The 69,414-nt window shown below is 42.4% G+C and overlaps 1 protein-coding gene across 3 annotated transcripts; it reads right to left on the bottom strand.

The window, feature by feature from the left end:
* Positions 1-10,191: 10,191 nt before the first annotated feature.
* Positions 10,192-68,040, bottom strand: olfm2a (olfactomedin 2a). Of its 3 annotated transcripts, none has more exons than XM_050070090.1 (6): positions 67,552-68,039; positions 31,286-31,435; positions 18,812-18,967; positions 16,382-16,601; positions 14,616-14,722; positions 10,192-12,877 (listed from the first exon to the last, which is right to left on the bottom strand). In XM_050070090.1, exons 1-6 carry the CDS (start codon positions 67,606-67,608, stop codon positions 12,203-12,205), a joined length of 1,365 nt encoding a protein of 454 aa, XP_049926047.1. In that variant the 5' UTR covers positions 67,609-68,039; the 3' UTR covers positions 10,192-12,202. The 3 variants fall into 3 exon arrangements, with proteins under 3 accessions (XP_049926047.1, XP_049926045.1, XP_049926048.1); XM_050070088.1 differs by lacking the exon at positions 67,552-68,039 and adding an exon at positions 41,242-41,696; XM_050070091.1 differs by lacking the exon at positions 31,286-31,435 and having other exon boundaries at positions 67,552-68,040.
* Between the last annotated feature and the right edge of the window lie 1,374 nt (positions 68,041-69,414).

Genomic DNA, 69,414 nt, shown 5'->3' with positions numbered 1-69,414 from the left:
CATTCTGTGCATTCAGCCTCTCTTCTCGCCCGCTCAGCATCAAACACATGGAGTTCCTCATCTGTATGCTCCGGCTCAAACAGGTATGGCTCTGGGTCTGTGTCCGCTACAAGAAACTCTTCAAAATCGCGTTCAAAGTCGTCCATTGCAGCTACTATAGTCCGGAGATATCGCTAGGCTAAATAAACAGCTGAGCTCTGTTTACCTGCTACGCTGTCAGTCAGTGTGCGAGCTAGAGATTGGCGGAGCAGAGAGGGGAGGGGGTACCCACTCGGTATGGTAAACAAGTATGTGTGTATGAAGTGTGTCTGTTACGCTAGAAGAGTCAGAGTTTGGGACGGAGTCTTTTACCCCCTGGAGTGTTACCGGAGTTTTTGGAGTGCTCAAATAAACTGGCCTTTTTCCCGAACGCTCCTCTGGTCTCCTGCTCGTGAGTGATTCATTACAATATCGTAACATGGTTTAGATTTCTAAATAAATATTCACCTCGTCACTAGATAGTCCTACTCCTGAAAAACTCGTGCGCAAGGCTTTTTGTCCCTACGAGGCCACCGTCATTTACCCGACGGGAGGGGTGAGCAAGTGAGCCCTGCAATCTAGAATTTGACCCCTGATGTCACTGTTTTCAACCCATTTTACACACTGGCCCTTTAACATTTACATATAGTCACTTTCAAAATAAACGCACGTCGGTACAACACTGCAAATTGACTTTTTTTCCCATCAACAACAAATGATCGTGGTTAGGTTTAGGAAAAAAGAAGAGGGTTTGGCTCAATCTTATGGAATGCAATCACCCCTCACCCGGGTGAAAGTGTTTGTTGGACCCATTCATCACCCCTCCCACCAGCTCCACTTGGACTATCGCCATCTGAACTTATGTTCTTGTCCCACCACATTTCCCTCTGACACTGCTGGTTGCCGTTAAGCTATGAAGGCAACCGACTGCGTGTCATGCCGACATTAAAGGACAACTTTTCTTCGTTGGTGTCTGTCACAGCAAGTCACTGCCCGAGTGTCAGATTCCGATGACTTCAGAGTGAGATCGGGTTGACATAGAACATAGGTAAAACTCTTCATTTGTAGGTTTCCCTCCTTAGGTTTAGGCAACTAAAGCATGTGGTTAGGTTTACAAAAACATCACAATTTGGCCTAAAATAACTAGGTTTATTACTAACATAATGTGATGGCACATGACAAGTGTCACATACCTCACGGGACACACATCGGAATTGTGTGCTACACATACAAGCAACTATGCTGCTCCCAAAGTAACACCAGTGACTTTTGGTTTCACACGGAAACCGAACTGCGGCCTACCAGGTTAAAGTCAAAAGATTGTTTTACCCAGCCACCTCCCTTTCTACCTTACTCCTTATACTATTGTAGTTGCCTGGAGCCAAAAAATACCGATTTGTGTGTCATACTGCAGCTGAAGGGTGCCTCAGTGCATCTGGGTATAATGTTGAGAGCCACTCAGCAGGCATCGGTATTTGATGAATTGAGAGTGAGACCGGGTTGTTTCAAAAACCAGTACAAGTCCCCATAACAAATATATTTCTTGTTGAAATTTTGTAAAACAGATTTTCACAGAAACATTTGCAATTATCTTAACAAATGATCCTTGTTTTTATATTCAGTTCCAATTGGGATACTAAAAAAGGAAATACAGTACACAGAACTGCTCTTTCTCATGAACACATTACAGTACGTTAACCCAGTTTGGTGGACATAACAAGTGGTCCTGCTTTTGCTTTTGGCTGCATTTTGTTGCACAGGTGCAACAGTAAAAATGCTTGTACGATAAAATGTGCTGTGAGGTTTGATAAAGTTTTGATTGATGAATAAGAATGATTCATAACAACCCAAGTTGTTATTAAAGTCTTCATGTCAATAAAGTCATATCTACTTCCAAGGCACAGACTTCTGCAAATCTTATAACATCTTGCAGGATTGTGGGTGCTGAACAATGTTTTATTTCTTTTTCTCAATATTCTTTCAGTAATATTGACTCATTGCACTTATTGGACTCTTATTGCTCATATCTGCTTGCAGCTATGTAGTGATGTTTGTATTTTAGTATCCTGGCCCTTTTCTCTACCAGCACGCCGCAGCTAAAACGTCATCTCTTTTCTCCGGCAGCATTTTACTGTAATTACAGAAAGAGCAGAGGGATCCAGGAGGGCCTGCAATTCAATGTTTCATGCTAAATCTTTACTGCCTCAGTGAGGTGTGCGATGTCAGGACACCAGGGTTATAAAAGTGAATCACCCATGGTCCCTGCCCGGAATGATTCTGCTTTACTGTCCTTCACAAAACAGCCCCTAATGAGATTAGGGATGCAAGTGCTGAAACAATGAAAGCTCAAAACACAATTAAAGAGCCAATTAATGAGCAAGGTTCTCCGAGGAGTTAAGTGGAGTAGAATTACCTCCTTTTCTTGCTTACCCGTTATTCCATCTCCACACCCTGGCACCTTCGCATCCTTTTTGGGTTCAAACATGATTATAAAATGTGGGGCGAAATAAGGAAAGCAAGTGCAAGTTATGTTTAATCATGAGGAAACAAGTGTTCAAAGCACTTTTCAGAGTGCTTCTGTGTCGCCTGAGGGGCAGGGAGTTGAGAAAAAGTTTGTTTATTGTGAATCTAAAAGAGAGGAGGTGTTCCAAGGGTGGCTGAGGGCACAATTAATGAGGAGGCTCATAAGGAATGATGCAGTGAAGGAAGCAGTGAGTTAGCAGACATATAAAACAAGATTGGGACCATTTGTGAGCATTGGCGTCTTAGTTGTAACTGTGGATTGAAGGGACGGAAGCAAATGTGCTCTGAATGTACGGTACAATTTAATCAAAGCAGAGTGTCTCAGGACCAGCTATGCACACGGACAGTCGAGTTTCCATTAAAAACAAACCCTTCGTCGCGAGGATTGCTGCGTGATTAAAGTGGGAACTGCATTTGCTTCTTAATTCTAGAGTTGCTGTCTCTATCTATCGTCTGCCTATGAAGCTCACCCCCGTGCACTCTATCAAACCAGTTCTATCTCAGCCATACCTGCACTCAATCAGCTCGAGTGCATGTGAGAGCGCATGCTTATAGCCACTTTATCAAACCGCCAGTGCCGCATTGTGGTCTGTTGTTCCTGTTGGATTTCTGCTGTGCATTAATGCAGGCCGCTCGCACTGAGAAGTTTCTATAGGTTAATACATCCTCCAAATAAAATTCTGTATTGGTTGCTTATTATTCAGGCCAGCTTTAATTTTAACTTGGTTCTTTTGTTTTCCCCAGGGACGTGTACAACTCTGCATTAAGGAAACGTTCCGGCAAAGTCACCACTGACCCCTACGCCAATGAAAAATTTAAGTGAAAGAATGGCCAAGGGTTTTTCAAGGTAAACTAGTTGCAGTTTCTTCCACGTTTGACCAAGCATGACAAACAGCTTAGCTCTAAACTTCTACTTTACTTCTTTTTATAATACAAAGCTATCTTGTGTGCTACACCATGCTGTTTCTGCCAGGAATAGATATTTATTACCTATCAACTATTCTCTGCAATTGTGGGGAACGAAGTAAAAAAGATTGCTGATGTCTTGGCAACAAGAACTTGGATGTGCATGATCTGAATTTCTAATTACGCCAACAGTGTAATCTGCTTTCAAGTATTGTGTGTTTGACTGTACACCTGTCTCCAGATGCCAAATTAATTTCATGCATTATTATATTCTCCTTTGCATCAAAGAAATTAAACGTCCCCCTTCCGTCCTCTTACAAATTTAGCTTGTTTATAATCTGGGATGTGAATATTTGTCTTTCTGCACCACTGAGAGCTCTCATGTGATTTCTGTCTACAAATTATCCACCTGCCTTTTTTTACAGAAGCATCTTTTTGACAGATCCATAAACAAGTCTCACACTTCATCAGTTGTTGTCTGGCTGCCAGCTTTGCAAATCTTCATTTACTTTGCTCAGTGTAGAGATTTGAGTCACTGCGGTCTGTTAGTGTTTTTTTCCCAGGCTCAGTGATCACAGCATCACATAAAACTTTAGGCTGCACATTTAGACTTTCCTACTTCAAATTCTCTGGTTTAGTATTGTCCCACTGGGTTTGAACATAAATCAGGTACTTGGTGGCACAAAACCAATAACTAATCAGTGCTATCGTATATTAGCAACTGTTTTGTAGTCGCCTCATATTGAGTTTTATACCAAGCTTTTCATTTATTCACTCAGTTGACACGTACAACTGACTCATACTAAATAGTTCCTTTGTAGTTTTTATTTAATGGTTTATAAACCAATTGGCCATTTAACTCCTGAATAGTCAGTGTCTCCATGTATCTGAATGCTGTTTGATATTTTTAAGACCTCAGAATTTGCATTCGCCATCTATCTTTACAACTTTATTGTATGCCTACGTCTTGTTCCCACATATCTCTGTGAATGTGTGTGAATCAATCAGAGGTCAGTTCATTCATATAAGAACCTCCTTTTTTCAGTCTCCGGAATTTGTCTTCCTTTACGAACAGATTGATGAATGTAATACAGCTCTACCTACACATTTTAGCGTAGTGAAAGTGAAAAGTTTGGCGCCATCTTTAGCTAGCTAACATTGATAGCATGCTAGCTGTGTAACATAGAGTGCATGCATAGTGGATCAAACATCAAAATATTTCACGGAACTCACTCACTTATTTGTCGCCATGCATTATTGCCTCTGTTTTTGTCTCTGTACTGCTTCATGCGCATGTTTCACAAGATTGGGTGGAAAAAAACACCCCAAATTAATTTCTGTCATTTCTAGGATGGTGTTTTATCCATCCATAAAGAGATGCGTTTCCTTGCGTTAAACAAAAGGGCCGCACTACGTTTACAGTACTGAAATACGGACACAAAACAAAACTGTGTGGAAATGAAGTCTTTTATGCTGAACGTTAGATATGTATACGGACACACACGAAGCCGCCTATTCATGCTCTGCGTTCATTTTGTCTGTATTTGTGTGCTCTTCTTAAAGGGAAATTTCTGTTTATTTCAACCCGTCTCCTATCATCCTAAATTTGTTTCAAGTCACTAGTGACATAGAAATAATAGTTAGCATGTTAGCCGTTAGCCTAGATACAGCCGTAGTGTCAGACCTGTTAAAAGGTAAGTGAACGGGCATCCTTTCAAGTGCAAAGTTAGTCCACTAAACAAGCTTTTTCTCCACAAAGACCGCCTCATATCGTTAGGATAAATGTCAGAGAACATATAGAAAACGACACGTAAACGTGTTGTCTTACCTTACCGGTGTGGTGCCATGTTTGTTGTTTACCATTTAGCTAAGGCTGCAACCGGTCCCATTCCTTGCAACAGAGGTATTCCTCTTCTGTGGGCATTGGGGTACAGCATTCACAGGTAACGTTACACCACCGAGCTCCAGAGCTAAATCCTTCCAGCAGCCATTCCTCCTCTGTCGTCCTCTACCTGTTGTGCCTCTCTCTCTCTCCTCCTCTGTTCTTCAATTTCAAGAAGCTCTTCGTCAGTGTATTCTGGCTCAAATAAATAAGGGTGGCCATAAAACTCTGCAAAATCAAATTCCTCCTCCACAAAGTCGAGGAATACCTCTGTTGCAAGGAATGGGACCGGTTGCAGCCTTAGCTAAATGGTAAACAACAAACATGGCAGCACGTTTACATGTCGTTTTCTATATGTTCTCTGACATTTATCCTAACGATATGAGGCGGTCTTTGTGGAGAAAAAGCTTGTTTAGTGGACTACTTTGCACTTGAAAGGATGCCCGTTCAATTACCTTTTAACAGGTCTGACGCTACGGCTGTATCTAGGCTAACGGCTAACATGCTAACTATTATTTCTATGTTTCTATCAGGTTTCTATCCATCCATAAAGAAATGCACTTCCTTAAGTTGGACACTAGAGGCATCATCCGTATATTTTCGGGTCTACGGACACTGGTTACAAACGTAAGTGGAAACGAGGCGTTAAGCTTACAGATACGGACAAAACAGAGCAGTACTATGGGAGATTGTGAGGGCAGTGTAGCATAGTCCAAGCCAGATATGACCACAGGACACAACAAAGGCATTTTCCAAATGACGATATGAAATGAATCAGTTATAGTTAAAGGGATTCTCCGTCCACACGTTGGGGTGTATTTTGTGGCCTACAACTGCCTCCATTAAAAGGTACATTTTTACGACCTCCTCTACGGTCGGCATGTTTTTTGCTGTCAGAAACGTTTGTCTCCGCTCTCTAGTGCCATCTATTGGGTGTATCTATGCCTGCATAGAGGATGCATTGTATTATGTGTGCAGCGACAATCTATTTTCATACATAAAATGAATATAATAGAGGCCCTCTATAAAACACCCAGCAAGAGCCCTGATGTACAGACGAGCCTGCCGTCCGTTGCAGTGGACAGTCTCGCAGATACATCTCAACTATGTGTGAATCTTAGCTTTGAGAGATTTACACAGTGAGTGAACCAGCTTAGTGATTTCAGGCCCCCTGAATCACAACCTTCGCCATTTTCAATCCACTTTCGCTCTTACCCTCAGGATGATCTTAAGCAAAGTGGACACGTAAGTTCTGCTGCTCCACAGCAAAGGGACAAGTGGGGCTTAACTGGAGATGATCTATCCTGACACAGATACGATGATACAATTCTCAAATGGGGCCACCCATAATGATTTGATGCTGTTCGTCATGCCCCTGATCTTTATCGTTATTATCACTTCACTTACTGGCCCTTGGCTCTGAGCATTAGTCGGCACAACAGCACACTCACTGGTGCTCACAGAGCTAATGTTTGCCCCACAAGTGCTGGAGGCAATGGTTCTACCGCTGGCAGCAAACACTCGCCATAATTGATTTTTTGATGAAAAAAGTTGTAAACAAAACTTGTGCCTTTTTTTCTACACTACTTGGTAATAGCATTGCATTTTACTCTCAGCAATACATGAATTTCTCAGAAAAATTAACTGAGTGGAAGAGTGGCAATAACTTATATACTATAACTGGCATATTTCTTTTTTATAGCAGCTAAATACATTGAGTTTTTTACTGTGACAAATTCAAATGTATAAATAGCTCTATTTGTGTCTATTGCGGAGCCTATTTAGTTGCAGGGCTTAATTAAGTACAATATGGGCATGAATGGATACATGTCCCGTATATATTTCTCACATGAGTGCATCTTTCTGGTCTGCTGACTTTATTTTTCAGTGTCTTTGATCAAAGAGATTGCATTATCTGCGTGCAGTCATTATTTCCTTCTCTGCTCTCTGTTAAGGGGAAAAGTTTGTTGCCTGGAAAGTGTAGGTCCATTTTACCCAGTCATGCCTAACATTAAATACCTCTGTGCACTGGTGAAACTGTCAGCTCCAGACTTTATTAAAAGATGATCGGCGAGACACTTCTTTTAAAAGAAGCAACCTTCTGCCCTTTTTTATAATTGCCTGCACATTTGCTATTTTTTTCCGGCAGTCCGATCATCCTTATTTTTTTGGTTTAGATAGTGGGAGAGCAGAGAGAGGATGCTGTGGTGGATCTAATCTCAGCACAGCAAGAGCAACAGTCTTTCACTTTCACCTTCACCTTAATCGTGTCGGTTTATATGTGTAGAGAAAACTAAAAAAGTTGTTGGGAAAAACAAGAAATCCGTATGTGCTGCCACCCACTTAATGTTGGAACAGCCCACCTGATTATCTGATTAGGGGTGACATGGTCCCAAAATTGTCAATAGCCTACCTATAGAATAGAACAGCTGTAGTGGTGCCGGCTGCCGTCACCTCCCCCAACCCCTTCAGGTGGATTGGTCCATCATGTAATGTCAGATCAAGCAGGGGAGGTCAAATAGGACCTAAATGAAATTAAGTCAGAAAGAGCAAAGTAAGTGGAATGTAAATACAAATTAGATGGATAAGGGAGCTAAAAACATAAAGGTGGAGTATTCTGTGGACTGTACACTGCAAAATCTTGAGTGAGCTCCTGTTTTTCATCCTTTCTGGTTAATCTCACAACCTTGAATTACATTTTGATTGAGGAATATTGAGGCCAACATGGCGTTTGATTATTCTGAAGGCCTCTCTGGTGATCTAAAATATGAGGAAAAACTCGCCCTGATCTGCTCTGAGTCATGCCTAAGGTTGTCTTATGATACCACAACCTCTGCATTCGCTTAAAACATGATTAAAGTATGAGTATGCATAAATTACTTTAAACTGGCCGAGCCTCGGCCTTTAATGAGCTTGTCAGTCATACAGCCTGTCATTCAGCAGCTCTGTTGGTGTTGACATGTTGGTGTCATGAGCAGCTCTCTGCACTGCTACAAACAGTAGCGGAAATGATCTTTCCCCAAAGCTGATATCGAGAGTAGCAGACCACTGCTACAAATAACAGGCCATTGCTATAGACGTAGGTCTGATCATTAGTACAAGCAATAAAATCATTTTTAAATCAATACGGAAGCCCAGGGTGATGCAGCCGCTAGCGATGGGGCCGGTCCAAAGTGAAATTGCCAGGGACGAATTTTGCTTCCAGTTCAACCCTCCTGATTACTGTCAATTTACTGGTTTCTTCAGCAACCCATTACATCTATTCCACATTGCTGTCTTACTGTAACTCCACAACTTGCACTTCCCCTCTACAGTGTACTTTACACTGCACTCTTTCTAGCTGATACTATTGGATGTGCTGTATTGTTGTGTACTGTATTGTGCTTTAAATGTCAGCCACTCCTGTGTATGAACTCATCAGGGTTCTCTTCAGCACTGCACTTTATTGATAGAAAGGTCATCCAGGATGAATAGGATTGCCATGGTTACGCGGGAAAAGAAAAATGGAACCTCCTATTTTATTTTATGTCTTCTGTGTCCACCACAGATTCTGCAAAGAACGACTGCACCCTCACAAGTCTAATAAATGAAAGGAACAAAAGAAATGACAGCACAGTGGGCTGTTGTCTTTTTGCCACAGTGCCCTCATACAGCAAGAGAATGCTGATGTGGCCTCAAAGTTATTTTCAGTTGCAAATAATAACAAAGATGCAATGAAAAGGTTTGTAGTTTGAGACTTTCATGTAAGCAGCGTCCCACTGAATGCCTTGTGTATGAACATTTCTCTGCAGAAAGCACCTGAGCGGAGCTGTGCGACTAACAAGATTAAAACAGATCGGAGCTTGACATGGAACAGTAATTGTGAAGCCTCATTCCTCCACTCAAATGTAAATGCTCTTAGAAATTCCTTTTACAATTCGTCTCTCCTTCTCTGTTTGTGCTTCTCGACCCTACGCACCGCCACCTGCTCCTTTTACCAGACGCTTCGCTTTCATTTCCAGCTCACCTTGAAATATAAAATGTAAGCTATGGCTATTGCAGTTAAATTTAATGCTGTTTGAGTATGTGGAAGCATTTTGTTTTATTACACAGAGCCCTGCGCCCTGGCTTTTTCTTTTAGATGGAAAGAATTGGATGAAATGTTTTCGGAGATATAGTTTAATGCAGCCCTGAAGATTGACTTGTCAGTATTCATATGCTGTCACCTCATTATTTTATGATTTGGCTGTGGCAGTAATAGCCACTCAGTATCAGCAAGACAGACACAATTATTCCATTTAATTGTTTTGAAATTGTGCCATTCAACTTATTTTTAAAAGTTTAAGGTCCCTCTCCAGACATTTTTTAAAGTATGTAATACTTACAGTAACACTAATGTTTAATTGAATATTGTTTCTCCACATAATAGTTAAAAAAAAAAAGAAAACTAGCCAATGGGATTTTCCATTGGGATTTGGATGATTGCAGACAATAAGCTCTGTGGCAAACAAAAGGTTATAATAGTTACATATTTTGCAGCAAGATAATCTTTACAAATGAACACCACTTTTATTTGGAGCATAAATACAATCACCACGCTAATCTTTGGCTATAAACAAACTACACTACAGCCGCATGACGTAATGTCACCACCACAATAAAGTTGTAAAGCCATGTTTGCTGTGATGATGTCCTATAGTCTCATATTTTACCAGCATTTGGCTAGTGGCTGGTGCTACTTTCCAACCCTGGTATTAGTAAAGTACCTAATCTACTTTGCATGACATATATTTAAATCTCAGATTTTAGGGAAAAAACTAGGGGTGGAGGAAAAAATCGATACAGCATAGTATCTCGATTCTTTGCGTGGCGATATTGTATCTATACACAGATGCCAAATATCGATCTTTTATTATACACATCATTGATTTTTGCAAATACACATTTTAATACAACTTTTCGTACTAGAATAATAAAATCATTCGCTTCCTCGGTCCACTAGATGGTGCTGATGTTTATTTTTTTTTCCTGGTGAGGTCAGCAGTCTCAGTCAGCAGCATTTGGCAGGAAGTTCATCAAAACAAAGACTGAGGCACCAGAGAAACAAAGTGAAAACAAATCGGCATTTCAATCAAACGTCTGGACTTATTTTGAATTTTTTAACATAGAAAGAAAGAAGGATTTGGATATGACACATGCGATTGGCAAGCAGTGTCACATGAGAATCTCCGGGAATGCTACGAACATGAGGGCTCACCTCACACTCTACCATCCAGAGATAGCATTTACCGCTGAAGGCTAAGCTAGCGCTAAACCTGCTCCGCCCAAAAATCAACCAACACTGGACACACATAGCTTGATAAAACTACCATCCAACTATGAGAGAGCTAAGAAAATAACACAGTCCATCACCTACTTCATGTGCGAAGATCTGCGTCCATACAGCATTGTTGAAAACGAAGGCTTTTGTTACATGCTAAAATCACTCCTTCAGTATGTGACTCTGTCCAGACGGGGTTTTTTTTTTACCAACACAGCCGCACCCACGCTCTACAGAGACGCGAAGCATAAAGTCAAGGAACTTTGAGTACAGTAGGAAGGGTGGCAGTAACTTGTGATGTCTGGACTTCAAGGTCAGTGGATTCGTATGTGACTATAACGGCACATTATCCCACACAGAACTGGCGACTTCGGTCTCACGTTTTCTAAACTGAAGCAGTACACATAAGTCACACCGGAACACATAAGTCACTCTCATGCTTTATCTGGCCTTGCAGCAGGTGTTAAATCTGCCAACAGTTAAGTTCGTCAGGTGTTTGCAGCATTTATGACAGGTTTTATGACAGTGTTGGTCAGTCTGTCTACTTTGCATCACATTTTGCTGCAATAAAAATGACTAAAGTCAAATGAACAGACTGAAAACTTCATCTTATGAAGAAAAATTCATGTTGATAAAGTTTGCCTTTGGGGAAATAATTTGCAGTTGGGGGAAAAAGGTAATACAGTATATTGTATTGCAATACTCAGCACATCGCAAAATCGCAATAACATTGTATCGTGACCTAAGTATCGTGATAATATCATATCGTATCGTCCTCTCGCGATTCCCAGCCCGAACAGACATCACCCCATTCAGTAGAGGAACGTGAAAACACCTCTCTCATGACACAGATACAAGTCAGTGTAGGTCAGACATTTTAGGGGACATAACCATATAACACATTTGTGAGTGGAAGGGGACTTTAAGTGTTTTAGATTTCATGCTGAAAAACAGCTTCAATTATTCTAAACACATTGTCTATGTTTTGAGTTTCTTAGCAAGGTTTCAGTGAACAACAAAGAATAAATACTTTCAAGTCCCCTTCATTCAAAAACAAATAAAAGAAACATTAGTCAAAACTAAAAAAGAAGCGATACACCTATTTATACCTTTTAAGAAGCACCCACCTCAGGAGAACACACAGCCGAGTTTGAAGCCATGTTTTTACAACAACACAGAAAGTCTATCTTTTGTTGCTCACCTCTCCAAGATACAGCGAAGGTCTTCTCGAAACGAAAGTGACAATGAAATACAAAGTCATAAATGGTAAAGACTGATATTTATTTCTCATCACAAATAAAAAGAACCATGCTTACTCATCACAGGAAGAAAAATAACAGAAGCGCTCAGTCTTTGTATCTTTACCGACCTTGCTGCCGGAGTGTTTTTTGAGAATGTGAATAATAGCACTCTATGAAGATTGAAATTCTTTAAAAAAAATCCAAGCCTATGCCCATACACTGAAGCCCCCCCAACCCACACCACCCACAAGCTGCACCCACCTCCACCCAGCTCATTTGCCCCTCCCCGAACAATGATCACAGCATTATTTGAGTGGGTCAGTCTGAGGGCTCTCAGTCCCCAGAAGTCTTAATAACCTGGAACAGTGTGACATTGTAGAGCACCTGGTGTCCGTTGTTCCAGGTGTACAGGACCCTCTCCCTGGGATTGTAGTCCATCATGGAGATGTGGGAATATTGATTGTGGAAGGGGATGTCTGTGTACTCATAGCTCGATGTGTTGGTGTAGTAGGCAAAGTAGATCTTGGCACCAGCCAGGTGGGAGTTGGTGACATAAAGTGTACCGCAGATCATGAAAGACTCTCCTGCACTGCGCTTGGGGAAGCCTGTGTCCCAAGTCTGCAGCACTTCCAGACTCTGGGGCTCCAGGCGGCTGATCACAATGTTCCCAGCATTAGGGATGGTCGTGTATACTGCCCACAGGCCATTCTCATCCGCCATCAGGTCGATGTCAGAGGAGCCACCCCAGGAATAGGGAAAGGTGTTGTTATAGCCGGCCCCACTCAGGCTGCGCTGCACCAGCACACTCCGTGAACGGAAGTGGTACTTGATGATGATGTTGCTCTGGTACTTGTTGTAGTACAGCGAGCCATTGTAGACCACATGACCAGTGCCTGCCCAGGGGTGAGGCAGCAAGTGTTGCACAAAGTTCTGGCCCTTCATGAAATCATTCATTGTGCGGTATTCCAGGACACGACGTCCCTTGAAGTAACCATCCATGGACCACACCTGTGGAGAGAAGATAAATTAATCCTATTGGGAAGAGGCAACAAACAACAGGAAATAATGAAAAGATCTAGAAGTTATAGGAGAATATTATACCTGACACATCTATTTGCAAGAGCACTGTGAGCAACGTTTCATTATAGCTAGTGGCGATGCCCTGAACAAAGTAAGCATGTTGTGTGTCTATGGTGAGTCTCTGCTCGGTGAGTGTGGGTGTGTGACTTTCTGTGCATACTTTATACATGTGTGCAGAACTATTGATCTCTTCTCTGTGTGTGTGGGAGTGAAGACATTCCCTGTGCTTTGCAGTCAACCACTGCTTGTGCTCCCTGGCCTTTCCAGTCCACATTTACAGAAAATCAATCCATTTAGCAGCTCTATCTTTTTTCCTCAAGCACTCTCAGCGGATCTCTCCACTGACATGGCCCCTCCATGGCTGCATCTCCCATCTCATTCCCTCAATGCTTCTGCAAAGGCACAGTTTAGCTTTTAATTGATTCAATTAAACTGCAGTTGGCTTGGATATTTATTTTGTCCTTAACATATCAAGGAGAGCTTTGCTAAGATTTAGCTCTCCTACTTCTGATGCTCCACCCAACTGTTTTGTCCTCTTTCTCTCTTTTCCTGCTCTTACCTTCTTCCCAGGTATAAAATAGGCACTTTTCTTTTCAATAACAATTCCAGTCAGCGGGGAGAAAGCGTATGGGAGGAGTTGCGGGAGGTGCGGTACAGCAGCTGAATTATGGAGAAGGGGAGATTATGGAGCATTGTTTCTCCCCTCCCTGCTAAATGAGTCCCTAGAGCTGAGCCAGGCCGAAGCGTTAGCACATTGGCTCCGCTTTGTTTGGCTCCTCAACGACAAGATGTATCCCAAATATGATTATCATGATTGGTGCAGGGTGTTGATGTGATATTGTTTATGTATGTAGCTATTAATACAATCAGTGATTGATCTAAAGAGTCTAATGTGATCGCAGCAAGTAAGGTGATTAAAGACAAAGATCAAGACATTCAATCAGAGAAACTGACCTTCTCTGTTGGCAACATCTATTTAGCCTGTTATGGATCAGAGTGGGGATGAAAAAAGGCCATCGTCATCTCTCCTCTTAAACTTCATCAGTTTCCATTCTCCCCTACAGATGGCTAATAATCCACTCTTCCAATTCCCCACCACCACCACTGCTCCTCCCATTCACCGGGCTCCACAATTCTTCTTCCCTTCCTCCCTCACTTGTGTCATTTTCCACCTGCTTCTTAACCATGTATCTGCCCAAATGAAACCGCATGTCATCTCTAATCAGCTAAAGCCATTACTATATCATCTGGGTCCAGTGCATCTCAGCACACTCCTGGTAATTACCTAGGTGATTTAGAAAACTTTAGCCCAAACAACTCATTCATTTTTCCACTGATGATGAAGTGATTAATCAGCTGGAGCTGCAGTGACAGAGGTAGACAGGGAGAAGGAAAAGGGATGCTATCCATCAGTGACTCAGCTTTGCATCCCCATTTCTCTCTCTGTCTCTCCCCCTCCAGAGCTCACGAGAAGTCCTACTTGGGCAAAACAGTCAATCAGTCATTGAAGTATCATGACAGTGTTGCTGTGAGGGATATTTTTTATATTGAGCAGCTGTGAGAGACTTTCGCTCCACTTTATCCTCTTTATTTGTGGTACCATGAAGTAGGTAGCATGGACTAATGGGTTCTAGTGAGGGCTGAGCACAAAACCTGAGGGACTTACTCTGTTGTCTGAGCTGGGGATCATGGTATCTGTCATCCAGGAGCCAAACCTTGACCCCGATGCGCGTACTGTGATGGGATTACTGACGCCCGTCAGCTTTCCACAGCCTGGAGGTCAAAGATGAAATAGTGTCAAGACATGAAACAAATGTATGTGTGTCAACATGTACACACTGTGGCACTGTGTGTGCAAACACTCACCTTGCATTAAAATAAGTCTCATATTCAGATTGTCTCTAGATATAATGCAACGCAATCCGAACAGGCTCTGCCCACATACTGTCAGTGATTTTATAGCCAATATTGGCATAAAGTAAATTAAATATTTAAAGAAATCTTTGCTGGTCCATAATTTGCTTTGTTATATATGTCAGAGCCAGTCACGAAGATTTAGATGGCAACACCAAGGCAGACAAGAATGAAGCCAATCTACGTAATTGTAAAGACACTGATCTACAGGAAGAATATATTACAGATGATGGAAACACCGCCAAAGTTTTAAGCAACTTCAGTGTCATGTGAGGGAGAGCTGCTGCTACTTTGCTGGTTTGAAACAGTCGTGCCTGATTACCAATTTCCACCCATGTAGTTGTTGTACATGGCTTGAAAATACAATTGCATTTACACTTGGGTTCAGTGTGGTCACAACGCGTCCCTGACCACCTCCGCAGGTGGTTTGGCCAATCAGATCACAATCCGTGCTCAATGCGTTTTGGGTGCATTTAAACCTGTATTTTCCTGTGATCAAGTGCTATCCAAATACAATTAGATCACCCTAAATGCATTTTAATGCAGAGTGTAAAGGGGGTTGGACAGACAGACACACAGACAGACATTTATTTTTGTGCCTGGGAACTCCAGTTATAAAGCTAATTTAAAACATGGTGTTCCACAAGGCTGGGTTCAAGGCCCTGTATGGTTTCGGCAATTTAGGGGTTTCAGTTTATGTGCATCTGTAAAAATATGATCTCTTCACTTTCTGCAGATGACACCCACATGCATGTATTTAAATGGCAGCACTCTCACAGACATAAATGCTGCATTTAAAAGACAGATGGATTTATTGATAGATATCAGAATTTGCAATTGTACAGGGGTGTGCAGAAGGTTTAATGGCATCCAATACATGTCAAAGGAAAACAACAATTTAAAAAACATATTTTGAAATGTTCGTGCAAGTATTTTTATCACTTTTCTAAGATTTCTTTCACCATTTTCTTATTTTCCTTTAGTTTGCATTTGCTTATCCAATTTTGTAAAGCACTTCATAAAAGTTTTCTATAAACATATTATATAATATATAAGTGAGCAGTTGTTATGTGTAATTATTATCTCTCTGCATGCATCTTTTTGCAAATGCTTGAAGTCAGTGGAAGACAATTGCAAAACACCAATGACCCAAAGGCTAAAGTCTAACTGCAGTCTTTTCTTGTTAAGTCATCGGTTTGTATATGAGGGATTTGGTAAAATCATCAGTTTGTGCTAACACATTGCACATAAACACGATCAATTATTCATTTAGGCTTTCCAGGCCATTTTTTTTCTTAATTTATGCAGATAATTCGAATACAAAGGAGAGTGGAGAGTTGTTACCAATGTACAACAGACTTTTGACCATTGATAGTTTTATCATTGATTCCTTTCTGCATTTCTGTTTTCTAACCTCTTAGTGTTTATGTGCGGCATTAATATTTGAGGATAAATTTAAAATAAACACTCAATGACTACCCACCTACGCACCCACACCCAGTTGCACATAACTCATACCTAATTTCTGCATGCAGGAGTGGAGCCTGGTCTCCAGCAGCAAGACTCTCTGGCGCAGCTCCTCATAATCGTAGGCACCCATCTCTTCTTGGATGGCCATCAGCACCAAGGACAGATTCCTCACCTCCTCCCGAAGTCGCAGGATCATCTTGGCATCCGTCTTGTACTGTTCTAGCACTGGCAGCAGGGGGAGCAGCTGGGTCACCTTGTCTTTCAAGTCCTACAATAGTAATCAGAGAGTAAGACGAATGGAAAAGCGAAAGTGGGTGAAGAAGATTAAACCCTGGGAGACTATAGGACAGGGGATCAGGTCGACCATAGCGCACGGGATTGTGTGCAGAGGCCCTTCAATCTTCAGTTGTTGCTTCTGGTTGGTAGATTATCTCTCAGTATCAGGAGCTCATATTGTAGCTTGGTGCTGGGGCATCTGTTCAACTTCTTAGCACCAGAATTCATCATAAATTTCGTAGTGGAACTTCACCAAGGTATAATTTACTGCAATTTTATGTATTACTGACATTTCTGGAACTCTCTTGCTTTGATTAAATCTTACAACAGGAATACTCAACTTGCTTTGCCACATTTGCAATATGACAGGAGGCCAGGGGCCACTTAATAAACAAAAATCAATAATATTTATCAGGATTTATATATAACATTAGTTGCTGCCTGTGTTCAAGCTTTCTATGTTTGTTGTCTTCACTTATCTTTGCCAAGAGGCAAATCCAGTTGCAGGTCAGTTGTAAGCAGGGGCGTTTGTAGCACATGAGGACATTTGGGGCTTAGCCCTGACCTCTGTCAGGGTTTGGGGGATCCCCCCTGGCCCTTTTATTCAGTCAACAAGCTCTATTTTGATGCTTTTGTATGCACCCTTGCACCTTATTTCTACTCAAAGTACAAATTATTTTTCAAGTGTAAGTCAATTTATTTGCATTGTGAATTAGAAAATGGTTGATGGGCCAACTGGCACCCTAACACGGGCCAGATTTAGCCCCTGGCCATAAGTTGAGTATCACTGTCTTATTTATGTCCTTCATAATTAACCTCAGTTGCCTGCTTTTTTTTGCTTCTGTGTTGAACTACCCACTTGCTTGACTTGTGTGGGCGTCTTTGTATGATCTGTAAATCCAGATTTATATCCATTTACAATCCTTTGTGTAGATTAGAAAGCCACTGACAACAAATTATTTCCAATCAGGCCAAATGAATATCTGTTTACTGTCTCAGCTAGTTCAGGTGATTTTTCATCTACAGTAAGAGCTTGGCGCTGTTGGATGCTGACTTGCTCTGTGACTCATGTGTTTAGAAGTAAAAAGAACAATGTGTCCTTAGGTAGGAGTGCAGGAAGCAGCAGGAGAGCCAGGCTGCCTGCTTGGAAGGTAGAAGGCTCAAGAGAGAAATAGGTGTATCAATAAAGTGCGGCCGCCATAGGAGGGGCTGTTTCCTCCTTGTTAAGGTTTATCGTAAATCTGGTGATGGAGCAGCTCTCAGCCCTGTGGCGCCACATCATAAATCTCATTTTCCCCTTTTCAAGCCGCGAAAATTCGGTCTCGTTAATCTCCCACGCTCTGCCATTGGCAACTTTGAGCTGCACGCATTCATCAGCCAACCTGCTCTGGTCAAATCCTGCTCTTTTTTTTTTAAAGACTTCTTTTTTCTCGTTATTGGATTGTGAATTTGCATTCAGACAAGTCCTGGGATATAATGCTCACTATTCTGCATATTTTAGTCATCTAAGGCTTTGCTGAGGAATTGGCTAATTCCATAAACATCTTCATTACCTCCACTGGAATCACTTTAATAAAACACACTGAGAGCAAAACACAGCCGTTGCCTGTCACTGTGCTGAGACAGGGTCTTGGCGGTAAAGCACACGTAGCATTTATCAAGGCATCTTTTAATCAAACTATTTTATGGTCCATCTAATATGTGTAAGGGTGTGAGAAATGTGGAGAAATGTGGGCAAGACAGCATGCTGACAGGAAGACAAAAAGGCCCACTGATAATGGCAGCTGAGCCTTAGCTTGTAGAGAGATAAGGTAGAGATAAATGCGAATATATGTGCCTGTTATCTAAGAGCAGACAGCAGAATGTTAAGTATATGGAGGAAGAGAGGTTGAGAGGGGAAAGCATGTAAAGAGAGGAATCATCTAGGTCCAGGAGTCTAATAATTCAGCAGCATGTGAATTTGCTCAGATTTCCTCTGCGCATGACTCAATGACTCAAAGATGGTTTTGGAATTGAATTTGTGTACCTATGCGGCAGTCTATCGAGAGTCATACAAAATTTTATTGTCTGTGAAGAGCGAAAGAGATTGCAATGCATCTGGCGAAGTTTGTGTGCACATAGAGAGCAGTGCCACATCTAACAGTATCTGCATTCGCTCGAGAATAATAAACATACGCGCACTGCTGTGTGACAGCCAATTACCTGAAAGCCCTTTGGATTGAGACTGCGGGGATTTTCAGAGGCCACCTTCAGCTTTCCATCCACCACTTTCATTAGGCTCTCGGTGTTCCTTACATACTGTAGATCTCTGTATGTTCGCAGGTCCAGCACCTCCATTGACTGGCTAATGTTCTGAACCTGTCACACACGCACACAGATACAAACACACACCAACAAACACCCAGGACACAAACAGAGACACAAAAGAAGTTCTTAAGTTAATATTTATTTTGTTCTATTCAAGGAAAAAATTGGATTTTTTTTACACAGTCATCCCTTCCTCATCAGAAATACAGCTTTAGCTTGCAGTTAGAGCTGAATCAATAAGGCAATTTACCAATTAGCTGATCAGCTTTTTCGATTATCATTACTCATTAAAGTAATATTTCTCAAATGTGAATATTTTCTTTGCCTTTTACAGTATGACAGCAAACTGAATATCTTTGGTTTTTATGGGGCTGTTGATTGGACAACAAAAGACATCCCCTTGGACTTGAAACTGAAATTAAACATCTGTTCATGATTTGCTGACAGTCCACAATCATGAGTTGAGAAAAAGTTATGTAGATTAATTCACTGGGAAAATAACTGCTATAATAGGAGACAACTCTTCACATCTCAGTCAGTGTAAAACTACACACCTTGGATCAGCAAAAGATAACTTAATGCCGTCTGTTGCATAGGGCTGGGCAATTGTATCTCATAGCGTTAGCTGATGACAGAAGGGTGGTGGGAGTGGACAATGACAGCCAACTTAACTTATTTTTAATTCATTTTTTCCTTTTAAATGCCTTTGTGTGGGGCACCCACTAGCTCAGCGGTTAGAGTGGGCACGCTATGTACAAAGGCAATGTCCTTGTCGTAGTGGCCGCAGGTTTGATTCCAGCCCATGTTCCTTTGCTGCATGTCATCCCCTGTCTCTCTCCCCCTTCCATGCTCAAAACTGTCCTGTCAAATTAAGGCAAAAGCCAAAAATATATGTTTTTACATGCCTGTGTGTCCTTTTGTATGATGCTGTGTCCTTACAAGTTATTTTCTGTTGGTCTATAAATGCAATGGAGGAGGAGCTCTTTGAGTTTTCTTTTCCTCAGCAGCAGTTTGTGACTCATGGAGTGGATAATTGATCTGTCGATCCATTCAGGGCTGATCAGATCGGATCAACAGATGAGAGGAGCAGCTGCTGCAGAAGCAAACTGTTGGATCCAGCAGAATGAATGGTTAAGTTTCATTTTCAAGGCGCCTGAGGTTCTGCTGCTCCATCTCTGCCCTGAATGCACTCTGAGCTCCATCAGCGTGGTGCTATAAATAGCCAAATGGTTTATATATTCCAATAGCGCTCCTACTGAACAGCCGAGCTCCAAAAAAATCTATTTGTGGCGGCAGATATTTTAATCGTGGCGGGCTGCCACAAGTACATGAATGCGTGTGAAACCCTACCATATCAATAAGAAAGTCTGGGCAAAAATATTGTGATTTGATTTCCTCCTCGGAGAAACACAAGAAGCTTCCCAGCCTCTCAGTGTTTGTTTTTTTTCCTACTAGGTCACATCCGGACCAGGATTAGCAGTTAGCTATCTGTACAAAAATGCATATCAGTGCAATAAAATCAAGGATCAAAGCATTATGGGTTATGGTTAGCGTTATTGTAGCTCAGCATAAATCTAAAAAAAAAAAAAACAAAGGTTGCAGCTACCCTAATAAATCTATGATTTAATACACTAGCTAGCCAGGACGTTAAGTGACCCAAATCAAACACATCCATGATGTAGCGGACAGGTGCAGGCTGGGTATGGTGATATACTAAATACAAAAATGTGCAGGTGGATCATACAGGTGAGTTCTGGGTTTACTGCAGAACTTTTACCTTCAGTGAGGTGTGTGAGACCTTATTGCTGTTTTGGACAATAATTTCCTGTCATGTTGTGACTGCAGAGCCTCTTTAAAGTTTTTGAAGACTTAGAGGAGCGCAGTGGAAAAACAGACTAGAGAGGCTGAGCGGCCTGGTTGTAGTTTGTATCAAGAATGAACAAACTAAGGCGTTGAACCTGAAGAGGATTTAGGAGGACTTCACCTTGTCTAAAACTAACAGAAAACCATTCAGACAAGTGAGCAAGAAACTCACCAATTGTTACTCAGTGTACCACTGTGTTGCCTGGAAACATAACGTTGCATGTATGCGTGCATTGCAGTGTGCAGAAACTGTTATAGCTCTCTTTTTTTGCCTTAAAGGGTAACACTACCTAAATTAATTATTCCAATATGTCATTATCATGGCCTAAGAAAGTTCAGTCTATATGTGTGACTATGAGCTACTCTCTATCAAAGCCAGAAACCAGAGAAGTCCCAAACTTGTGAAACCTGGCATAAAGTCTGGAGCTGCTCCATAGACAATGAACAAGAGCCTGATTGTGTGGACACACAAAATCTTTGTTTTCTTTTTTTATACCCAAATGAGCCTTCTTCTGTTGTAATGTCCTCAGCTTTGAAACTGAAAATCTAACCATATGGATGAGTGTCATCTACAACATCTTTCCAAGTACACTGGTAGTGGAGCAGCTCCAGACTTTATACCCGCTGACATCATAAGTTTGAGTTTCAGCACTCCAGAGTGTGGATGTTGGAGAGAGTTGTTCATGTTTACTAATCTTATTGGGCAGTTTTAGACTATAGGAATAACTTGTATGAAGTTTGAAAATGGGTCTAGTACCCCTTTAATGTGTGTGTGTGTTTGTGTGTGTGGCTGCAGTTGCTGTGGAGATTTTATTGTTAATGCACCTCTGTGTTGTCTGCTTTGGTTGTTTTATTGTGCTGTTGATTCTACAAGAAGTTGCAGCATGTCTTATTAATGCTTGTTGCACACGCCAGGTGTCCTTGGACTCGTGTTTTGGTCATTTTTGTTTAATTGTCTGAGTTTTGTCCTCTTTTCTTGTGAAGCCTAGTGGGGCTATACAGAGGAGGGCTGATGCATATTTATAATTGTGCACAGGCTGCAAAGCACCATCTAGATAAATGTAATTTGTTGCTGGTTTGGACGTAAGGCTTCGTGGTGTAATGCTGTTTCCTTTTAAAGAATGTAATGCAGTAAACTTTACTCAGAGTACATTTACTCAACTACATTTCACCTTTTACTTGAGTAAAATTTCTTTTAAGTAACAGTACTTTCATTGGGTGTAATATTCAAGCACTCTCTCCAGTTTGGTTGAACTGAATGTGTGGATGTGTCAGTCAGCAAACTGTCAACCCCCCTAAGAATGTTTCAATAGCTTTTACTTAGTGCATTCTGGGATGTCTTGCAGCTCCCCAGGAATAAGTGGATATGGAAAATACATTTCCCTCAAGGCATCCATTGCAATTCATCATCTGTATATTCCAATTCATATAAGAAAACATGTAATATCCACTTGTATTTGCTACAGATAGACGCATCTAATAGTTCATGGTAGCTATAGCCTCATGTTGCACTTACTGGCAATTGTAAGGTTGTCACCATAAGACTGAATAAAATGGGAAAATAATCTAATCGCAAATTCTTAGACCAATATTGCTATTGCAAGAAATCATTCTATAGGATGACCTACACAACACTGGGTCTACGTAATATGATGAAATGAGATGAACTGATGCACGAATAGAAAACATATGTTTATCTGTTGAATTGTAAAACCTTTCATTATGTAGAATATTATAAGCTGTAGCTTTAACCCTTGGAAACATGTAATATAATCATGACTTCAAGGTTCATGGGGCTGTGATGATAAGTGGTGTGGTGGTGAACCGCAAAACCACAGTGATAAGTTGCTTTTTCGCCACGGTAAGAAAAAAACCCAGTCACAGCCTTAAAGACAAGTCATTCATGCCTTTTTCCGTGTGAATGACTTTTTCTGTCCCATTTTGAAATCATTTTAGCGTTCAGTCATAGCATGAAAAAAAACATTTTACCCTATATATATTATTCTTCAAAAATCGAATGCAGCAAATGGACCAGTGTTTATAAAGAATACTCAGAGTTGCTGCCCTGAAGCGAATAACTAATAGCTGGCTACAACCCTAAAGCCCATTAGTTCAAAGATAGATGAGAAGTGGATGAGATATGAGGCCATAAATAAATTGAATAAATTAAGTACATTCAGATTGACAGAGCATGTTACAAGTGAACAGAGGCAAATATTGGAAACAACAGCCTAGAGACAAACTATAGTGTACACATCTTATTCTTAGTGTCAGGGGCTGATGGAAACATAATTATGAATATAATATTCCATTTCTGCCAATAGATGCCCCTAAATCCTACACACTGGACCTTTCAATAAAATCTGAGAGAAGAACAACAGAGCACTTTAGAACAACAGGCCTGGTGTGAACATTAATTTATGAAAAATAAATATCTCCAGTCAATTACAGAAACAAATCAAACTAAAGTGCACACTGACTGTGGCTCTGCAACTCTAAAAATACAGAGGTAACTCAAAGCCTCGTTGTAAACATGTTCACTGTTCCTGCTTTGGCTTTCAGACTGAGATCAGGAAGCACACGGGAGACTCTCTGCTCCAGTCACCAACACACGCCTGCTTTTAGCGCGTACACCGTAACTCTCTCTCCCTTGCTAGACCACACACTCGCTACAGCAAACATGTCAACATGTGGATTGCACTTAAACCTGACCACTGCCATTTTCTACCACTGTGAGCATCAAATCTTGTGCATGGCACTTCACTACTCTCATCTGCATATGTCACGTTAAGTGTAGGGCAGTGTGTGTGTTTTCACCTGGAGCCTAAGGGGCCAGATGTTTCCAACCTGGCTGTATTTTTTGTATCGCAGATATATGATTGGAAAATTGCATTCTATTACATTGCGATGTTGGTTGGCGTCCCCCAGTATGTTTGCCTGGGAACCAGTTATTTGCTCTGACAGATGCATCTCATTTCCCTCTCGTTCAGATAGCTTTCCAGCTGACCTGGCCTGGGTCGGGCCAGTCACAACAGTTTATCTAATACAGGGTGGGTTCGATACAATGACTGACAATTTGTAGAGCCTTCATGCTTAATGCAAAATACGTTATGACATCATTTTTGGCTCATGCACCCTCACATCGGGACACGACAGCAAAGCTTAGTAAAGAGGAGTGCACTGTGAGTGAGGCACTTCTTAAAGGGCATAGATATAGGATTCATATTTCCTGGCCAGTACAGTAGGTGTCAAACTCACGCTCGCCCGCTCTCGCGCCACTCTTCAATTCCACAGGTTGCCATGTAACCAAATCAAAATATTGACATTTTTTGGGCCCGTAAAAATTTCTAAAACAATTATTTCTCTACTGTAATTTTTTTTTTTCAGGAAAATATAGACTTTAATTCTACACCTTTCTAGACGTTCTGTGGATGTATTATTTTTGAAAAAATATTCTTTTTGATGAAACAGCTATACTGTACATATGACCTTTAAAACTTCCAAGATGGCTACAGCTGTTGTGTAACTTTCTGTTAAATAACTATTTTCATATTCTGATGGCAAAAACTGCAACAATCGTTCAGACATATTGATGCTACACCATCACAGCTCTTCTCTGCACACTGTAGTCTGTTTACTTTTGTCCATCTCTCATCCCTATGTCATGTTTCTCAGGTCTGATTGGTTTTAGGTCTACCCAGTTTGATCTATGGCCGTTGACAACCCCCCATTGGAAACTGAAAATAAACTGCGAGGTTTCAGACTTATTCAAATTTGTGAAATGGTCTGATGATGCCAGGCTACCAGTATGTGCATAGAACTATAAATTAAAAGCTTGAGCTTTGCACCTAGGATAAATACAAAGATGGATGAGTGTGAAAAGAAAACCCAACTACAGTATGTACTATAGCACATGAGCAATGAGTTACAGTGTCTTCAAAATATACAGCTGAGCATATGCAGCTGAGCATATAGACGTCTTAGGCCTTGATGCCACAAGTAAAAAAAAAAAAGAAGAAGAAACACTTGCTGCACCTTATCATTGTTGCCAGGCAACCAGCCCATCACGTCCTTACACTATCTGTCCATGTAATCAATATATCTTGGGGGTTTTTCACAGTGATTAGTAGCTAGTTACTAAAATGGACAGGCAGAGGGTACTTGCTGTAGCTCTGGTTGAGGGTGAGAGGCTGTCAGCATATAGTTTGTTTGGCGCAGGGTAACAGAGATCTGTGTGGGTACATGAGACCCTAAAAAAGAGGGTGGATTATAGGGAGTACCACCAGTTGGTCCAGGAGCTTCGCCTCCATGATGGCCATTTCCAGGCATATTTTAGGCAGGTTCGGGGGCAGTTTGACAACCTGTTGGCTAGCGTCAGGCCGTAAAGTTCTGGGTATCCAGCAACCGCTACCACCAGTTTGTCCTCCATTGTTTACCAACTGTAAACTTATTATTGTGACCACTACAGAAGGCCCACCTCTCAATTCATCCAATTGGACAATGGGAAAAAAGATGACAAAAAAAGAGATGATGTGGGGCGCTTTTCTACTCTGAGCTGAAGTTTTTTCAACTCAAGGAGTTCAGAGTGCTCCGGCGAAACACCAGGCGCCTAGATTACAGAACTGTGAGGCGCGTTGCATCGCAAAAAACGTGAGCAAAAAACTTCATTCTCATTAATAACAATTACAAAAAGGCATCTCCAGCTGCTAAAACACTTTATGTGTGATCAGGGCCTTAGTCTTTAAAACACACTACAGACACACAAACAGAATATATAGGCATATATATAATATATAGGCAACAAACAAGGAGCAAAGGCAAAAAATAGGAAACAGACAGCAAAAATAACCAAGATGAAAGGTTAAGAACTTAAAAAGGCAGCGCAGATATCCAGAATATATCAGGATGATACACATAAATACACAACACATTTATTAATTATGCAGTGAAAGTCAACAGGTACCCAGTCAGGATATAAATATCCAATCTCCCACAGTTATCAAAACAGAAGGGGGCCAGGCCCACAGTACCATTATAACAGTGTACACAAGTTAATGGATACAAACACAGTATAATGCAAACAGAATAAGTCTCATGGAGGTGCAAATGTGCTGTCAAGTTGGTGTTTATTGAATCTCAGTTCTCAGTTTGTGCACTATGTTTAATTTTTACTAAGTACTCCGCTTACTCACTCTTTGACAGCCCACTCTGTTGCTGCATAACCGGCCTACTGTTTCATACACCCCCTCATCTCCTGCACGTTGCACTGAACTGGCCAGAAATCATCTGAACATTGACAAATGTTGCAGGGCTCTGGTGCATATAGGCGGATCACGTGTGCATATGTCCAACTACCCACACAAACAGACACCCACCCACACAGACACGCACCTCTGAAAGTCCAAGCACACAGAAGCTATTTATTCAAATCACTCTGAACAAAAACAAAAACAGTCCCAACTCTCAAAGGTCACAGTTTGACATGAAGTCTGTTTAGCACCAAATGCCTTGCTTGCCTACACTTTGACAGCCCACTCAATTACTTTGCGTCCAACCTACTTTTTTTTCAACACCCAACTTATCTCCCACATGCTTCATGAACTGGCCAGGGAAATATTTGGTCAAAATATATTTTCTTCACCAATTAAAAACTTATTTTACAGCATTGCAGATGGAATAGTTGGAGGAATGTGTAACAGTAAACTGTTCCACCAGCCTGGAGTCTAATCAAATGCAGTGTCACCATCCTCCTGGGCTGTGGTCACAGTTGGGACCTCTCCATCCTCTGAGCTGTGATAACTGATCACACATACGTACACACATCAGGCATTTCATGCTTTCCTCTGGCCGTAAACGATGCTCCCCACCCCTCAAACTTCCCAGAATCCAATCAGTCGCAGGTGTCTAGTGTAATGACTCACTATGCACCAAATCCGAAAGTGTCTGTGTGTAAATGCGTGCCCGACTGTGCCCTCCTATCGCATTTTATCTCATCTCATCTCAGTCAGTCGGACAGAGAGGTCAAAGGGGGATGAGGTGCTCTAAAGTCTGCGCTGTGAGCGTTCTCGCACCACTGTCCTTCAGGGTCAGCTCTGTTCTGGATGGTGCTTTGTCTGCCTTTGCAGAAAGCTGAATAGAGGCTTTTCCACAAGGCTACTTTACATTCTTTGAACAGAGGGCGGTTTTGACATTGTTAGTGCAACCTTGCCTTTCTGTGTCAGGGAGAGCCTTTGTGGATCTGGTCCGCTCAAATAATTCCCACACATGCTCTGGGTTCAAATGAGGCTGTCTTAGCGGGCGTGGTGCTATTGCGTGCACATACAGACAGACACGTAGTCTTTTGACTTGTGTGCAGCACAAATAGCGCTGACCCCAGGTGTCCTCATTAGGCACGTCTGTGGACTGTATTTGACGGGAGCACTTGGCTGCGATAACTGGCGTCTTACAAGCAGCGTGCATGTACAGAGGAGGGTAGACACAATAACATAAACACCCACACTGTAATTCAGTCCAACACAACTATAAATAATATATCTGCAAAGCTTGTAATATTCAGTTTTTGTTGAGAGTGTCGGAGAGGAGATGATTTCATTTCATGGCATTCTCTGAAGCCTTCTTTTGTATTTCGTATTGAATTGTAAGAGGTAACACAAACTGGGCCCTCAAAACTTGAAAGATGAAATCAACACCTCTCCGACAAAGACGCAACAAAATAATATCCTTACACGCCTCAAAAGTTTTATACATGTTTTTTTTTCTAATTTCTATATTCAATGTTTAACTGATTTTCACAGAGAAATATGAACATATTTCAAACCAGATAACCCGATTTTCACCTGTATTCTAATTCTCCACCCACCCAGAAGTTATGTTTCTCTCTGCCAACAGGCTCACAACAGCTACAGTAAACAAGATCACCTTGCAATGTTGAAAAGTGAAAAGAAAAATGAGCAGAAAATACCAATGAGCAGCTGATTACATCACTTGAAATAAGTAAAGCATAAGTAACAATGTTAACATATTAACCTGAGTTGAAGACACGCGTGGGTACAATGTTTCCCACAGAGTTAGGGCAAGGGATGCGCTTGATCAGCAAACATTCTGTTTTTGTGTGTATGAGTGTGTGAGTCTCCCTTTGTGATCACTCTGAGCCCCCTCTCTGAATTCAGAGGTTTTTGCTGGTCTGTGAATGCAGCGCTGGTGGAACTCTTCATTAGGTTTTTGTTATTTTTCTCAGCAGCAGTCGTTCATTAATTCATATAGAAAAATAACACTCTATTTCTTAGAACGTCAGCACTCTATTTTTAGTGTTGTCTATTTGTTGTGTCTAACCTGTGTAAAGGCAGCAACAGAAAGTTTGCTTTCATTTGCTTCTGCAGTGGCTGCTTGACTGGTCAAATTCTTTAACCAGTTGATCAGTTTGTGTTTGGAACAATCAGCACTGATCGGATCAGATCAGATCTCCATGGGAACACAGTTGGTTTCACCTAAAGTAGGTTAGAAAAACAGTAAACAGCATTAAAATGAGAGCACTGTAGTTCTAAAAAATAGAGCATTCTATTTTTATATGAATTAATAAACACTTAGGTTTCACTTTCTGGCGCTCTGCTGCTCTGTCTGTTCCTAGAGTCGGCCTACTCTCTGTGCGAGTGTGGTCTGATATTGTTGCGGTTGGCCTCAAATAAATGAATTTGTGGGAAACCCTGGGGTAGATATATATTTATACAACCACATGGATAAATATGTTGCAACCACATACTGTACTAATGTTGTTATGATACCAGAATTTTAAACTTAAATACAATACCAGTATAAAAAACAGTACTCAATACCTTTTTAAATACCACAGCAAAAAGAAGGAACATCCTAGGTACATAAAATAGGAAAACTTTTTCTTTTTTTTAAAGTAACATCCTGCATACAGCGCTGCTACGGAAAAAATCAAAATCTCAATCATGCCAACAGCTTTTTTTTATAGCTTTAGTCCTTTCGTTATCATTGAATGTATAATGGAGATTGTATTATTTTAAACACAAGGTATTGAAGTTTAGATAAATTTGACAACCTCATGCTGTACTGTATAGTACTCTAGACTTGTAGGGAATTCAACCTGCATTAAACTACAATCTCACTGACTATGTGCTACATAAGCAGCACTGACAATACTATAAAGCATACACATAACATATATATACAAATCATACTGTATGTAGCGTTTTTTTATTCTGCATGCTTATTAAAAACCTGCAGAAACTGCATTCTTTACGCGCATACATACAGTATATAACAGTCTTTATAAAGATAGTGCATCTATACTTTCACATATCTGGGTGAACACAAACACTCAGGATGGCTTTATCAAGTTTGTGTCTTCCTCAGCCGGAATGCGCTGTCTCTGTTGGGATATGCTTCTTTTAAAGTGTGCGTGAGTGTGGATTTTGTCTGCATGAACGTATGCTTGAAACAGTAGCAGACAGAGACTGTCGGGGGAAAAGGCAAACTTCAATGAGAATGACTGCAATATGTGAATTCAGGTGTCTCATTGATCCACCAGGACCTCAGAGCCGATTCAGCATCTCAATTTACCTCCATCTCGCCTCACAAGACCGCATCAATGTCAGCTCCTCCTGTCTTACCCGCTCTTTTCTACCTCTCTACTCCCAGGCTTTCACTCGCTCGGTGGATCCACCCTCTCATTCATTCGCTGGTTTTAAGCACCCACAAGAAAAAAAACCAGCTTTGCTGTGAATGAGCTGCCATGGCCCATCAAGCAAGTGAAAGCTGTTAAACATTATTTCTCAACATTTTATTATTTAGTTTGGAAAAGACAAGTGGGTAAGAATGGAAAGATGCCAACCTGCAAACCACTAATCAATGCAGTTGCAGATCTGGAGAGTCAACAAACAGCTGTAGATCACTTGTAAGCAGAGGTCCTCTCTTGCCTGTACTTTCATCCCTGATCTGTGTGTGTTTATGTGCTTGCCACTAGCAGGAAATTACATTTGCATGCACTGCACTATAGGTCAATACTACTCCATGCAAATAAAACATAGATTTATTGTCTTGTTGCTGAAACACTGTAGCGGGCTTAAGAGTTTTGCGTGTGTACACACTTTTTGCATTACATTACATTTATTTGCTAGTCATACATGACACAATTATTCACAAAAAAAGAGCGCTGACTTATATTTTTCACTTAGAGGAAGGCAGAATGAGCACAAGTCTGAGTAAACAGATTTTGTGTGTGCAGCATTTACTGTGTAACTATGCAAACAAAGCATTTGTCATCTTCACTGATTTGTAAAACAGTTAATTTTCTTAATTCTTATTTAATGGATTTATATTAACAAAAGAAACATTAGAAGGCTAAGGCTCAGTGAATTCAATTCCATGAGTGAGTTTAGGACATTTCTCTTATCAAGGCAATGCATGCTAAATTCACTTTAAAGGGATAGTTCGCCTTTTTTGAAGTGGGGTTGAATGGGGTGCTGTAGATGTTAATCATCATGCCCCCACTTTGGAGAAACAGGCTGGAGTCCAACATGGACGATAAGCAATGTACTGCTGTGATTGGGGGCAGTATCAAAATGTATTTTAGCCACCTAAAAAAAGTCCCACCTAACAAATTAAATATCAGATTAAATGTACGCTATATTGAGAGTATTTTCACTGCCTTACGTTAAGGTCAGAGAATGATTTCTAACTAGAAAATGAAGCCGTTTTATTGCTCTCTTCAAAGCCAGAGTCCACTGAGAAAAACTTTGATTTAATGTTGCTTAAATACAGGAGCCACTTGAATACAGCTGCCTGGATCAGTCTTTTTGTTTGTGTTATTGTGTATCTTGGCGTTTAGTCCGGATTCACAAAAGTCACACAATAACACAAACTAATTTACTGATGCAGCAGTAGACCAGCAGCTCCTGTATCCAGCGAGCTAAAAGTGCTGTTTTTGTCAGTGGGGTCTGGTGGCTTTGACGGGAGTATAGATGGGGTACTGAAGCCGTTGGAACGGGCTGTCTGACAGAAGGGTAACAGGCTGAAAAAACTCTCAACATAGCACACACTTAAACTGATATTGATATTTTTTAGATGGCTAAGTTACATTTTGTTCCCGACCACCATCCACAGCAGTACATTACTTAGCTTCTGTGTCAGACTCCAGCCTGCTTCTCTAAACTGGGGACGTGCCAACTGACACCTAGTGTATATAATTCATTGACTATGGGTAATTATCCCATAAAACCCCACTTCAAAAAAAACAAACTATCACTTTCAGCAGCTCTGTTGCTCAAAAAAGAATAATTCGACCAACAATGTCTTTCCATTAGCGTCATATTATCCTGCATGACTGATCAACTGTGGGGTAAAGGAAGTGAGACTATTCACTTCAGCAGCCTGTATGTGACAGACGGCGCAAGACACGAGCGCATTGCGGCATGGCAGTTTTGCGTGTCTGCGTGGGTAACAGTCGTGTCTCAAAGTGAGTGTGTTATTGACAGCTGTCACCTTCTCCATGAGCTGGCGAAGTTGCCTGCTGCGTGGGTCGCGGTTACACATGTTCTGGGCTGGTGCGACCACAGTACAGATACACTTCCCATCTGCGTCCTGTGCTGAGCTGTAGATCTGCCAGCCCTCCTCTGGGCTTGGGTACAGAGCCTGCAGAAACACAGAGACATATATATATTTATATATATATATATTAGAGCAAGAGAAGAAACTGGTTGCTTCTGTCTGCTGTTGTTTATCCATGTTGCTACTAAGCAGGCTTTTCAAAATGCATGAGGGCAGAAAATATATTTTTTCCTGCCAGCATGTATCAACTGTAATCTTAGAAGTGTTCCTCCCTTATAAAACATTTCATAACTAATAAATTTATCTAATACTTGAAAGTGTTGTAGAAAGTGTTTGCAGGGAAAAAGACGATCTAATACATTCCATATCGTGATTAGATGTGCCCATTCTGTCACCATATGTTAGCTGCAAAGTCATAATTCCTCCATGGCATTCTCTTTCTCTCTTGCAACCCTGTCAAAAGTTACTCTTCCCCAAAGGCAATTAATGGCAATTGATCCCTCCAACTACTCAAACTCACTTGCAGTCTAATTTTAGTATTAACTGGAGAGCAACAGAGAGAGAGAAAGCAAAGGCAGTGATTGACAGAGGTGGCGCTCACAGCAGTACAGACAGGAGACGAGAGAGATGGAGGATAGAGGAATCAGAGGGAGAAAATAAGCAGAAATGGGTGCAGATTAAGATAAGACAAGAACATTGGTAGAAAATATACAAAGGGATGAAAAACACAACGGCATGACAGAGACAGAGTAAGAGCTCGATGGAGGATGAAGAAAGACAAAAACAAATGGGAGGAAAACGGGGGTTTTCAAAGAAAAGAGGAAGAGGGAGGAATCAGGCCAGGCTGTGTGAAAGCAGAGCATCTAATAAGTTTGGACACAGAGAGGAAATGGAGCTGTTCAGGATCGATAATGCAGCCCGTAACCAGTGGAGGAGGGGCGAGGCTGAAAGGATGGATGTCTCTCTCTGACTAATCCAATCAAAAGTAGTGCTGTGTGCTTGCGAGCGCACACACACATGTAGACACAGTTTACGCGAAGGCCCGGCAAGGATGAGCCGTTCATTCACACTGCACCTACACACACGCGGCATATAAAGCAAAATGTAATGAGAGCAGGAGCAGCCATTTTGGTGATAAAATTAAAGACCCATCCACATAAGTGGAAGGAAAAGGGCTGGAAATAAAATCTTGTGGCTCGGCTCGGTGCCGCTCTCCTGCTTTCCTCTGAGTGGTGTTGTGCTCTCGTCTCTTTGGGTCGGGGGATCAGATTAAAATGTCTTGGGGGACAGGGGGACTGTGTGATTGGAGTGTAAAGTAGCAACCACCCTGCAAGCCAATATGCTCACTGTCACATCTTGTCACTCCTGCCAATCCCTTGGCACCCCACCCCCTCACTCCCCTTCCTCTCTCTGCTCTTAGTGCCTTTTCCTCTTCCTCCCGCACACTCTCAGAAGGAGTGAATTTTAAATCTGACTTACTCTAAATGAATTGAGGTGAACAGACTACATGAGTGACTTAAATATGCTGTAATATCGACCATCACAATGACATTATACATTCCTTTTATATTTTATCTTTTTCATTATTTTCAAGTATTTTAAGTAGACTCATACATTTTTAAAATTAATACATCTAAATTTAATTAAACTAAGTAAGAAGTCATATTCTATTCACATTCTCTATTCATACAGTATTACATACATACATTAGTGATATTTCAGTATGACTGAAAGTCTGCCGTGCACATGAATGACTCACGATGGAACTTACTGGCACTCTTCCTAACTTATTATAAAATTATCCTTAATATTGATGCATATTTGTGAGTCAGTGTGCAGCCAGCTCCTGCAGTGACTTGCACAGTTTTTTTTTCTGTCAGTCAGCACCTTTCTTATCATTAGTCTGGCTTCTTTGAGGCAATCCAGCTTCAGACGGCTGTTAGGTGGAGAGACGACCAAGGTCTACAGAGGCCAGAGTTGGAGTTAAAACAAGACAAAAGAGGCAGTCTCCACAGCGGAGCCTCCTCCAATTTCTTTCAACTGCATCTGACTGTCTATTTCATTCTGCCGTTGCCTGAGGGGGAGATACTTTTCCTCTGTCTGCTTCTCTGCCCGCATCTCACTCACTGTCAGGACTTCTGATTTATTGCAGCATGTGTGCGTGAGCGCGTGTGTCATGACAGTGTGTATCTGGAAAGATCTGCAGATGTACACGCGAGAACAGCACACACAGTATTTGCGTATTCTTGATCATACCGTACAGTATTTACATGAATGGATTTTTACAGATTTTAATAATGCATGCATTTAAAACTGCAGCTATCTACCCCTGAGAGGGTTTGTTTGGAAACCCCTGCAGCTGTAACGCATGATTACTGCAGCACTGTAGGAGAGCATATACAATGGCTGCCATAGTACTATGAATGTGTGTCTGATAGCGGATCGTGAGGCCACAGCACGGCACACCGGCTTCTCATTACAGTCGCTACCCTGCAGTGTTAACAGGTGGAGGTTAGCTTGCCTCAAACAGCAGAATCCACTTATGTTACTCACTCTGAGGGCATGTGCAGCCTCCTGCATTCAATAAAATTACCTCATATCCATATATGTGGGGGCTGTCAGCCTACGCACCAGATAGTCACTTTCAGTTAAGAAAGATTCTTGCGAATGGATGCAGAAGTGGGCATCAATATTTCATACTGCTATCAGCCTAAAAGGGAGCCATAGTTGGCGCCACACTGATTTTTTTATGATATGTTACATAGTGGGCAGTAATAAGCAAGAAGTTCAGAATTCAACAAAGTAATATTGGGAGCATGTCAGCTCCATTACCATAAGACTTTCTTCATTTTCCAACATGTTTAAACTCACGCTGCGCTCCTCATGTGCCTTTTCGCAAGCCGGGGAGTTTTCACAGCATCACATCTTCTCCTCTCTTCATTAATGTTTCATAAATGCTGGGCTGAAATTAAGAGCTTATTTGAATCAGTTCCAATTTCATTACCACCCACCTATCCATTCTGCACTAACCTCCCCATTCTCATCACAGTGGCAGTTTAGAGAGCAGGAGGGAAGAGGTAATTCTTAAATGCAAATGTGCTTTGTCCCTATATGCTTTGCGCCTGAGCTGTTGCAGGGAGATCTATATATCAGCACTCATATGTGACTGATCTCTCGGGGTGCGAGTAGTAAACTTGAATATGTTTTGGAACACTGGGTAATTTATGTAAATATGATTAAGTCTCCTCTCTGCAGCGAAGAGTGGGTCATTGACATTGGTTCATTTAACATAGTGCTCACACCATGCCGCCCATCAGATATCTCATTAGTGTGGGAAAAACAACTTCCTCAATATCTAATGTTATACAGAATCATATTCGGGATATGCAGAGTGAAATGAATGAATAATGTTTGCATACTGCAGGCAGGTCAGGCCTCAGAGTGTTTGAGTAGTGATGATAACATAACCTGTGCTATCATCATCATGCTATCAGTGGCGCCTAGCTGGGGGCACTTCAGGTCTGGGGGATAATCCTCTCCTCCCAGACACAGACGGCGGTTTCAGGGGAGAGGAGGTGTTCAGTTCACTGTCCCAGAAATTCACCCATTAGATGTGAGGGATGAAATAGAATATGTAAGTGCCAGATTTGAAGCTGTCACAGCCATGGCTGCCATGCAAAAGCCCATTAAGGAAGAAGACAGCGGCAATGAAAACAACAGGAAACCGCAAAGGGGCAAGAGAGATGAAAAATCAATTGGGCTTGCTCACTAAAGTGAAAATTACTCTTCAAGATTTCTGGCCTGCCCCCTTTTTGCGCCACCCCAGGGTTCCCTCTGTTCCAGCGATATCGCATCTGACAGCTCGGGTCTGTGAAGTCCCACCATCCACTGATGGCATGTCTTCCAACCACAACCACAACGAATCTTCCCAATAGAAAACCGATTTAAGTGTGAATCGCTGATACACTGATAGGCAGAAAGGGAAGAGTTGTGGTTTGAGAAAAGCTGACGGGGAAAAGAGAGATGGCTCTAATTTCCTCTACCTTAGTCCAAATGCTGCCCAGCTACAATGCTGAATGAGACCTTCAGTTAAATCCCTGCTGAGGGAGTGGAAGAAGAGATGAGATGAGAGAGTGTGGCCATTACTAAGCTAAAAAGTCGTAACCAAATGCGACTCCAACATTTCCTCCTGTACACTGCACACCGTAGAGATCAGATTCATATCAGTTATGTGCATAGTTCAGGCGGAACCATTATGAAAACTTACCACCTTGTGGCATTACCTGAGAGCTCCCTCATAGCACAAAGGTGCTCAGAATCCTCATGTTGTTAATGATTTACAAAGTTCAGAGGGATTATCCAATTAGACATTCGAGCTGGTGGTATCACTGTCGAGAGTTGCAGGATGGACTTCCTCTGGCGTTTCATTAGACCGACCCCGGAGCTGGCTGCTGTAAAGCCAGAGCTAAATGAGATCATAAATCTACAGCTCCCTACTTTATGAGCATGACGGGAAGTCTATTATAACTTTCATAAGCAGCAAGCAGAAGGGGCAAACAGGCAGAGGCAGGCGCGAGTCCTGAGATATGTGAGGGAGCTGACCGCCACACTGTGAGCTGAGCTTGCCACCGCATCTGAGAGACTGCAATGCCACAAAGGACGGACAGTGTGAGAGCAGGAGGACTGAGATAAAGTTGTATTTGGAGAAAGAAAGAAGCATTCTGAGAACATGAGGTGTCAAGGTGAGATAGTCTGAGAGTAAGGATAACAAATAAAGAGGTGCTGCCGATGTAATCTCTTCTGTTTCCTTCCCACAATGCCAACTTTGTTTATCCAAGTTCCACAGCTTCACTTTCTGTCCCTCTCTCTCCCTCTCTCTCCCTCTCCCTCTCTCTGCAGATTTATGTTTTATGCCAGGCATTAACTTCTCTAAATGCCTGTCCCCAGCAAAGTAGAAACATCTGTCTCTGTTACACAGACCTCACTTCTATCTGCACTCCGGCCAAACAATCAGATCTCATTTTTCAAATTTTGCTTGTTTTTGCTGTAATTGACCGCACACAAATAAACATTCAAATGCACACCCTCACTCTTCAAACGATCAATCAGTCAATCCTCAATGCACAGGCCAGCTGCTGGCCTTTAAAATCAAACTCAATGAGTGCTCCTAGTGAAGTCCCTGGTCTCCCCTGCGCCCAAGGAAAACCTATTACCACAATCAGCACAGCATGGTTGCCAGTCAATAATATGACTCATAAACTCATCATGCCCCTCTCCCTGCTGCCTCCTTTTTCCTCCCTGCTGCCTCGCACTCTCTCCCACTCCATCACGCCCGTGACTGCCGCCCCTCCTGCGTGGTGCCCTGCTCGCTTTCCATCTGCAGCTCACTCAATCCAATCCGGATCACACTTGAACGACAGTGGGGGTGGGCAGATGCGACAAGCTTTTCTTTTTTTCTTTTTTTTAAGTATGGGGGGGGCTCAGTTGGAGAACTCCAGGAGAAGTGAGACAAAATTACACTCACCAATGCTCAGCACTTGAGCTACAACGTTATACTTTTTGGAGCACGCTGCCAGGGCCATGCCAGGTGCCCTGGTGTAAAGCATTTGGCACCCACTCTGCTGTTAGACGGGTACAAGATAGCTTTATCACGGCTGGTGTTAAATAGAGGAGGGAGACGAGAGAGTGGCAGGGCGGCTGGTGTGAGAAAACACTATATAAACTGTTAGAACACAGTCAGTGGTTCAATGGAGGAAAATATGGATTGTAGAAGTGTGTGAATTGTGAAATCATCAAATTACTTTTGAAGGGCAAAGCAATGATTCAGGCATAAGTTCAGCTGGATTGAAATTACACTCTCATAATGGCAAATGAACCATGTCAAAAGCCTGATTATGAGCTCAACTATAAAGTCTGGGATCAATACTGCTTTGTACACAGGCTATCACACAATTAGCTCATGTATCAAAACAATTTCAAATTATATTACAACATTGGCTCCCATCGAGATTCTGGCTCCGCACACCGTTTCACATTGACTAAGTAATAGAGGACACCTGTCAGGGCCTGAACTCAAATAAAGTTTGTTTGAAAGCATCACGTTAGACATAAAAGCAAAGTGCTCAAATAAAATTCTGCAGCAGTGTTTAATCTCTAATCCATAGCCAGGAATCGATCTTTACAATCTGCTTTATTGGATTGCACAATAGATGTGATAAAGTTTACAGTCCTGCTCGCTGACAGACAGAGGCTGGGCGACCCCAATCAGACTCTGAGTTCTGGCTCTTTGTTCTCTGCCATTTGTTTATCCATGCTCCCCTTTTGATGGTGTGAATATTTTCTTCACTCTTCTGCATCACAGCTTTCTTATTTTAGATATCAAAGGGAGAGTCTCCACACACACATGCTGTCTCTCAGTGCAGAATTACGGGTATACAAACACAGTATGTGGAGGTTTATGATTTATGTATGCTCATCCTGCATGCACAGTTGAGCACATGCACACAGTATTTATTTATTTAAAAAAAAAACAATATGTGACTGTAATTCTTTACTTACAGGGCCAGTGTGACTGGCAGAAACTGAATGTAATAACATAAGTATGTTTTCTTTCGTGTATAATCATCTGAAAGTAAGAGTTGTTGTGTTTCTGTTACATTAGAATGAGCTGTTTATATCTACATACAGAGGAGGTCCTCGTCCATGGAGTCTGCAATGTTGCACTGCCATGTTTCTACTAGTCTGAGTGGGCTGAAGTTCGCTGCATAGATCAGCTTCTCATTGGGCGGAACGAGCCACCCGCTGAAGTCCCGCCCTACCACCTCCGGTTGTGTAGCAGTTTTCAAGCGCACCGTTGCTGTGGCACTGCCAAGAACGATTGTGATTGGTTGAAAGAAATAAAAAAAGCCGGGGCGTTTTTTTCTCCAATCTTAAAGTGAAAGTCGGCCCAGCCAGACCTTTCTTTTCTTGAGAAAGGTCTGGTGAGCGAGACTATGTTTCTACAGTAGCCCGCAATGGACAAACCAAACACTGGCTCTAGATAGGGCCATTTGCATTTTTGCAACGCCACTGTAGTTAGAAGCCCGTTCATGACAAGAGTGTCAGAAAAATATATATATTTTTACAAACTAGGTCTATTTGTTTTAGAGAAAGGAGACTTCTGCGGATAATTCGGATCCTGGTAAAAACCTCCTGAAAGTCTTCATTGGAAGGAAGGTCTCTTGATCTGCTTCTATACTCTTTGTGTCCATGGTCGCCAGCATACGAAAATGCATACGTAAAATCTGTAGCTCGAGCGACAGTCCTAGAGCTGGTGAAAATCGGATGACATGGGTGTTGGTGACTTAGTGGATAGACAAAGGCCTCGTCCTTAGCGGCCCGGGCTCAACTCCAGCCTGCAAAATGCATCATCAGTGGATTTGAGCTAAAAGATGAGCAGGTAGATCTGGCCACTGGTAAGATGGAGGGAAGTTTGCCATAGTTCATTTACACATACTACTTACATTGTTGTCATACAAAGCCAACTGAAAACCAGCAGTGTATCCCTTTAATTATATCTCACAGCCAAGTTGATGTCAGTTTTGTTGATAAGTATTATTGTATGATTGTAAATAAGATTTTATGTGTGCTCAGCCTGGCAGGTTTACATCTCTTGGTTTGACCATGTTGTGCAGACACACCAGTTCCATGTAGTTCCAGGGTCTCTCCTGCTCATTAAGGAACATGGTTTTGCACTATCCAGATGTGTACAAGCATCCAGGCAGTGTTGTGCTCAGTGCCATTGCGGAAAAGCCCGTATAAACTCAGTCAGCTGTGTTCTTGGATCAGCTGGTTAGAAGACAGGCGCAGAGAGCAAGTGAAGCAGACTTTGAAAATAGCTCTGAGCTGGGAGAATATGGGACGCAGCATGCATGGGTGCCAGGGTGGGTAGCAGCCATGCAATGGCCACTGGCGCACTCACACCACAGTGTCACAAGACCGTAGCCAGATCGCCTTTGATTGGGAGTCTAAACATTATGTGAGTCATGACTGCTCCTGAGATCATCACAGGCAAATGTCTCATTAATAGTGATGGGACTTTGAGGCGAGGTTTTACATTAAAGTTTTATTCGCTGCCATTGTTTATGAGGGGAGATTATTCCTGTCTCAGAGCGAAGACATTTCCCATCACAACAGACTGTTATACTTTAATAATCCCTGGCACAATCAAACAGGCTCATCAGTTTTGATGAAACTTTGATGAAATGAACTTCATGGCAGTCTTTTTCCTCCATTGGTTGTGAATGGCAGTTGCCTAAAACGAAAATAACCACTCATAACTATTGTATCCAGTCTTTTGAAATTCAAATGATAAGGCTTCCAGTCATGAGTATGATGAGTTTACTGAAGAAAAAAACACTTGCAACATTTTTATTCCTCTTGACCCTGAGCAGGATAAGCGAGTATACAAAATAAATGGATGGCTTATCCAGGCCGAACCCCCCTGGGACAGGTGGGTGTTCAAAAGGATTATAGCACTTAATGCTGTAAATAATTCAAACAAGCCTTACCTTCTGACATTGTTCCAGAGATTAGTTTATGATTTTACTTTGATGTTGTACTCAAAATTACCTGCTGAGATATGTGCACATTGCAGGAAAGATTAAAAAAAAATAGGAGCGAAATGCTTTTAACTAGATGCTTGACATTTTCACAAAGGCAACACTTTGCTAAGACACCTTTTTCTCCAAAGAAAACATTTCAACCCGACACCTCACTCCAACATTAAGGAGACATAAAGCGGAGGGGGGGATTGATGTTTTAACGAGCCGTTATGAATTATAAAACTCTTCTTCAAACAGATGGACCTCCACCCCTGAGAAAAGAATGCCTAAACATACTCAGGGTACATATTTAAAACCACAAACACGCACACGCAGGCACACATCCATGCACACACACATACACACACATATCCAGATGGTCGCAGATCTCTTGGGACGTTCAATTTCATTCAATCATTTCAACAGAGCAAGGCATTTGCTTAATGGGTGAGTGCCATAAAAACACACTCAGGATAGAAGCAAAAGCAATCATTAACCGCTGATGAACCAGAAAATATCTCATTTATTTGTCTGTTTGATTTCCCATTGTCTGTCTCACCTCAAATTAGCACTTTGAGAAAGACAGACAGACATACAACATGTGTGTGTGCATTACACAGAATAAAATCTGTGTAAACAAAATTTAAATATAGAACCCTGACAAAAAACTGAGCCAAAAACTGTCAGAGTGTTTTGCTCGAGGAGAGGAGGATTGAGAGGATTTGGAGACAAACAGAGCGAAAGAGAAATAAGACATACTCGAAACTGTAACATTGTCTCAACCTCCCCGTCTTCCCCATCACCTCTGAATCTGAGCACCATCCTTGCCACCCTGGAGGTGACTGACAGATGGGATCAGCCTGAACATCACTCAGAGCAGCTCTCTACCTCCCGTCACCCCGGCAAAAACATATGATTTAACACCGCCAACCACACTGCGTCCTCAGCCTCTCACCATCACTCACAGTCACAAGCCCACAATTCAGCATCATTATACTTAATGTGACTCACACACAAACATATGCATCATTCACGTTCAGTTGAAACATTGCTCCCGCTTGCATGGCTACATCTCTCTCTTACTAATAAAATATAGCCCCTGAGATGGACTCTCAAAGTCCTGCTGTCATCTGTACACCCCTCTCTGGAACCCCTCTGCTGCTCTGTGGTCAAACACACAGACACACACTAACTCACATCTCCCTCTGTCTTCTGCTATGTCACTCTTTTTCATCTCTTTTCCTGTCTTACATTCACAGAAAAATACAGTGCACACACTTGCAAAAAAGCAAAGGAAGTCATACGCACGCTGACAATCCTCTCCGAGGTGCCCCCTCTGGAGATGGTGGTCCCGTTGAGTCCCACCAGAGAGGGCAGAGTCTGAGACATCCAGTTGGTCACCATGGCCATGGTGCTGAGCACTGCCCCGATCTTTAGCATGGGAACGCTCATGTTTGCTCCCTGTGGGGCCCCGGTGCAGACGGCCCTACAGCCAGCCCTACCCTGCCCTGCCCTGGACCTCGGCTCCGGTCAAACCCCTCTCTGCTCCAGACGGCCCAGGCAGGGAACCAGCCAGTCAGCTTCTGCCTCAGCCCGAGCAGCAGCAGAGCCCCCAGAGCTTAGTTACCAGACTCACACACCACTGGCTCAGTCAAAGGGACAGCCAGAGACCGGTTAGAGGAGAGCAGCTCACATCCAACAGCATCACGCTGGAATCTTCCCTCTCACAGTGACTGCCTCAGCCTCACCCCCTCCCTCTCTCACACTCTCTTTCCATCTCTCTCACTTCCTCACTCTCCCCTTATCTCTCCCTTTTCTCTCTCTCTCTCTTTCCCTCTCTTCCTCAAGATGCAGAGCTGCGCATTGGCTGCCTCTCTGTCTCAACCCCTCCCAATCAGCCTATGCTCTGTTCCTGCCAGCCCTGTTTTGCATGCATGTATCCATTCTTTTCTCTTTCTCTGACATTTGGCTGTTCTCTTATGACTCACATCTTGGTGCGTGTGCACGTACACATTTCTGAGGCGTATAGATCAGAGGGAGACTGATTTCAGAGGGCTGCACTGTGCTTTATGTTATGTGGCATGTGTCTACCAAAGGCATCCCAGGCACAGTAGACTGTCCTCATCACACTGTCTGTACTGCATGGGGGACTGAAGGTATAGAGGGGGTTGTGTGGATAGATTTAAGGCTGGGTAGGGACTTGTGAGGGCAGACATGGGCAGCAAGGTATTAATGTGGGAGAGATCCAGGTGCTCCTGCCCACGGCTGCATCTGACAGCTCATCCATCACTCTGCTTCATGACATATCCTAAATCAGCCTGTAGCTTGCACTTTTCCAGTATCTTACCAACTCCACTCTGCCTGAGGCGTAACCATATCACCATCTTCAGTTACATGTCTTCTTGACACTTACCGCCTATTGCACAAGCTCAAATTTGAAAGAGGATTGAATTGGCATAAATGATGGAGCAGATTAAAGCTATCAAAACACCTTGAATGTAAAACTGACAAGTGCGGCTTGGATTTGTTCTTACCTGACTGCTATAGCACGCTCTCCTTGAATAAGGGGGATTACATGTTATTTTTTGAGTGGTGCCGTTTAACCATTGTTGTATAGCTATAATCCAAATGGCTTCAGCTCTCAGCACAATCACAGCGGGTAAGCCAGTGTCAGATATCACACCAAATACTTTGCAGCCTATTTTGGTGTCATTTCCCTTCAGGGTGATTTGAGCTTATTTCAGGACAGATTTAAGACATGTTCTGAAGTATAGATCGGCCCTTTTCGATGTGGAGTATGTATTTTATCTCCAAGTCATAACTGTCTGAATTTGCCACTCACCTCTGCCGCAATGGCCCAGATGGACTGAGGGGTATGAGAGCTGGAAATTGTCTGAAATTTAAAGCTCCCCAACACAACTTCCAGCAAGATACTGGGCCCCTGGCAGTGCCATGTTACGCCCTAAACAACCATGAATAATGATGACAGAATGGCCTACTCAGACAAAACGGCCAGGTCATCTCCCTTTCTTGCTTTCTGCTTCCTGGTCTGCTGACTTATTCAGTTTGTCAGCCATGGATGGGCTCCCTTCCCCACACAGTCACATTGGGTGAGTGATACGGGCTCCTCTGTGTGGGGCGTACTGTGAAGTAATATGAGAGCAGACAGCTTTCTGAGCCCCATCCAAAAAATGTCAGCCCTCCTCAGCTCACCTGCTGGCTCCCACATCACTCTCGCCTGGCTCGGGTCCCTTCATTTTTGCAGCAAGACTGACCCCGTGTGGATAAAAGTAGAATTGCACCCAGTGTACTGCCTCACACACTGCCAGAGAGCGAGCCAGTGCCTGTCACAGTTGTTGTGCGGTATTGAAACTGGTGACAGGTAGTTGTCACTTTATAGGAATGTGTCAAGGAGATGTGAGGGGGGCATGTGGCAGCACTGTTTAAAATCACAGTGCTCATGTCGAACAGAGGTTTTAGAAAAGCGGTTATATGCAAAGTAGTATGCACGCTCACAAACACACTGCTGCTGCTTTCTCAGTGACGTGATGCCATCGTCCAGGTGCTGGAAATAGACTGGTGCCACGTGATTGTAACATGCATGTTATCTGATTACATTTGACAGGTGTTTCCTGATTTATCTAAATGTGAAGCTGGTTATATCTGTATTCTCAGGGTTCTGTGTTCCCAGGTTAAATATTCTGTTTATACACACTAACTCTCTTATTGCATTCAGGTCACCTGATTCAAGTTAAAAATGTTCATTAATAAACTACCTTAAAGCTTTTTTGTAATCTTTACCTATTTGGAAATGACAAAAGTCATCCTTCTAACCTTCAAGTGTTTAATACTCATTGCTCTCCTTTAATTGTCTTTTGTTTTTCTCCCTCTCTTTTAATTGGTTAATTAAGTGATTGACTAATTGTTATCATTTTAACTTTAAGGGCTGAAATATGTATATATGTATATATACAAAAAGAGTAACTATTAGGGTGCCCCGTTAGCTCACCAGGTAGCATATGTACCATTAAGGCTGAGTCTGGTGCACTTTCACAACTCTCAGAGTCCTGATTCTAGTCCCCTAACCTGGGAACTGTCCATTAGTCCGACAGCCCATTGTTCCGACCATATTAAACCCATTGTTCCGAAGTCATCATGATGCCCTGTGGTTAAGGTCTGGTTAGGTTTAGGCACAAAAACCACTTGGTTAGGGTCAGGAAAAGATCATGGTGTGGGTTAAAATGAAAAGGAAAGTGACAAACACATAAGCCGTGAGCCTGTTTCGCCTCAAGCCTTTCCCAGCTGACCCAGAGCCGGTCACGGTGCACCATCAAGGCAGAAATACGCCCGCCGGGAGCCGTTCAGCACCGCGGACCGTCGGACTAATGGGATGTCGGACCAATGACATGGACCCCCTAACCTAACCCTACCCCATGTCATATTGAGCAAATAACATCTTTTTCAGGTTCCCATTTTGTGCTATATAGAGCAGGGGAATATTGGACGTTGGGAACACGGGAATCTGTGAGAGCAGATGTGTAGAACTGAGGGAACAGAACCCTAGGGACATAGGAATGACCCTCTGAAGGGACTACAGCTGAATAAGTACATCTAATTAATCAATAGAATTTGCATTTAAATATCAATAATGAAATGGTATTAATAGATTTAAGGGTTTTTGCTTGCAAGCTGTGAATAAGGACACCCATGCATTATAATGTACCATACAATATAGTGTACCTCCTTTAATGCACCGTCCATAGAGAATGCAGTAATCTTGACATTCACAGGGTGGCAGCAAAGATTTAAACAAGGATATAGACGTCCTTTTCCCTTGTATCTGCCTTCAACCAAGCCTCAGCACTCAGCCTCCTCAAAGAAAATCCAGTACCGAAGTAAGAGGGCTGACTGAAAAAAGAAAAATCGTTGGAGATAGTGTTTATTGACACACTATCTTAGATAATAAGAGACCACCTACCCCATGCACGGCTGTGGCCGCTGTGCAAGAAGTAAGCTAGATAATTCACTGCGAGCAGAAATCCATGGCTACAGCACATTGATATCTTAAATTTCCTCCAGTGGCTCCAATTTGTACAGTTCGACTGCTGCATATGTGCTCGATAATGCCTTAAGCAATAGACACTAAAAACACACAGACATTAGTCTAAACTAGTGAGGACCTTAATTGAGATAATGCAGTCCGCAGCCCCTATACTGCACAACTACATCTGTTTCTCTAATCCTTACTCTGACCCTAACTTCAAACTGTTTCTGAACATTTCTAGAGCCCTATTTGAGAACAGAGGACAAGCCAGAATGTCCTAATTTTTTAATTTGTCCTCACAAAGTTGGAAGCAATTATAATGGGCGGCAGTCAAGACCATTTTTATAACTCTTTTTATGTTTTGTTCAGAGCTATTAAATGAGGGCTGAGACAAGCTCTCTGACCCAATGGGAGCTATGTTGTACTACACGTGTAATCTAACTGGAGCTGTGATGGTGAAGTGTTACAGCTGACAGTGCTATAAATAAAGAGATGGTGTCTGCTTCAGGTGCGCTCGGTCGGACAGAAGTTTTTGGGTGCACACTCAAATGGATGGCAGCTGATATACAACAGAAAGCTTGTTTATGGTCTTTCGTGAAAGACCTTTTCAGTAATTGCAGAACTGTAATTCTCACCCAAATCTTTATTTTTCGTATAAAATATATTCCAATCCAAAGTCGACTGTGGACACCTCAGTGAAATGAATCAGTCATCCCTATGTTCTATGATAGTGCACCAGCTATCGAGCCTTTTGACGACTGCAGACCAGACATCACCACACATGTTGTACCCCAAGGACATGATGCAATATGACACCATGTCTCCTCTTTTTAACGTGCTTGGTTCTGCTCTCTAATGATTGCTGATTGTGTCATCTTGAAATAAAAAGCTTTGAGTTCTCATGACACAAAATAACTATTTTCTGATAAATACACCAAACTGCTTTATTGTGATAATTTAATAATAATGTGATCATTTAGAAAACACGTGCAACATTCTGACAATCATATAATAGACAGCAAACATATAGTAAATCATGTTGAATCTCACGTTTCTCCCACAGTCTCTAACATTTTCATTTAATAGTCTTAGTAGTAGTCACGTAGATCAAATTAAACATAGTATTTAAATACTCTTGTAATGTTACTATAGGAACTGTGGTCATGTGCACAGTGACTTTGGACAAGCTCTTATTCTCTCTTGCTTGCATGAATAGCAGTGTTTACACCTCTATTCTCTCTCTAGTTTGATGACTGTTTTTTTCTCATAGAGACCTGATAAGTTTTTATTCATTTGTGCCTATAAAAAATGCCATGTGTGCATGCTGCACCTGCTGAATGTATAATAACTGAGGCCGCCACCAGACACTCCCACATCATATCTTCTGTCAGAGGTTTTCACCTTTGCACCTTATTCTTCTATTTCAAGGCGTCTTCTCAGCCGAGACCATTGTTAATAACTTATGTATTTGCTTTACCCGTGTAGAGTGGAGTGCACCTGAACTCTCTCGAACTTAAAATTCCTCTCACAGACTGCAGGTCAGATGCCATCCTTTGTAAAGTGATGGACCAAATAAAGGATGGGAATAATGGGTGTCATGAGGACAATCTGCCATACCTCAAAGAATTCCAGGCTCTGCCAATCAACTGTCTAATCACAGAGTCTGTTGGCAGAACAAGCTTTCATTAAATATTAGCTAGAGAGGAAGTCAGCCATTTAACCTGTATTAATTTAATCCTTTTTGATTAATTTTCACAGCCATTCCTCATAATTTCCACTCTAATAATTGGCCAGCCTCATTTTCGCTGCTACTCTGCTGTGTCATTATCTCCAATTCGCTGTCGCTCTCTTTTGTTCTCCTTCCCCGTGAATTTTATTTAGCCTTTAACTCCTCTCACTCGCTCCCTCTCTCTGTTGTCTCTCTTGGCCCCCGTGGCAATGAGAAAAAATGGCATCATACCATGTGTTTCTCCTTTACCCTGCATGTGTCTTAGCTTCTACTATTTCTGTCCTGAGCTCATACGCTTTCAGTGGTGATCTTGGCTGTTTTGTCACATGCTTGGACTCAGATTTGCGCTGTGCACTGTAGATGCAACAGTGTGGAGCGTCTACATGCACACATGCTATGCAGCTTTTTGGTGTCTCCACACAGATGTGCCATCGTGGCCTTGTACTTTATCATAAACATCTAAAAAAAAAATCCATTCTGCTCCTAGCCTGTGGGCGTGCTCTATAAAGGGCATTTTTAATCAGTTCAAATGGTGAAAATGGCCACCAACTGCAAAAATGACAGCATTTGTGCACACCCATGGATGGCAGTAGAGCGCTACAAAGCCCTGAGGTCACAGGGACAAGCTCTGGGTGAGATAACAATACCGGGGAGCAGAAAGCACCAAACGCTAGCCGCATTCTCACTGAGCACACACGCGCAGCCAGCTACAGCTGAAATACAGGACCAAATTACACCTCAGCTAATTACACAGACCTCCTTCATAATGATGCAGAGCTGTTTTGACTGAGGCAGCGAGGCCGCACACACACTGAGCCCCCGCCTGAGCTCTGAAAGATGCTGGAGTCATCTGGCTCTAAGAATACTGGCTATTTTTCTGAGTCATAATTCATTAATTAGATGATGGACGTGGAGGCCCACTTCCTTCTAAATATATCAAGATCAAAATCAGCTTAAACAAAGCGTGACCTCATTACCATGGCAACTATTTAAATGGCATAAATAGGCTGTACCCCAGGGTTCAGGCAGGGAGACACAGTGGTGTGCTTTCAACATGGAGTGTTTAATCTATTAACGGCTCCTGTGGGCCTTTGATTAAGGAAACTCATCTGGGCTTTTAAATTTTATAGCAGCGACTGAGACCACAGGAGGATTACAGAGTACACATGCATCGACCCCTGCATGCATAAAGTGCAGAGAACACATCCTATCGAGTTGAGTGTGTTCAATAATTCAAGCAGCGAGCGTTCGCCACAAATGGAGTGAGCCCTCTGTTCCACCCTGACCACAGTAGCGATTGACAGTATATGAAACATGACAGGGTATATGTGGCATGCATTAAGTACTTTACATTGGAGTCAATAACCTTGCATGCTTAGCACAGTTTGACGAGATTAAGCGCTACAATCTCCGGAAGACAGTAAAAAAGACATTTTATATTTGACTCTTAGACCTACATGTGTTTGTATGAGCATTCATGTAAAGCTTATGTGTTCCAGTGTGTCAATTTCTGTGTGTATGTGTTTACATATGCGTGCTTAGATTTGTTTTTGTGTGTCGGTGCCTCTCCGTATTTGTGCCCACTTGCATGAGCTATGCTTTCTCTCCACTGAGCTGTGAAATTTCTACAATACCCTCTAATGGTGGTTGCCACAGTGTTGTGTGCGAGACCCGGTTGAGCTGTGACATGCACGTGACGTACAGTCACTACTGTATGAAACAAAAGTAAGGAACAAAACAACCCAACAGTGCTTAACCGCAATAATGTCAGTTAACAGGTGAGAATCTGTCCTTGCAGTTGGGATGTGTAAGAAAAGAAAATCAATACAGTAAGTGTGCCTGCCTAGCTGTATTGACTGTAATATCCTGAGGTGAGTTCATCCATTGCCTTTACAGTAGAGCCCTTAGAGCCCATCTAATCACCCCACACTGAGGACAAGGAGACATATTCGTAATATATCACGAAGCAAGACTGCAGACCAAGACTCATACCAGAAGGATGTGCCAAAAAGCGTGATCAGTGATTGAGGCTAAAGTCAGAATTTTCTGTCCAACGAAGGTGGCTCTCTTTTCTCTATCAAAACTTATGCTGCAGGCCTTGCCAAGTTTAGACCAGTTTTTGTTCTGATTTTTGGCCTAAAATCTGCTTAAATGCAGCTCCTGTGAGTAACATCACTCTGTAGTCAATGTCAGTATGAGCGATACAGATTTTTAGCTGAGGGAATACGTTATGAAGGCACTTTATCCTACTTGTTGAGCCATAATGTTACATAAATGCCACAGTAGCGCTTATTGTGGCTCATGCATCACATAACATTTTTTTTTTTTTTTTTTTGCCAAAGGAACCTGCAGTATGTCCATGATGCAAAACACTGTTTTATTTTTTTCTCAAGGTTCTTGCTCTTACTGGACTCCTGAATGTGTTTGTAGTGTTCCCTGGTCCATATGCCCATGTTGGCTATAAAAAAAAAGCCTCTATAAAATAGCTCACTATATTATTAGGATGATGTTTACTTGTATATATAAAATGCAGTATAATTCCTTTAAACCACCATAACATCACCACTTCGAATTGTGTTTCTGTGCTTGGTCCTGATTTGCTACAGCCTGTTTTACACTGCTGGTATATTACAGCTAATAGAGCACGGATTAGAAAATGATTCGTTTAGTGGTTTGTATCACAGAAAATATTCAATAACAATCATTTTACTTTGATTTGGCCAAAAGCTATTACATTTCCACATATCTTTCATTATGGGACTGTGTCAGTGTACATAAACGCAGTTCTTGATGTTTAAAGAGCTGTAAGAGCTGTAGAGCATGCAGCTGTCACGGTAGAAATAAACAGAGTGGTTAATTAAATATACTAACTTGTGAATTCACACAATTCTCGCATTAATTGAAGCAACAGTGTTGCTTATTCATGAAATCATTTTAACATCCTCACATGAAGACATCACATTTTGGGTTTCTTTAACCTTACACGTCATTCTACTTAACTTAGACCTATTGTCCTCATTCATGGACACTTTTTTGTCCCATCTAGTGGTCCTGGTGGAGTGCCGAGAAGACAATCAAACTTGACTATCTAGAGGAAGTAAAAGCTGTTTCCATCGGTGAACATGCGAAAGGATCAATTGCGCAATACACTGATCCATGTAAAAACAAGATGGCAGCCATCTCTGCCAAGTCAATTTGAAGCCGATCTCGACACAAAAGTGGACAGAGTCGAAAACCTGATCACACTGTATGTTTTAAAGTTATTTATTTATGGTTTATAATGTTTGTAGTTTGTCAGACAGTTTGTTTGTAGTGTTGTTTTTTTTATACTTATCGGATCCTATTGATCCCAAATAGCTCGGAGAAATTAAAAATGCATACCAAACAGAAGATCGGGTCTCAGGAGGCTATTCTTCAAAGGTGGAAGTAGGCGGTATACAGATCAATCATTTTTAAGAGTGTATAATGAGAACAGTGTATAATGAGAACAGCATGGAGCCTGAGTTCTAAAGCCTGGGTTAAAGAGCAAGTTGATAACCACCTTGGTGATACCCATTATCTCTCACTTATGCTTTAGGATTTCTCGAGCCAGCTAAGGCAAAGAAAGCCTGGCTTTGTTGAACTGGCCGCATGATACAGCCCTCTGGTCTCTTAAAGGTATGCAGCATTGGGAACACACTCACCAGTGACAGCGAATGAAAAAAACAAACCCAGATTTACTCCCGTTCAGCATTACACCTCACTGTATGTGTCTCTTGGAAGCCTGCTGCTTACAATCTGGCACCTGGCTGCTAAAATTTGATAATGCCCTAATCTCACCTGAGCACTGTGGGGGTACATGCCCACAGATGACCCGAACACAGACAATAAGAAGAAAATAAGAAAATACAGGCAGAGGGCAGAGCCTCTGCAGAGAAATACACCACCACACACTGAGAGTGGGTCATAAGTGATGATTGAGAGGGATTACTTCTGTAGGAGTCTGGTTTTTTTAGGAAAATCTTGCATTCACATAGTTTTTCAAAGTGCTTTTTAAGTACCAGTAAAGTGAAATACTTTAAACAACAGTAGGGACAATACATTCTTTGATTAAATATGGATATTCTTTATCTTTTTTGTCAAAATTCTGAAGTAATATATATTAAGTCAAATGATTAAACCCAAATAATTTATTTATAACCACTTCAATATATAAGAAGGAAAATTATAGATGTCTTTAAAATAATTTTATGCGCATGTGCGTGTGTGTTTGTGTGTGTGTGTGTGTTTTCCTGAAATCCAGCAGCCACTCGACCTGCCTTTTTAATCACCCACCAGAGTGACAGATACAGTTTAAGAGGCTACACTGCAAAAGTATTTACATTTCACCAAGCAAACATGACATTGGAGAAATCATAGTTCAGTGTACTTCCTCTTAGAAGCTTCATGAATATATTTCTGGAACATGCATTCAAATTTTATTCATGGAAGGATTGATTGCTCCTGATTGCTCCCTTGATTACAATCCCAACAGTCCATGGGGGCTTATGCATTCTTATTTGTAGGGTATTTGGTATGACTGAACAGTATATGGTTGAATAGCTTCAGATAGCTCAGACAGCTCAATCAGGGGCAAGCAGGGCACAGCATTTTGCTTGAGGCTTGCGAAAGAAAAGGCTTGATCAATGCAATAGACAAGAACTACATGCGGCAATCAGCTGCCATGCATTCTGCAGCACAGCATGGCTCTATCCACTGTTCTGCACCTACTCATGCCAACAGCAGCAGCTGAATACGACTCAGTGCAGCACTTCCTGTGGTAAATGTGCCTAGTTGAATTGCCCACCCACATGGAGGCACTCTCACGCACACACACACACATGCATTCAGATTCACACACACAATTACTATGATCATTTCCTGGCTTTATGACCTGATTACCAATGACCCACAATTCCGCCCTCTTCTGGGTCCAACAGCAGAAAGTCACAACCACATCCTGACCTTTTCTCCCACCCAGCTAATCAAACATTCTCCCTGTTGCGTAGGGAAAGCTATTCCTGTAAATGGAGTAATTACTGACAGCAAATTGGGAGTCTTCAGCCCGGCAGAAAGGTAGCTGAGGCTCAAAGAAAGCCTGCTAATTGAGACTGCCCCCCATGGCCGCTTGTCTATTCAAAACGCCCTTCAATGAACTTGTGGCACCGGCCTCGTCACTTTTATCCAGAATAATTGAGTTTTTTCATCCAGATGGTAACTTGACTTCAAACAGCGGCTCAGTTTTAGACGGCTGATGAAAAATTTCTGCGTGCTAATATTTACAAATCTGTATTACGCCTTGATATAGAATATTACTGTTGCTGCTGAGAGCCTGTTTATATCTGTTTCTGCACTGCTGAAGCTGACCACCGTTCCATTGTCTTATTACTGTAAAGTGCTCATCTTCATTAATGGTGTTTATCTATCTCAGATGCCATGCACCTAGTGCCTTGTTAGGTGAATAAAAAGAGACAACCAGTGGATAAAGTGTCTGCGTTTTCTCATTTAGGCTCTGTCTGAGTCATTGTTTACAAGTGTCACCCAGTCACAGAGTGAAGGTATCACCATGATTAGCTAACCACTGTGGTAGGTTACACAAGAGGAAAATAAGCCAAAGAATAACACAGGAGATAGACAAAATGGTAATAGAAGAGACTGTGATGTTTAGGAGAGGCAGAGAGATAGAGTGAGAGGCAGTGAGAGAAAGCGATAAAGAGAGAAAAGGATGGGTGATGCATTTGAAACTCCCTGAGGTGATGAATTTACATCTTGTCTGTTTTCTGCCACGTCTGCAACAGCGAAACTAACAGGACCAGAGAGGAGTGGTGAGATCCTGCCAATTACAGTCTGGTTGACGGAGAGTTTGCAGCAGCCAATTGTGGAGGAAAATCTAAATGCGCCGCGCTCGACATGGTCTGGAGCAAACAATGACCAGAACCCATCAGCTATAGCTGTATATCAGTAATGAAGGGACAGAACCAGCCTGCAGTCTCGTGTCCAGCCTCTTTGTCAGAGCTCACACTGGGGCCTCCATTTGTATCCTCTGTCTTCAGGTCATTAATGCTCAGAGAAGCTGTAACATTTAATTAGGGACACATTATTAGTACAACGCAGGCACAGTGTGCAGCGGAGAGAAATCCCAAAACAGCCCCTAACTGAATATTACATTTACAGCCACATGGAGTTATGGGCAAAAATGGTTAGGAGAAAGTTGTAGATAAACAAATTAGCTTGTCACTGTGTGCTTTTATGGAGTTTTGCCTTGCTGGTGGACAGAGTAGAAATAATTATTTGTATAAATAAACAGTCTTGTGTTAGCCTGTGTGCCTTGTGCCTTCCCCCAACACCCTGACGATGATTCCAGCCGTGCCATCTGCAAAGTCTCGGCTGCATTGTCAAAATGAGGAGCCGCTGATCCGTTCAGTGATTAAACAAACAAACAGACAGGAAAACATCAACAAACTTGAGAAAATGAGTATACAGAGCAGGAACGAGTGGCCCATATGCTGAATATTATAAAGGGGTAATATTCTGTGGAGTTAGCCGAGTGTGAGATGAGAAGTATTGTGAGTGGGAAGGTGTTGGTGGGAGGGAGGGAGGAGGAGGAGGCCCTAATGATAAAGAGTGGCCATAGAGTCTGGTGCTTCACCACAGGGGGTTGCATTGGATCATCAGGCTGGATCTCTCAGCAACAGACGCAGTGTTCATGAGATACACGGCAATAAACTGTATGGTGAATGCAGTAACGTGTCCCGCAGTACAATCTCGATTCAGCTGTCTTCCCTAAATTGTGAATTACATAGTGGGATGCGTGACTTTATGTGCAGGTTATAGACAGACAAACAGCTGCTGTGTGGATTTCTATAAACAGTCTGTCTACGTCTGCAGGATTCCAGTTGATGCAGGTTGTTGTGCAGCGCGCTCCTCACTCTGAGCACGACGCAAATCTATGGTGCTTAATGATGATATTTGCGAGTGCAGCCTGGGAGATAAGATATCAGAAAGGCCATCCCTTGCATTAGTATTCCATGCAGTGCAAGAGGGGAATGGGAGATGATTTTTCCCTTAAGGAGGCCCTTCTTTTGCTAATCGTTAACATAAATATTTTCATTTGGTGTCTTTAAGACATGGCAGTGACTACACCGCTCGTTCCTCCTGGGACGCATCGTTTTTGACTATTGCCTGATTGCCTTTGGTAAAAATGGGCAAGAGTGGATTCAAAATGAGATCCAGCCTCTAAGCATGGGAGATTAGAATGACTGAAATGCCCTTTAATTATGATCTTGAGAGGGCAACACATTCTAAGGACATTTCTGTCACCCACAGATTAAATCACTAACTTGAATTTTAATGGCACCTATACAAGGATGCTGTTTTGTACTGTGTGTTTGTGTTAATTTGAAAAGGCTAACACACAAGAAGGACAGTGCATTCTTGTCCCTTGCATTTCATATTAATCTGGCAATTTTCAAATGTCCTTGTTGATGTTCTCCAGTTAGTGGCACTTCCTTAATTAACAGAGTGTACCCACACACTCAGTTCATGGCGTAAATGAGTCTCAGCGTTCACATTTAATAGTCTTGTTCGGAGCTGTTTGGATAAGATCAACACAGATTTAAGCATGGCAGCTGCAGATATCGATCCAGAACATACCAAGTAGAAAAATGTGCCAGACAAGTGAGAGGTACTCCTCTGTGAAGATCCCTGCACCAGCTCCTTGCATGCTGTTACTTTCACTGAGAGGAGTAAGAGATGAGAGCTGGGCCTGAGAGGGCCAGTAGCCTGAGGCACTACGGCTTAAAGAGAGAGACCTCTCCTGAATACCTATTCATCACATCACCATTAGTGTGGCTGAAGCACTCAGCTCTGCTGCTCAAAAATATAACGAGGATTACTGCATAAGATCCCATAGCATAGTCTGACATGATAGGACTATCACTGTTGCCTGATGTACAGCTGAGCCGAAAATTCTACCTGCTTGCTTTCCTCACCCCGCGATGCAGCGAGATGGAGATGTACACATCTGCTACACATCCGCAAGCACACAAAGTCAATAGTAGATAAACAAGTGCAGACTCTAATCATCATGAGAGCAGGTTTTTATCAGAGCATGACGTTTCTTTTTTCTCCCCCCCTCCCACAGAAATGCCGCTCTACCTCATTTTCCTCTCTCATCTTGTCTGTCAACACTTCATCCTTTCTTCCTGCTGCTTCCTGTGTCTCTCTTGCCCGAGCGACAGGATGCACATGCCATTGTTTTGTCACGGTCACGGCCGTATTGATTAAGCGATGTGGAGCTAATTAAAGACAATCTGCAAGGAGCGTCAGTGCCAGTGAGGGGAATAAAATCATGGTGACGGAGCGATAGGCCTCTAATTATTATTCTCCTTTTGGTTAGGATGGGGAGAGATAATAACCCTGCAGGCATATTCGGCAGGCACAGTCGGAAGGCACTCTCTGTCTATTTCTCCCTCTATCCCTGCCCGCAATCTCCAATTTTCATTTCCAGCAACTCCACTCTGTCTTTTTCTCTTTCTCTATCTCTCTCTGACTCACTTTACAACCGTGCTGCCCTGCTCAACTACTCCACTGGGCACTAATTCAAACCCAGTCCACATCCTCTCACTTTGTACTCTGACACTGCCCACCAACCCGGATCACCAAAGCATCTTCAGCATCTGTGTGTGTGTTATTTAATGCATGTTAAATAAATGCTGGTAGTAATTTGTAATGCACATTAAACCTTTATAATATAGTACAATATGTTTCTTAATTAGACATTGTAACATCGTTTACATGCACATATGCGCACCCACTGCCAAGAGTATTACTGAGGGACTAGAGCTTTCTTTAGAGTATAGAAGAAATACATTTTGTTCTTTGTACTGGCTGTCTTTGTGTGTCTGAGGCTGCGGAATATTGAAAAGAGAAGGTGAAAAATGTTTTAGACAGAGAACTCGGGGCAAGCTCAAGGCCATTGTTTCAAAAGCATGTTTTGTTTGTACACTCTGTAAATAATCAAAAGGGCATATTGAGCAGTGGATTCGTGGTACTGCTGGATACACGGGACTCACTCACAAGGAAAGTTCCTCTCAACTAATATGCTTATCTACATTCGAGCTGTCTGATCTATAAAAAATGAATGCAAAAAGTCAGCGTGTTACATCATTTTCCTCCAATTTGGTGTAATCCATCAAAGCAAGATCAAATGTCTTTCAGTAAATGTCATCAATGCTACAGATATCGCTCCTTTCTACTCTTTCTTTAATGTGATACTCTGTTCTCTCGTTTTGACTCCTGCCTCCAGATGTGGCGTTCACGTGCCGTATTACTCACTGCTGTGTCTGTGTGTGTTTTGTAGACTTGGAGAAATCCCACGGGTTTAGAATCAGGCAGCATAATGTAATGTAAGCTGGTGTTCCTTCCACTGGAGCATCTTGTTATCTCCCCTCTTCTACATGTAGCGTCTCTATCAAAGGACCTCTCTACCTTGCTCACCGTGGGCCTGCAGAGAGCAGCTCTGCCAGCCTGCTTGATATGCAGCAGTGTCTGGTGGCTGCTGGGCTCCCACGCCTCCCTGACTGGAGCCTTTAAGCCTTGGCGCAGTCAGAGAGAGCCTCCCTCATCAATGGCCCTACTGAGTGGCTGTGACAGTGCCACGCGGAAAACACATCGATTAAATGGTTCCTCTTGCCACCCGCTTCTGCCGCGGCGCATAGCTCTCATCCTTCATTCCCCAAAATGAAAGCCCTGCAATTGAGTTAGCTTTCAACATGGGAGGCAATGCTGTCACACTCACGCATGGCGGCGAGGAGACGATTCTCTGGAATAAAGGTAGTAAGGATCATGAGCAATAGGAGGAGAGGGAGACAAAGTAGAGAAAAACATAAAAGAGAGAGAGGTAGTAAGAGAGAAAGAGGCGTAGTACAGTCAGAGGAGTTCAACTAAGATTTACTCTCTCACTTTTGTATCGCCTCTCATTCAATGTCAACTGCCGCTACAGCTCACCGCAACATGAATGTGAGCAATCTCTAATTAACTAGGGCTTTCAAAGAGATGCTGACGAAAAGAATTCCACATAAAAACTAAAACCTCTCTTTAAAGGCAACAAGATTTCCCAGGAGTGTGGCAACGCTGTCCAGCCATGTGATGGAGCAGGTGGAGGCAGAATCTATATGTGGTGTTTGAGAATGCATAACACTCTCTGATATGGGATGTGTGTCTTCTGATAAAAAGCAGGGAGATGTGAAGAGCACCGTTCAAGTAGCAGCTTGCCCAATCTGCTCAGTCTTATGAAAGCTTTTGTATCAGAGCGGGAAGAGGAGCTCTAGGCGCAACAGCCATATTTATATTCCAATCTTCTACACAGAAACCCACATTGCCAGGCTCATAAAAGATTCATCGAGCAGGGGAAAGCAAGGTCGTACAGAAAACTGGTCAGGAGGTGCCTGCTGCAATGCAAAAAAAGAGCAGATTGACGCAAAAAAAAAAAAAATCACTGGGTGAGTCCCACGGTGGCAGTTACTAGGGTAACGTGCGTTGTTGCCCTTATTATTAATGGTAGTGTGTCCAGCATTGACCAGATGATCAAGCGTGTCTGTGCACTAATTGGCATCTGCCATTCATACTATAATCTACAACAGGCTTTACAGCCTCAGCCATGTTTGTTCGTATCGATTCAGTGCGTTGTTTGGTTCTTTGTCTGTGGTGGATCCCGTTGCTGACATGTTTGTGAACTAGAGAGCAAAGGGGAGAGAGAGCGGGAGACAGAGACAATGTGTGTATGTGTGTGAGAGTGAGACTGCGCGTGCATGTGTGCGCCTGTTCGGGGTGTTGTCAGAGAAATGTCACTCTTGCTTAGAGTCACAGACATAAACCTCTGGGAGTCCTGCACCCTCCAGCACACTCACGCAGAAGGAAAGAGAGAAAGTGGGGGAGCGAATGCGATATACAGGGATGATATTCATCCCACCAGTCAAGCTGATCCTTCCATACACCGTTGACAGCAAGCATACAAATAACATCCTATACTTTATATGAGCACACTGAATATTTCTGAGAAATTACGTGTGCATCAGTCAGTCATTGTGAAATTGTCTGGAAGAGAGAATTAGGGTCGTAAGGGGGACACTACAGGCTCAGGGGACACATGTAAATCTACTTTTCTTTGCTTCTGCATGTATAAAAAAGTAATCGGTCCCAGAGTGTACAGCTGGCTGCTGGGCAGCTGCCAGGTTAACCATGTCTGTGTAAATGACACAGCTCTAACAACTGTATTCAGAGCTCAGTCCCACAAGACCTTAAAGACCTTTCTAATGACGATTATGAGCTGCCCTGGAGTCAGCCAGCTCAGTCCATGGGATCGCTAATGGTCATTTTAGTACAGCAGGCCGCTGGGTTTTCAACAAGACAGAAAACAGCAACAGAGGTCATTTAGAGCCCACACAACCCCGGAGCATAAGTAGTGGCCCGTCTGTGGCTCTGAATGAGTAAGTGGTCATTTACAATATGGACTAAATATCAAGGTTACCAGACTTTCCGTTCTGACTTTGACAAGCAGTTTATGACGCAAGAGCATTCCCTGTTGTCTGAAATATCTGCAATGTTCTCAGGGTTTCAGAAACAAATGTACCACTCAGATGGATGTCAAATAGACCAACTAATCATACCTAATGTATGGTTTCACATGCTATCATTGCAAGAAATCTGGTTTCATCTATAGGAGTGCCAATTAGTGGGGAGTGAGGGCATTGTGACATTTAGTTGAGCCTAAAATCTGACCTAGCTGCAGCGGTGTTTGGGCAAGTGGCATCCACATGAATGCCATGACCAAAGGTCTCCCAGCAGAACATTGCATTGTAACAAAACGATCAATGTTACTCACTTCACCCACCACTGGTTTTAATGTTTTGGCCGATTGGTGTATGTCACATTACATACATCATGCTACACATGCTTGCACTCGACTTTTGGTCTCATACAAGAAATGAACAGCGATCTTCAGGTTAAAAGTCCAGACTTTGTTTGAGTCATCTACCTCCCATTCCGCCAGCCCTGTGTGGACTTTCTCACTCTTGGGCAGTTGCTCAGAGCATCAGAAAATGCTGCCGCCCAGGCCATCCAATGCCACCTCTGTGCGTCAGTATCTGACGCTGAAGCTGACCGAGCTTTGATATTTGACAAGTTGGGAGTGAGACCAGGTTGTCGTGGTGTTGTTAATAACAATTCTGATTTATCTACTGCCAGATGGGTGAAGTGGTACCTTTTGAAGAACATTTGCCACCAACACCATCACTGATCAACATCCACTCACATTTGCTGGACTGACCATCAAAAAGTGACAAAGCTGCCTCTTGAGAAGTCTAAGTTATTAATAACTTGCAGAGACATTACACACAATAGTCCACCCTCTCCTCCCCTCTTTCTGTCACTCACTCTCTCAAACACATACACACACACACTCACACACTTGCGCCACGGTGCTTAGTTCTTGTGTCTCTGTCCTCAGTCCTGACAATTGTGCCACTGTGCCATCGTTCATCATGAGTTTTCACCACTTCTATGACTCTGCTTGTTTCAAAGGCCTGTGTTCTTTGTCTTTACGCTAGAGATATGTTGTTATGTTGGAGTGGAAGAACGAAATCACTGAAGATAGATGACAACACTGAAGGATCGAGCAGCTGTGGGTTTAAACACAACACAAAATGAACCACTGCCATGAATCTTTGCATGTGAAGTATTAATTAAAAATCGATAGTGTTTTTGAGAATTGATACAATATCCCAAAATCTATTATCTTGATACTCAACATATCAGTGTTTTCTTACACCCTGAACATATGCGCATACGGGGAAAGGCCATTCCAGCCATGAAGGTACAGCCACGTTGACACACCCTTTCTACCTCAGGGGCCCAGCCATAACAGGGACACAGTGTTAGTCTGAGACTCAGGCCACTGACCTCACACGCTTCTCTACCCGGCCTTCCATCTGTTAACCAATTACCACACAGGCCGCTTGCCTGCCTTCGTGCCTCATCCAAAGCACTGCAGTAGTAAAATCAGTCACCCATTTCACCCAGGGCCGCACCGCAAAAAGAGCTCTCTGCCATCATCACACGCTAATATCACCCCTGTGTGAGTCATGAACAGACCACATTTAGAAAACTGACCCAGAAACAGGTACAGCATCATCACAAACCAAACCACTCACACAGGCGCACGAACCTCCCTGTCCATTAAAAAACACACACGCCAGCCGCCCCTGCCACACGGACAAGCGCTGTACTGGTGGGGAAATTGTACAGTATTGACTTTGTCTAACTCCGAACCACAAAGACCACTTGTTTCACACTTATTAAACAAGGTCTTACCTCAAGAATAAATGATTAACCCTTCGAGGACCAAATATTTGCTCTCAGATGGTGGGTGAATCCCCACAGTGTCATTGTGTGTACTCATTATATGTCCCTACAAGTAGACACACATGCCTCTGATGATGAAGCAGCAGGCGGCATGAAAGCACATCAAACATTAAGATGAGGGAGTGAACAGCGGACAGAGCACAAAGGCTCAACATCTCTCTGTGCTCCAGCCCCCCTTTCTTAAGCCGCATCTCTTTTATGAAACAGATCTCTTTACGGTGGTATGATTCTGACTCGCACAATGTGGTATCATTATCCTGCACTGATTCGAGCTCTGCCCTAATCAGTCATGACACAAGCACATACTATTCAATCTCTTCAAGCAGCACTGAATCAAGCATAATGCAACCTCATTATCTGTGGCTGATTGTGAAGCAGCACCTTTGTATATTAATGGGGATGTGCATGAAGGTGGATGCAGGCATAGTGGCTAATCTAACCCGGCCCCGCTCACTTACTCACCCACATGGTGCTCAACATGATTGTTAGTGACTGACAGGCAGCACAGAAATTAGGTTACGTGGGTTAAAACACGTGAAAATGACACTGAGCTTACATATCATTATTGGCATGAGTTAGAAAAACCTGGCTCATATTATAACTATACTTGAAATGTTAAAATCCAGGTAAAGCAAAAATGAATATGTTTTATGAGTTTGTCACAACACAGAAAAATGTGTCACTAACCACCCTGCCAAATTGGAATGATTAAAAAAACGGAGTGTCTATTTGCACACAAGCGAGAATAGTCACACTATTTACACCCATCATGCATTATTATGGATCCCACTGCGTGCTAGTCCTCATCACATTGATAGGTCAAAGTTGGAAGTGGTTAGAATTAGGGCAAAGAGGCTATGGTCAGGGCTAGCACTAGTCCATCTAGGATGTTCTCTGAGATTAAAGTGGTACATTTACAAGAAAAAACTCACAAATGTACTGCCAGAAAGTCAGGTGACGTAGTACAAAGAGTGACACAGTCTACATAGGGAGTAAGATGTGGTGGCTGAATAGCTCAGGCACAGGACTTTTACACACAAGACTGTGTGTGAAAGTCATTTTTTATAATGTATGCAGCTGCTGAATGCACACCATGTATATATTTTGTACAATAGCTGAATTCACCTTAACGTCATATTTTGACCTTGCTAGGACACCCAGGATTTGGTCTAAACACCCAAGTGTATATAGCTTGAGTGGCTATTCGGTGTGCTCTGTTCTAAGACACTTGTTGTTGCTGACTCACCTTAGCAGCTAAGTGGCACAAAGCTCACACACCCTGAGCTTAAAAACGTGCCACTGCGCAGTGACAGACTCTCGTTCAGCAGCTAATAGCAGCTAACATTAGCACAAAGAACACACCCACAGCAGTAAACAGTAACTGCTGGGCCAGTTAGCCAATTTGGGCTAAAAGACTGACAGGTATATTTGTTTACAGAGTGGTTTATTCGCGTATTTATTAGACTAACAGAGCTAAAACAGCTTGCTGAATCTAGCAAACACCACCCATGTAGGGGATGAACAAGATGACACTGTATGATGAGGATGGCTCCACTGTGTCACTGAGCTATAATTTCAGGCCTGCCCAAAAAACCCTGGACACCAAAATGGTGGAAAACTTTCTAAGGGTCTACCTCACAATGCAGTACTGTATGTATCACAGTCTTTACCCAGCCTTTAACAAAAACTAATGCTGCGTGAATTTCATGCAGTGCAATAATGTCCTCGTATTAGATTTAAAGTTGTATGCGTGTGCTGCAGCTTGACCTTCCAAGGGCTTGTGTGGTCACGCAATGTTAGTAATTCAGACAAGCACTGGACCTGTCGTGGCATAGCAAGGTGATTTTAACAGTTGAGTGTGTGTCTCTGCCTCTCACTGGCAGATTTACACCCCGGCTCCCGCAGCTTTTCATTTGTTTAATTCTCTAGGTGGAGGTTAGGCTGCTGCTTGGCAGAGCACACTCTGTCCAGCCCGCTACCCAGTGTCCTTCCTCCTGGGAACTGTGGACTCACATCTCTGTTCCTCTTTGACTGTCATCCAGCTGCACTGTCTCATTCCTCCATATTTATAAAAGCTTTTAACAGGTAGGTTCACTCATAATGATGGCAGAGGGGACATTTTTTAGAAGTATTTTTTACAGGGTTTGACAAGCTTCAGTGTTTTGGTAAGACTGCTGCGTAATAGGCTTTTGGCATAGAGACAAGGACAGAAATTTACCACAAGTGGCTCGATTATTGTCATGTCTGGGGGAGGGCTTTTATTGTGATCATGCTGCTTTGCTCTCATGGACTGGCACCAGAAAAAGAGATTTTTGGCTAAAGGGTCACTGCCAGGTTGGTGGACTGTTTAGGGCTGTCTCCACTGGACATTGTCCAACCCAGCTGTTTGTCCTGCCTGACTCTGAGTGAGCTGAGGTCTGTCCTTGTTGTCCTCATCATGCAGAGACACTGTAGATAGAGTTAGCATTAGGTCAGCTAACTGCTTTACCTGTTTGTATGTGGTATCAGACCCTAATGTATACCAGGTTTGTTAATAACACTGATCACGGATGGATTACTGAACAAGCTTACCAGGCGCAAGCCTGGGGGCCCGAAGTGTCAGGGGCTCCCCTGGCCTTCGCCTGCAAAATGTCACTCAAATTTACATGTACCAACCAGAAAACCTCAAAATGATTACAAAGGGCACACCACAAAGAGACACAAAGCGACTAGAGAGTAATGCAAAGGAACTGAAAAGAGACACAAAATACGTATAGAGGGGCAAAACAATGACAGATAGAAAACAACAACAAAAAAGACACAACATTACCTCATAGACAAACATAATAACAACCACAAGAGGACACAAAATGACTAAAAACAAACAGAATTACCACAACAAGACACAAATAAATCACAAAGACACACAAAATGATCAAAAAAGACACAGAACTACCTCAAAGAGACAAAAAACAGCCACATGGAGCCACAAAGTGCTCTCTGAAATGACTACAAATAAACTCAATACAACCAAAGCACACATACTTACCTCAAAAAGACACAACACAACCACAAAGAGACACAAAACCACCACAAAGTCTGTGTCTTCTATGTAGGAGAGGTGGTGGGGCCTTCTGCACGTCTGTGCCCAGGGGCCCATTATCTCATAATCTGCCCATGATGCTGACATAGCTGAGAAAGTCTTCTTATCATAGCTATGGTTTTATTTCCATCAATAAAAGCATCTCAATTCACTGGCACTTATATTACAGCACTAAAGTACTGTATAATTAGCTCGATGTAAATAAACTAAATGTTTCTGCCAAATGATGTTTTAAACAGCAGTGTGATTTACAAGTGCTGGTTCCTTTACAGTACTTGCCTTTTAGCTATAAATCGAGCCTGGCTGGGCGAGTTTCTTATGCAATCATCACACCAATCTAGAATGAGGAAACAGACCTTAACAAGGTCCTAAATGGTAGTCTGTTCAAAGTGATTGTTTGTCGTGATCCCTGGTGAGAGAAAGGATCAAGTAAATTACTGAAAAATCTAGCCAATTGCTTACACAGGGTTCTGACTCCCTCTTTGAGAATGACAAGCAATTAGGTTTTCTCCCCCACTGCACTCGGTGTTTGAACAGAAAAACACCAAAGCAAGTGTTCATTTCCATCACTCTCCACCACGCTAGTGTTGGGAGTCTTCGAGGCCAGACATCTTAAACCAATAACTGTATTCCTCTGGCGCTCCTTTGCTCCAGTGGGACAACAACAACATTTTTTTTCTTTTTTTTGCCTCCAAACCTGAGTGTAAATCTTTCAAGTACATGAATAAATCTCTATGCTCGACAACTTAGGCAGAAATCGAGCAGCTACAGCAAACCAGACAAAGACATCTTTTGTCCTGTTGAACAATATCACCTCACCTCTCAGTTGGCTTTTTTATATGGGTTTGATGGTTAGACAGGAATATTAGAGGAACACACATCTCGCAAACATTCATCCCCATACAAACCCATTTGAGAATGTAACTGAAATTATTCAGAGTCTTTGTTTTTAACAAAGAGCTTAAATTTATTCATGAAGTTTCAGGGCAACTGTCACCAATCAAATTCATAGTTATTTTATTTGTGATCAAGGGGCTATTTCCCAAGCACTGAATTTTCCTGTGATCCTTATTTGTTTGTTTTTGACAGCAGAATATCTGATAATCTCATTGCTCACATGATTTCAATTCACCACATTTACTCCTAGTCCAAATGTACTAAACGGAGCATCTCCTATTTCTAAGATGAATTAGGTTTTGCATCAGAATTTCTGCTGTTGCATTAAATTTACGTTCTGAGCAATCAATACTAAGCTATTAATATTAATCAGACTAATGAAAAGATGCTGATTTCCACAGAAAATTACACCAACATACTATAATTCCCATCTCCTGACTGATGAGAGTCATTACATGCAGCTTTTTTTCATGCAATATTCTGTATTTGGAGACTATTTTCCAGAATGATACACATTAAATAAGGTCTACACCTTGCAGAATGATCATTTACACCCTGCAGAATGATCATTTAAACCGTGCAGAATGACTGTTAGCACAAATGTCTCTGAATGTCTGGTACTTTTAGAGAAGATGAGTAGCCTTAGGTTGATTCAAAATGATTGTTTATATTTGAGACATCTTGAGTGCATTTTGAAAAAGGTACTTTAAATTAATTTACAGTGTTTTCAGGCTTTCTCTTTCAGGCAGATGCAGTTTACTGTATAGTACACACACACACACACACACACACAGCATGGTGTCCCGTCATGCATGGCTTGATGCACACACCGTAGAAGGATGCCAAGGTCAAGCAGGTGCCCATCTGTATCAGTAGCACTAAGGACCCCTGGGCTTTATGGGTACTTAACAAACACATGCAGCGAACGAACAAGTGCATCTGTCTCATTAAAGCCCTGTTAATATTTCATACAGGCATGCGCTGAGACTGTGACTGAAAATATGTGGATATCTCAACTCGGCTGGTAGGGAGTGTTACCCTCATTGCAGCAGATACGCAAGAAGTCATCAATTCTTTATGTTTGCCATGCAGTCTCTGGGAGGGCTGGTAGCATCATATTTTCTTTCAGACCCTTAAATATTTAATGTAAACACTTACAACAAATTGTCCCCCAAGGCCAATTACAGTGTGAACCCAGTGAAGAAAGGGTCGAGATGTAATAGTATGTCATCAGCGACATTGTCAGTGTCACATTTGCAAGTGGTTAACATCGGCATTTATTCCTCTTCGTTTACTGAAGAACACCCACAGAGCTGTGTGGATAGACAAGTTTATTTGATTTACCATTTTTTACTTGAGGTGTTAGAATTAGTTAGCACATTTGCGTTTAAGTTCATTTCCAATTAAGGTTTAATTAGTAATTTCACATCAGGAAACTTTATCTAATTAAATGTAAAGGAGTTTAAAGAGGCACAATTGGCTTTCTTCTAATAGCATCTGTGATGTACACTACAGCCTCTTCATCAGTGTAGACTGAAAGCATACTGTAGCTTCTATTAAAGGTCAACTGCGGGGTCCACCTGCCCTGCAGACATGACATAGAACACTAATGTATGCTGCAACATATTGGCTTTACTGTTTCTACACGTAACAGCATGTTCCTCAGGCTGATACATTTGCAGTGTCTTATTTGAATATTTCAGATAGACAGATGTACCCAGAGATGGTTGAATGGCTGACAAGTCTGCCAAACCCAAAACATGTAGCCTATTATTTAGGGGCTTTCATGGGCCTTCAAGGTTTTGTGTCAACATTGGGGTGGACACATATGAAATGGGGGTTTTGGGGATCCACCCAAGGAAATTCCAAGCATCAAACACTCCATTTCCAATTTTAATGTGCTAATTTGTGGCTTTTCTGCATCGATTTATGGTGAAAACGAAAATATAAGTCCTCTGCTCCTTTCATCTTTATATAAGGAGGCAAATGCTCGTTTTAAATATTGAGGGGGACATGTGCCCTTCCTGAAATCCACGCTTATGGAGCCAACAACTGGTGAGTGACCACACTATTTCCCACTCACTGTTATTTGCCATCGTTTACATCACTTTATCATACAATGTATTGCTCATGAAAGCTGTTACATTTGTTTGGCACCCTTTAAAGATTTTATTTTCAGGGTCGTTTTTTCTTGTGAGGCCCTGCGATCTGTCTGGTGGCCTTCGCCAAATGGTGACACTCACCGCCAACGTACGAGGAGGCGCTGTCTGTGGTGCTAGATTGACTCAGACTGCTGCTTTTAACCGAAGGCGCGACACGGCGCTGTCCGTGGTCCTGAATATATAGCTGCATGGAGCCAAAGGTGCGAACAGGCGCCGCCTGACATACAGACCATCGGCTATTTTACGCACTCCTGAATAACATCCAACATGTATCTACTTTATCAGCAGACCTTACACTTTCTAAGCTGCCGTAGCTCATGCTCGACGCTGCGTGCATGCTGACCAGCTGAACCTCCCTGCAAGTTCAAATGCTTGACTGCCTTGACTGAAAGCTTTTCTGGGTCAAATAATTTACCGTCCTTCACTTCGATTCACAACTGTCACATCAAAGCTCGTCATTTTTACCGAAGGGACGCGGCTTTTTTCCCCTCCCCGAGTGTCATGCACTATACAGCACGCCACGCACTCAGACACACGTCACACATCTCCAGGATCTACAACCATTTGTTGTACACTACTAATTACACATGGGCTCCTGTTCACAACCACAAATCACACACAGATCCTGTAAACAAACGTCCACTGCTTGGCTCTTTGAGCTTAAATCAGCGCGATCGGTTATCTGTGGAGCCCCTGGACCTTTCTGTCAGTGATGTCGAGGTAGATATGAAGGTCTGCAAACAACGACCCCCGGGGTATCAAAGGTATCAGAGCCACCAGAAATCAATTACACTGTCAAGGGAGCACGTTACTTCATATTCTTACTTTTCCCTTTAAAACAATGTCGCCACCATCATTTGTTCCACTCATTGTAATTTACACCACAAATCCAACAAGACTGATGCAAGGCTGAAAATGTGTGAGAGTTCAGTGAGTCAAGTTCACATGGATTTACCATAAACTGCAGCTTTTGTCATATCTTCCCTGAAGTTTCTATCTACAATTCCCTTCCCTCTCATCAGCACGCTTCTCTGCATACACTGAAAGGAGTCAGAACAATAGCAATTTCCTTATTTAATGCTGCAACATGCATAGTCTTTGCACATAATACTTCCCCTCCTTTTTAACTGCCCAGCAGCTCTTATTAAGCCGCTGGCTCTTACTTAAATCATCCATATTTGAGAATTCATACACAGCACTGCTTTGGCAACTTTTAAACAATGCTTATTCATTGCGTGCGAGCGTTTGTGCCGCGAGTCCTTACCTCACAGGGCATGACAGCTAACATCACAAGCAGGAACATGGCACTGAAGAGATGCATCCTAGTCGGAATGATAGCGTCCCAGCCGACACCAGTTCCCGCAGCTCTCCCCCCGTTCTTGTCCCTTTACTGGGGCGGTTTCTTCAGACACAGAGGGATTCCTTTAATGCTGTGTCGGCTGTGCGCCACCAACCTCATCACCAGGGCGCACGCACGGCAGCCCTCTCTGGCTCGGTAAAGCGACCAGCCGCGTGTCTTCCGTGGAGCATAGACTCTTTTTTTTGCGGGTAGGGTAAAAAAGCAACACCTCTCAATCCCCCAGCGTTGGAAAACTCCCCCCAGATGGTGTAACCGGGCGAAGCGGACAGTCGGCGGACAGTCCCCTCCGTCCTGCGAAATAACTGCGACTGAGCGAGAAAGAGCGGAGGAGAGTCGCAGAGGTTGGAAGGTGACTGCTGTGCTTGCAAGGTGCCGACGCTAGGAGCAGCACGTCTATGTGCCAGCCAGGAGCCCAGTCAAAGAAGTACCACTCTTTGACGCAGCCAAGCTTGGCCGTGCATGTGTGTGTGTGTGTGTGTGTGTGCGTGCGTGCGTGCGTGTATGTGAGTGTGTTGGAGAGGGGGAGAGAGAGCTGCTTGACTGACAATATTCTTGCACCAGTGACAGATAGATAGATAGATAGATAGATAGATAGATAGATAGATAGATAGATAGATAGATAGATAGAGGCATTGCTTCCAGTGACAATCCTTTTTGCTCCATAAAATCTTTCCACTACAGTGACAGATACCTCAAGAAAGAGCTGACATTTAGCATTGATAATGTCTCCCTGCTTAGAAGCCCGACGGTGAGTGATAACTGTGTGCATTTTTAAAAGACCGAGATAGCGACTGTCAGATCTACATTAATACCATCAATTCAGCGCTGACGCATATCCAATTAGAAGATGCCAAAATAGAGGGATTCTCTGGGGTTTATGGAAATGATAAAGATTATTCTTTCCCCGATTACAATGGAGATAATGAATGTCGTTAGCTAAGAGATGTAGTTAAATGACGGTTAGGCATTCTAATAAGTATTTTCCAGGCCAGGTGAGAATGGACATGCATACAGCCTGCCTCTGTGGGTTGTTTCTTTGTGTGTATGTCCATGTGAACTGTGTCACAGTGATTAGATGGTGTGGGCCTGTGATTCCCCCTGCTTTTTTTTTTTTTTTTTTCTTTGACAGGCTGTGTTTGTAGCTTCCAGCGATCCTGAATTGGGTATGAAAAATATAGCAGCCTCTCCTGCCAGTTCTGTCCTCACCCATTTAATAATAGCTTACGAAATATGCTTTTTTTCCAAGGGTAAATGCTCAACATGTCACCTGTGGTGAAGCCCTGACTGACCAGCATCAAGAAACCACAAAGACAAAACATTAAAAAATAATAATTTAAAAAAAAAAGATACTATTGCTGGGAAGAGTATATTCAGCCCTCCCACTCCAATTTCCTTCTCAGTAATTCAAAGAGATAAAGCACCGTACACATAACCAACAGAATGTGCCATATTTTGAATAAAAAGTGACTGGAACAAATCATTTGTGTAGTAAGGGACAGCTGGTACTTAATGCACTGTTGTAGGGTTGTTTAAAGGCAACAAACGAGACGAGTGCAGTTTGGAAAGCTAAAAATCCGAGTCAGTTTTTGCTTGGACTGTATCTATCTTAAGCCTTACACTCACAAACAAACCTATAGAATCTTTCCAATAAATGTGAGGTAACACTTTGCACACAGTTTGGTTGGGTAGATTTCATCTTGAGTAAAGAGTGCCTACAATAAACAGCTATGACAAACTAAAACGTGTTAGGTAAAGAACACCTAACAT

Source organism: Epinephelus moara, chromosome 18 (assembly GCF_006386435.1).
Source record: "Epinephelus moara isolate mb chromosome 18, YSFRI_EMoa_1.0, whole genome shotgun sequence".
Classification (NCBI taxonomy): domain Eukaryota; kingdom Metazoa; phylum Chordata; class Actinopteri; order Perciformes; family Serranidae; genus Epinephelus; species Epinephelus moara.
The sequence above is the reverse complement of the archived record's forward strand: the minus strand, read 5'-3'. Positions and strand labels throughout refer to the sequence as shown.

Excerpts from the sequence above, each read along its gene's own strand:
- olfm2a (XM_050070088.1), bottom strand. The coding sequence starts at position 41,385 with ATGAGCGTTCCCATGCTAAAGATCGGGGCAGTGCTCAGCACCATGGCC. Across the intron at positions 18,968-31,285 it reads TTCGCCAGCTCATGGAGAAG|GTTCAGAACATTAGCCAGTC; the intron begins GTGACAGCTGTC and ends CGTGTGTGACAG. Across the intron at positions 16,602-18,811 it reads TCAATCCAAAGGGCTTTCAG|GACTTGAAAGACAAGGTGAC; the intron begins GTAATTGGCTGT and ends TTACTATTGTAG.